At 42.6% G+C, this 53,361-nt stretch overlaps 1 protein-coding gene across 1 annotated transcript; it reads right to left on the reverse strand.

Moving 5' to 3' along the window:
• Positions 1 to 3,360: 3,360 nt before the first annotated feature.
• LOC139412062 (NMDA receptor synaptonuclear signaling and neuronal migration factor-like) lies at positions 3,361 to 43,009 on the reverse strand. The gene is made up of 16 exons (XM_071158856.1): positions 42,745 to 43,009; positions 33,024 to 33,085; positions 31,712 to 32,524; positions 30,128 to 30,200; positions 29,057 to 29,062; positions 26,454 to 26,531; positions 14,695 to 14,759; positions 13,559 to 13,648; positions 11,322 to 11,449; positions 10,946 to 11,029; positions 10,658 to 10,691; positions 10,450 to 10,520; positions 10,210 to 10,289; positions 9,973 to 10,075; positions 5,825 to 5,900; positions 3,361 to 5,237 (listed from the first exon to the last, which is right to left on the reverse strand). The coding sequence occupies exons 1-16, from the start codon at positions 42,813 to 42,815 to the stop codon at positions 5,140 to 5,142; spliced, it is 1,932 nt and encodes a 643-aa protein (XP_071014957.1). The 5' UTR covers positions 42,816 to 43,009; the 3' UTR covers positions 3,361 to 5,139.
• Between the last annotated feature and the right edge of the window lie 10,352 nt (positions 43,010 to 53,361).

The following is a 53,361-nucleotide window of genomic DNA, read 5'->3' on the forward strand; positions in this document are numbered from 1 at the left end:
AATGTACTATTGTGAAAGCAGTGTTTGCCATTTGATGCAAATGCTTCATTCCGACATGTGTTTATGGCATTTTGAATGCAGTGTTACATTTTGAAGGAGATGTGAGGCATTTTGCATTTTGTGTGTGCAGTTTTGGGAATTGTGTGTAGAGTTTTGAAGAAAAGGAGACAGTTTTGAAAACGTATGTAAGCAGTTGGAAAAAACTGTAATATAAGGAATTTGATATAGGGCATTTACGTTTACATGACCATTTTTTGTACTTTTCCACCCCTGTACTTAAGTACATTTAAAACCAGATACTTTTACTTAAGTAGTATTTTACTGGGTGACTTGTATTTAATTAATGTTTTATTAAGGTATCTTTACTTTTACTCAAGTAGGACAATTGAGTACTTTTTCCACCACTACCCTTCAGTTATTCTCTGCCTGCTGTTTACAAGCATTGCTCTGTGAAGAGTCACACTTAAGCACATCTCCTATGAGCTGACAACCTTTAAGCACCAGCTGATGACCAGCCAGACTGTGGAAAGTGTGCCAGAGGTGTGTGTGTGTGTGTGTGTGTGTGTGTGTGTGTGTGTGTGTGTGTGTGTGTGTGTGTGTGTGTGTGTGTGTGTGTGTGTGTGTGTGCGTGCGCGTCAGAGACAAATAGTTTATCAACCATTGTGTATTATAGGCAGAGAGGCAACAGATCATTGAGGATACATTGAGATGCTGGACTGGATGGATAAATCACCTATCTATCATTGTGGCGCTTATTTCCCAACAGTTCATTGTAAAATCGAGCAAGTTATTTACAGATTCAGGTGAGTCAGCCAACAAAGAAACAACAAAGACACAAATGGGTTGAACTGGATACATTTTTTACTGAAAAGAAAAATAACACTTTAGAAACATTTTCCACTGGTTAGTACCAATATTGTACAGTGCGAAACATACTGTACTGCTCGTGATATTAGTTCAGTTACAGCAAGTTTAAAATGTCAATTAAATGTCAATCCTCAAGATATATGGCTATTCTAAGTAAAGGTACACTACTCCAGTCTATTTTCTTTAGTATCTCCTAGTATTAAAATCACCAGAGACATCAAACCTTATCACTATCATAATTAGCATTTTAAACAATACTTTTATCAAGACATTTGGATATTCAACCTGACTAAAGAATTACATTAGTGACAGCCGTCACTTCTAAAATCTCCCTTTCTATTGTAGTATGCTATGTAAATCTACCTAAAGAAATCTACTGAAAATGCAACGCCCTGGTCCAGACATGACTTTGTGAAAAGTTAAGACCGAGGTTACACAATATGAGATCTGTGTGCGCTCCCCCTCGTCCCAAAATACAATCACTTCCCAACATGAGGCGTCAGAGCAATCAGAGCTGCATCAATCAATCATCATAACTCAATCAGCATCCCCAACACAGAGCATACAGAGCAGAGAACTAGGCAATGGCCGTGTCCAAAATTACACCCTTTCCCCATAGGGTTCTGGTCAAACATAGTGCTATATACAGGGAACATGGTGTCATTTGGGAGGCATACAATATATCTTGATAAAAAGTGGACGCAGTCAACGGGGGAGAAACTCATACATTAAAAATAGGATGAAAGTTCATGGAAATGTCTTATTTACTCATTGGTGATGACAGAAGGTCTGAATTAATAGAGCGTGTGAGATGGATGTCTTGGTTTGTGCAATTATATTTCTACTCACAGAAATGGAAATGGCTGCTTCGTTGGCCAGGATGATAAGTCAAACCACGACGAGCAGTCAGCGCTCGTGTCGCTGATTCTGCCTTCAGTATAATACATTACAGTCACTGCATTCACTATAGAAAGTGCACTACTTTTGAGCAGAGTCCTGGTCAATAGTAGTGCACTAAATAGGAAATAGGGAGCTATTTGGGACAAAGCCCCTAGCGCTCATCTAAATATGGGCCAGACCAACTTCTCATTTACACGTCTCTCTTTTGCAATCTCAAAGTTTTAATGTCTATCCATGCTTGTCAACTATCCAAGAAAGATTGCCATAGCCCTCGTATATTACTCTTCTTACGTATGCATCCCAAATTGCATCCTATTCCCTATATAGTGCACAACATTTGCTCCGCCACTTCCTCCTCTGCTGGCACAATGGTTTGAAATCATCCTCAAATACCAGATAATAAATATTCCTATCTCCATGGTATTTAAAGGATGGTTCTCTGTCCACTGGCCTATCCCCTGGGTCATAAACATATTTTAAAGCAGAACCATACATCATTGATTCATACAACATTTTTGAATTCACTGTATTTCACTGGGCTCAATTAATCCACTTCACTTAATTCACTGTTTTCCCATTTCCGTTTTTCGAGCTAATTTGCATTAAAACAGACCACGCAAAGACAGATAGATGTGGCTAATTTGATGTATTTTAATACAGTTACAATTCATGTCTTTGTGCTCCAACACCTAGGGCTAGATTCAATCCATATCGAGGAAGAGCCGCGTTGGGAAATTCCCGATCGAGCCGGACATATGCAGTGTGTACCGTGAATGTAGTCTCCGCGAACACAGGAACATTGTCTTTTAAATGTAAAATTGTGCTATTGCGCAGATCTTCCGCATTAAATCTAGGCCCTAATCCCTCCCCGGAGTTAGCTTTTGAGACAGGCAGCAGTGAGGCTCTGAGAAGAGGAAGTGGAAGGCCAGTAACTGTGGGATGTCCAAGACCACACATACAGCAGGCTACTTTCTGAGTAGCAAGATACACACATCCTCATCTGCTATAAACACTGAACCTCACATATCAACGTGTGCAGTCGTGCTCTTTCTCTCTCCCTCTCTCTCTTTTCTCTCGTGCTCTCTCTCCCTCTGTCTCTGCTTCCGTATCAATGTCAGTAATGTTGGAGATTGCTGTGCATTGGGACCAAAACAAGGCAAACGCATATTTTCTAATAACAGTGTAGGAAATGTTACAAAGTCTATTGCTACAGGATAGAGGGCTTGTATCCTTGGTTAACAGTTTTGTAAAGGTACACATTAAACAGAGGAGTGGGGGGAGAGCTACAATACCCATGTGGCACAAACTGAATGTTGATTGCACATCAATATAACGCATGTACAGTAATACTCGTATGTTAGTGAGAACGAGTTAAATGTAGAAAAACTACAAGTGAGTAAAACACATGGAGTGCCTGCCTCCTCCTAGGAAGGTCAACAAAGAATTGTTAGGCGTGTGCCCTCTGTACCAACGTTGCTGAATAATAGCAAATCTTACGGAATATAAAGAAAATGGCCTCTCTCTTTTGTCTCTCTGTGGTGAGTATGTCCACATGGATGCATAAAGATGTGTATTATCATCCCACTCCCCCCCCCCCAGCTAAGAGAGAACACTGATAATGAAGACTCCTCACAGTTCAGTACCCCTGCAGTGCCCCATCAGGCTAGGATTCTGAGAAACACACAAACCACCCACACACACGCGCCGAGGAGCTACACACACGTTAACTTATTAGCTCTGGTGGAACAGTTTAAGGAGGGAATGCGAAGAGCATCCGTAAATGATGTTATTTTGCCACTTTTGAGCACAAGAAAAATTTGGAAACCAATCTCAATATCATGACCCGCTCCTTCACAGAACAGCTCCGCGTGTGTTTGAGGTGTACTGTACCACTACTGAGTGTTGCACAATATCACATGGGCAAGACAGAAAGCCCATTTGTTAAAAGTCAATAGCACAATACACAGAAAGCAAATGCCATAAGAATGACATGACAAGAATACTGTGATTTTGGTTCGAACAAGAACGAAGAAAAACACAGGCAGTGCAGAGAGTAACTAGACTAACTAGCAGCAATACTAGTTAAATACAAGTAAATATACTGTAGATATAAAGAGAGGGAGATGACCATAAGCAGTGTGACACAAGTCATCTAGGCCTAGTCTACGTTCCATAAACCTCATGGCAGTATTAAGTGATGCACAGTTAGCAATGCAATGCAGACACACACAGTAAGACAGAGCGCTCACAGCATCAGGGTATCATTCCCTGGGAGTGAACTGGACACTACAAGAAAGAAACGTCTGTGTCCGTAGTTCAGCAGGGTAAAACATAAACGTGGAAGGGCTCTGGTACGGTGTCACTGTTGCATGCGTAATGAGCAATAAGCTACAATTGACCTAGTGTATGAAGAATCCAAAAAAAAGAAAACTGCCTCGTTCACACACAAACACGCACAGGTGCTCAGAGACACAGAAATGGTTTCCCTGACAACCACTGAGCGGAGAGGATCGGAACTAGTCGACAGACATCTCCGTCCTATTCCGTTACGTTATGACGGTACATGAGGTGACGGCAATTATCATACGAGGGATAGAAGTAACCCTGAGTTATTCAAGACAAACAGTTCATAAGAAATACTAATACAATAAGTTCAAAATAAATGCTGTTTTATACGATAGATAGATACTTTGAATTATTGGTAAGACTAATTTAGTACTATCTTTTCTATTTGTGGTACATGTATAGATAACGGAAATCTATTCTCTAAAGCTCCGAAAACCACCAAAGCACTTTATAAATACATTTAGCTCCTTAGGGAGATCTACGTACTTCCGGGAAAAAAATAGCTTTAATCTGAGTTCACACAGCTGACAGGTAGACAAAGGAGGAAATCTGTCGCCATCTCTTCTCCCCTTTCACAAAGAGTCTTTATTTTCCCTGCAGGTGCTGCATCTCACTCTCTCTCTCTCTCTCTTTCCAAGAAGACTTTCTGGGCTCCTGAGCATAAAATCTAACTCTATGTGTCTCTTGAGACTAAAGGATGATCTATCCACTCCTCTCTTCTACCTTCACTCTCTGGTTCTCTCTCAGTAGAGGCATTAGTTGAGGCGGTGAAAATGGATGGGGGGGAAATATACAGTTCACCTCTTGACAGTAGCTGCTACTGGAATTCACTTAGTGCCTTCAATTCATCCGAGAGCTGAGGAGTGAAGCCTCCTCGGTGAGTAAAACCACCTGAACCCCGTCATCCTGTTGCACCTCTTCTACAGAGCGCTCCCGTCCAGGACCTCTTAAGGAAAGCCGTCACTATAGGCTATCGGTGATGAGATACACAGCCAGTAGGCTGACAAAGGTGAAAGGTGAGCAATGTCACAAAAGGTTGTCATAGTCAAGCAGCTTGGAGTGCTGGCGGGTTTTCCACAGGCGGAAGAGACGGAAGTCAAAGTACATCTCGATCATCTCCTTGCCTAGAGAGAGAGAAATAGAGAGAGGGTGGGCGGGGTCGAGGGGCTCCGGTTAAGTACAGTTGATTTCTCTTCACCTCTCCACTAGCTAATCCGTTCTCAGAAAATAAAATAATTAATGTTTTTTTCCCCCCTTCCCAACAACTACTCTCAAAGGTTGATTGAAATATACAGTTGATTGAAGTGTTCATGTACTGTAAAGCTTGATCAAGCTATAAACCGGTGGAAATGGAGGAGACAAGATAAAAGAGAAAGAGGTGGAGAAATAGTGGGGTCTTGTGGGTCAATAGAGGAGAGGGAAACACTCAGTGGAGATAATGAGATATTAATTGAAAAATAATTAGCATGACATCAATAAGTGTCAGGGGGAAATGATTGATGAGGGGTGCGTTCAGAGCTCAGGAAGTTCAGACATGTCTGCCAGTGTGTTCCCTAATGTCCTGATTAACTTGGTTTGCCTTACTAGGTTTGATTAATGTTCACTATTTACATTCAGGGAACGTGTACAGCGCAGCATGTAGCAGATATTGGAAAATCGAAAATGTACATATGTGAAATTGTGTGTGTGTGGTCATGCGTGTTACACTCACCCTGCGCAGACAGCTCTAGTGGGGACTTGAATTCGATGGAATGAGGTCTCATTAGCTGCTTCAGATTCTGGATTAGCTGTGAAGCAGAGCATTTTACATTTCAAAACATCCATCTGGCAAAACAGACAAACCTCTTGAGAGGAGAGAAAATAGTCTTCTGTTCACAGCAAAAACAATTGCAGACATATTGTCACTCATTCTTTTTCCAAAGGAAACTAACGCTCAGTTGTACCTCCAAAAGCAATACAACTAACTCCAAAGTTAAATATGTCATAACATCAACCGAAAAGAGCCCTTCATAGTGGGAACGACAGGGGCAGAGTGTGTCTTGTGTATGCAGCTGAAGTGTTAACCTGTGTTTGTCTCACTGAGTATATCTGTTGTTGAGTGGCTGTTGTGTACGAGGAGAGTGCTCATTGCTGGAGAGAGCCTGTCAGAGCACATTACTGTACCTTACATAACCCTCCTCCTGCCCACTTCTCCGCTCACTCCCTAAATCCCCCCTCTCCCCGCTCCTCTCCCTCTCTCTGCACCTCCCCTTTCCCTGCACCTCCTCTCTTCTCTGCTCCTGCTCCACTCCCTGCAGTCTGGACCAGCCAGTGCCACTGCCCCATGGAGCCTCGCAACCAATTAACATGTTTTTCCAGAAGCCCGTTTCCTATCTTTTGACGCCATTCACAGAGCAGTAGAAGTAGCAGCATGCATGATCTAAATCAATGTACGGAACCTCTGGGGAGTTTGTGTGCGTGTGTGGGAGAGGTCAGGGTTCGCGGCCCCTAGCGGGACTCTGCGAATATAACGTGCTCCAGTGTTACAGTGCTTAACCTCAACTCCCCTGACCGTGTCGACAGAGATGAACAACAATCGTTTGAACCCTTAAAGCCGGGTCACTATTTTAAAAGAGGGGAATACTGTACAACAGAAGGATTTCGGTGGTAGATTCTATCGGCAGAAACCAGCAGACGGATTAACAGAATTCAGAGGAGGAACTAATGATGTTTTTGTCTTGTCCTTTGTAGGCTAGAGGTGATTGCTCACCAGAAGAAGACTGTACAGGGAGTGAATACAACTAAAGGAGTGGAAACGAGCTGTATAACAAAGTTAAGGTTGGCATCCAAAATGGCACCCCATTCCCTATAGGCCCTGGTCAAAGTAGTGCACTGTATATGGAAAAGGGTGCCATTTGGGAGACACCCAAAATCAATCAAGGAGATGTTAGAGTTGAGTTGCAGCTACAGGTAGGCTGGGTGTAGGTCTCTCTGAAACTAGCTGACTATTATTAGACGGATGACTAAAGCTTTCTATCTGCATTCCAGCTGAGGTAGCAGGGGATTACAGATAGCAGAAGAGAACACTGATAAATGCACTGAAAAATGCTTCCCTGTTTCATTTCTGCGACTTGTACAGCCTCCAGACTGCCACGCACGCACACACACACAGACACACACACACACACACTCCAGAGAAGGAACAGCGTGGAGAAAATGTCAGCTAGACTGGAACAACACTGATGTCTGTGTCAGAGGGTGGGCACACTGTCCAGCGTGCTAATGAACAAAATGCATGCATGTGTTGCTGTACATTTCACTGCCTAATACAGCGTGTGAAAACGGTACAGTGCCTTGCGAAAGTATTCGGCCCCCTTGAACTTTGCGACCTTTTGCCACATTTCAGGCTTCAAACATAAAGATATAAAACTGTAATTTTTTGTGAAGAATCAACAACAAGTGGGACACAATCATGAAGTGGAACGACATTTATTGGATATTTCAAACTTTTTTAACAAAGCAAAAACTGAAAGATTGGGCGTGCAAAATTATTCAGCCCCTTTACTTTCAGTGCAGCAAACTCTCTCCAGAAGTTCAGTGAGGATCTCTGAATGATCCAATGTTGACCTAAATGACTAATGATGATAAATACAATCCACCTGTGTGTAATCAAGTCTCCGTATAAATGCACCTGCACTGTGATAGTCTCAGAGGTCCGTTAAAAGCGCAGCGAGCATCATGAAGAACAAGGAACACTCCAGACAGGTCCGAGATACTGTTGTGAAGAAGTTTAAAGCCGGATGTGGATACAAAAAGATTTCCCAAGCTTTAAACATCCCAAGGAGCACTGTGCAAGCGATAATATTGAAATGGAAGGAGTATCAGACCACTGCAAATCTACCAAGACCTGGCCGTCCCTCTAAACTTTCAGCTCATACAAGGAGAAGACTGATCAGAGATGCAGCCAAGAGGCCCATGATCACTCTGGATGAACTGCAGAGATCTACAGCTGAGGTGGGAGACTCTGTCCATAGGACAACAATCAGTCGTATATTGCACAAATCTGGCCTTTATGGAAGAGTGGCAAGAAGAAAGCCATTTCTTAAAGATATCCATAAAAAGTGTCGTTTAAAGTTTGCCACAAGCCACCTGGGAGACACACCAAACATGTGGAAGAAGGTGCTCTGGTCAGATGAAACCAAAATGGAACTTTTTGGCAACAATGCAAAACGTTATGTTTGGCGTAAAAGCAACACAGCTGAACACACCATCCCCACTGCCAAACATGGTGGTGGCAGCATCATGGTTTGGGCCTGCTTTTCTTCAGCAGGGACAGGGAATATGGTTAAAATTGATGGGAAGATGGATGGAGCCAAATACAGGACCATTCTGGAAGAAAACCTGATGGAGTCTGCAAAAGACCTGAGACTGGGACGGAGATTTGCCTTCCAACAAGACAATGATCCAAAACATAAAGCAAAATCTACAATGGAATGGTTCAAAAATAAACATATCCAGGTGTTAGAATGGCCAAGTCAAAGTCCAGACCTGAATCCAATCGAGAATCTGTGGAAAGAACTGAAAACTGCTGTTCACAAATGCTCTCCATCCAACCTCACTGAGCTCGAGCTGTTTTGCAAGGAGGAATGGGAAAAAATGTCAGTCTCTCGATGTGCAAAACTGATAGAGACATACCCCAAGCGACTTACATCTGTAATCGCAGCAAAAGGTTGCGCTACAAAGTATTAACTTAAGGGGGCTGAATAATTTTGCATGCCCAATTTTTCAGTTTTTGATTTGTTAAAAAAGTTTGAAATATCCAATAAATGTTGTTCCACTTCATGATTGTGTCCCACTTGTTGTTGATTCTTCACAAAAAAATACAGTTTTATATCTTTATGTTTGAAGCCTGAAATGTGGCAAAAGGTCGCAAAGTTCAAGGGGGCCGAATACTTTCGCAAGGCACTGTATGTTCAATTATTTAAATGAGTAAACACAAATGCTGTAGCATGTGTACGGAGTTTCTGTGTGAGAGTGCATGCATTTTCAAGACCATCTGAACTAAGCGCCTGTGTGTGTTTGTGTGTGCGTGCCTGAGTGTGTGCGTGTGTGTCTGTGTGTGTACGTGAATCTGTTTGTGTGCATAGCTGCTTGTTCCCTGCAGTGTCTGCCAGTACGGCTTAGTCTCTGTGGGTGAGGAGGGCCAGGGCAGGGAGATGTGTGTGTGTGTGTGTGTGTGTGTGTGTGTGTGTGTGTGTGTGTGTGTGGCTCTATACTGGCTACATAAATAAAAATAGGCCTGTATACTGTGCACTCATCTATAATGAAGCAGTAAGGTTGTGGTAATAAATGTTTACAGTGACAGAATAGGACACAACTCTTTACATAAGTTAATATAGTACTGGGTAGGGTTAGCCTGGGTACCAGTCTGTTTAGCTGTCCTATGACAAAGATTAGCATGACGAGGATTGTCAAGGAGTGGAATGACAGCTAAACAGACTGCTACCCAGACTATGGGGCCAACATTTCAGTAACTTTCACAAAATCCCCAAGGTTTTGGCAGAAATTCCTGGAATCAGGAGGGGAGAACACAGGAAATCCAGGAATCAGGAGGGGAGAACACAGGAAATCCAGGAATCAGGAGGGGAAAACGCAGGAAATCCAGGAATCAGGAAGGGAGAACGCAGGAAATCCAGGAATCAGGAGGGGAGAACACAGGAAATCCAGGAATCAGGAGGGGAGAACGCAGGAAATCCAGGAATCAGGAGGGGAGAACGCAGGAAATCCAGGAATCTTCCAACTGGGATTTCTAGAAAACCTGGTAACTTTGGGAAAATTACTAGAATTTTGCAACTACAATAAGAAACTTTAAATCCATACTTTTTCTCCATTGGCGCTCCCCAGAACATAGCAGCCCATTATGTGAATGAGGTTGGCCTCGGGGTTTAGTTTGCTCATGAACCGACTCAACTTCTTCCAGAACCTGTCCATACAAATACAAGTGGAAGAGATTAAATTAATCTGCATTTTTATGGTAGTGTATGACTTTGGTCTATGCTCCTGCAATCCAGTGACAGTTGTCATGGTGATATTGTTGTCAGAAGTGAGTGATCTTACTGGATCATGTCCTCCTCCTTCTCCACCTTGGCAAACGTGGCCACTTTGTTCTTGAGCAGGTACAGATGCCCCGGACCTCCCTGGAGAACAGGTTAATTTCCGGTTATGTGCATGCAACAATAACCGCAGCAGCAATAAGCTGACATAAACACTGAGTTTGAGACAATAAGAACCCATTCTCCAGCTCACACACGCAAACACACAATAGTGTCTAAGCCATCTCCCCTTCCCCTCTCTCACCTGACAGAAGATGAGCATGTTCCAGATCTTACAGCCTTTCCTGTAGGCCGTCAGCTTCTTCTCTATCTCCTCTGTGATTGGAGGGAAAGATGAGGGAGGAAAGTATAAATGTTACTTTTCTGCAGGCTGAGGAGAGAGGCCACATACTGTACTATGATCATTATTCAGGGCATACTATGACTGAAAAACAAACACTTCCTCTACTCACCAATGATGTCATCGAATGTGGCATGTTCATGATCCTACAGAAAAATGAAAAAATAGGACACAATAAGATGAGACGGTAAGACAATTCCAACTACTGTGTGAACGGGGTGGTTTATGGTATGCACGTTATGTCGTAGCATTTAAAAAGTTGATATTTTCCATATAAACTGTAATAATTAGGAAGTGTAGAAGAGACTCTTGCAAATCAATATGACAGTCATCAGAATATCCAGGAATTATCATAACAGGTAGGAGTAGTGCAACGGACCAGTGGATGAGAGGGACTCACATAAAGGATGGGGATGACCGAGGGGTCGTCCCGACGGATGATGTTAGGGACATATTCAGCCTTCGGGACCTTAGAGGATATCAGCTGGAAGAAGACAGACAGTCTCAACATCTATACAAAAATCCATGAAAAACTGTCTACAGTGGGTACATTATATTCTGTAAGTAACATCATAATAAGAATGGAAACAGATAAATACATTTGTCAGAAACAACCCTACTTAGTAGTATGATATCTGTTTAAGGTCATATAGAACCGCACTACAGAGATATTCTACTACAGTTTACACTTAGCTATTAACAACACAATGTACCCTATTCACTTTGCACAGCTATGAGATGGCTAACTGGTCTCGTAGGCGAGCTGAGAATCTCACTATGATTTTTGGGGGGGTGAAGTCCTCTCCCTCGCAGGCTGCTCTCTCCAGCTCTCTCTCCTCCTCCCAGTCCGCATCCTCCTGTGACCCTTCATCTAGAGCCCCTGACGAGGACTGCAGGTCCCCATCTGACACACACACACACACACACACACACACACACACACACACACACACACACACACACACACACACACACACACACACACACACACACACACACACACACACACACACACACACACACACACACACACACACACACACAGAAACACAGAGTCGGGGAGAGATGAAAGGATCACAAACAGAGCTGATTAGAGGAGAGTCTGCAATCAAAAGCTACGCACCTGGTTGCTGGCTGTTTGCAGAGAGAAGAAGGCAGGAATCATAGAGAGACACACATCGAGGAAATATCACATTTACATAAGTACTCAGACCCTATACTCAGTACTTTGTTGAAGCACCTTTGGCAGCAATTACAGCATCGACTCTTCTTGGGTATGATGCTACAAGCTTGGCACACCTGTATTTGGGGAGTTTCTCCCATTCTTCTCTGCAGATCCTCTCAAGGTCTGTCAGGTTGGATGGGGAGCATCGAGGCACAGCTATTTTTTGTCACACCCTGATCTGTTCCACTTGACCTCGTTATTGTCTCCACCCTCTCCAGGTGTCGCTTATTTTCCCCAGTGTATTTATCCCTGTGTTTCCTGTCTCTCTGTGCCAGTTCATCTTGTATGTCCAAGCCTACCAGCGTTTTTCCCCGGTTTCCTGCTTTGCCTTTTCTCCTTTTTCTAGTCCTCCCGTTTTTGACCCTTGCCTGTTCTGGACTCTGTACTCGCCTGCCTGACCATTCTGCCTGCCCTGACCTCGAGCCTGCCTGCCATTCTGTACCTCCTTGACCTTTTGCCTGTCCACAACCATTCTCTTGACTATTCCCTTTGGATTTATTAATCATCTTAAACTCCAACCATCTGCTTCCTGTGTCTGCATTTGGGTTTCAGGTCTCTGCGTTGTCTTGGGTGTGTGCTTAGCCTCGTTGTCCTGTTGGAAGGTGAACCTTCAACCCCAGTCTGAGGTCCTGAGCTCTCTGGAGCAGGTTTTTATCAAGGATCTCTCTGTACTTTGCTCCGTTCATCTTTCCCTCGATCCTGACTAGTCTCCCAGTCCCTGCCGCTGAGAAACATTCCCACCACCATGCCTCAGTTTGGCCGAGAGGCCAGCTCTAGGAAGAATCTTGGTGGTTCCAAACTTCTTCCATTTAAGAATGATGGAGGCCACTGTGTTCGTACCCTTCCCCAGATCTGTGCCTCAACACAATCCTGTCTCGGAGACAATTCCATCGAGCTCACTGTCAACTGTGGGACCTTATATAGTCAAATGTGTGCCTTTCTAAATCCTGTCTAATACATTTAATTTACCACAGGTGGACTCCAATCAAGTTGTAGAAACATCTCAAGGATGATCAATGGAAACAGGATGCACCTGAGTACAATTTCGAGTCTCATAGCAAAGGGTCTGAATACTATGTAAATAAGGTATTTCTGTTTTTTTTGTTTTTTTTACACATTTGCAAAAATTCCCGAACAACCTGTTTTTGCTTTGTCATTATGTGGTATTGTGTGCAGATTGAGGATTTTGTTTTTTGTTCATCCATTTTAGAATAAGGCTGTAACGTAACAAAATGTGGGAAAAGTCAAGAGGTCTGAATACTTTGCGAATGCACTGTAGCACAAGAAATCATAGGCACATAAAGCAGGCACACAAAGCCATCAGATACATAGACAATAGGTGTGCAGAGAGACACGGACACAAAATATTTAGAATGAAAGACAGAGCTTGGAACATACAAGCACAGACTCGGACAGACCTTGGACAGATATGGAGGACGGCAGAGACGCACAGTACAGGCGTAAAGGACAGACGTACAGACGCAAGGTACAGTAGACCGCCGCCGCCAAAAGACAGACGTGAATAGGTAGAGGAAAAATACAAATCAGGGTCAAACAGTCTGTACAGGGGAGCTTCTTTCAAATGAGTGTGTGAGTGTGTGTGTGTTTGTGTGAGTGTGTGCGTGTCCATAGTGTACGTATAGCGCCTGTTTTGTGCCTCAGTAAAGTTATTCTTAACTGTACGTGCTTGTGTCGAGTATGCTTGAGTGAGAAAGTGTGTTTGCGTACGTCTCCTGGGCACGTCGGCTTGCATGAGCGAGTGTGTGTATAGTATGTGTCTGGACTCACTGTCTCTGGAGCCATGGAGAGAGTCTGGCTTCATAGGGGTGGGGTCACTCCAGGAGCGGTTGAAACTCTTGGCTCGGCGGTCGGCATATGCTGATGAGGGAGTGGAGGAGAATGAGTGGAGGATGAGGAGGAGGCCGGGGGGAGGGAGTGCCACATGCACTTTCCCTAATCAAGCCCAAAACACACTGGGCGTGTTCCAATAATATCTATTTTCTTCTGAAGTGTACACTTGTTCACTACTTCCCACAAGTCTAAAAGCATTGGATTGGTGGAGGCTAGAGGGAGTCTCCACCTTGTATTTTAATACCTGTAATTTCCTTCCAAATCAGTGAAGGGAAGTGAACAAAGGAACACTTTGGGAGAAAAGGACAGATAATTGGGATGTAGCCACTCAACACAGATGCTAGTAACTCAGAAACGTCTTTCACCACGGAGTGGGATTCAGTCCGCTATACAGACGCCAACACACACAAACACTTCCCATATGTTCAACACATCCCGGTTCATTCAAAACAGCCTGGCTGAAAACATGTTCCTTGCATTGCTCTGACTGAGTCATCATCACGAAACAGTGATGCTGAGTGGGTGAGCATCTGGTACTCCAGCTCACAGCTGGGCCTGTCGTATCCAAACCACCCAGTCACTTAACAGCTGCTAATAAAGTCAACACCTCTACCAGCTTCTTCTAACCAGACATCCAACTATAAAACGCCAACTTGAAAGCTTTTATGCCGTAACGTTGATCATCTTGACTCTTTGACCACTTTCTCCTGGGAGTTGGATGTTATTTTTCAGACAGGTTGAAATGTAAGAGAGGGACACAGAATTTAGAGGGGAGAACATGTGGAAGGGGGCGGGTGAAGTGAGATTCAGTGTGCTTGGGAGACTATACTACTACAGTTTCACCACACTCCCACAATGGACCACTTGGTTCCATTTACTGTAGCTTTAACTAGTTCATATTGAGCCATGCCACAATTATTTATGAATGCATGAATGTACCATGGAGTATATTTTATCCAGCACACACTGACACATGTACTGTACAGGCTGCATGCATATAGCACAACCACACTGACGAAAGTAGATCCCATAATAACAAGCTACGACGGCACAGGCACCAGGGCCACACTCACTGGGGAACTCACTCTGAGCCTTCATTCTGCGGCTGCCCACCATTCTCAGGTGCTTCCGGAAGTTCCTGTCACAGAAAAGAACAGAGCAGTAGAAGGGAGAAGAAAGAGGGAGGAGAGAGAAGGAGAACAGAGGGAGAGAGAGAGAGAGAGAGCAGAGGGAAGAAGAAGAGTAACAGTTTAGTAGCTTACCTGGACAGGAAAGTGAAACGGCGTGTCAATCAATGCCTGTTCATGTTTTTGGGTGGGGGGAGGGGGGGGGGGGTGCTTTGCTGTTTGAAGTTATTCAGTCTGATCAATCTGATTCCTTTCGAACTCTACCACAACATGATTCAACTGGATCAAAAGAGATTAACTCTTTTCCAAGTTTGGTCAGTCTGACTCATCCAAAACCTCTGAAAAAAAAGATCTAAAACATAAATCCAATCTTGTGAAACAAGTTCCTGTGATTCAGCTGTCATCTACTGACAGTGTACAAAACTCTTGAAAAAAACAAAAAAAACATGTGATGTCAGTTACACAGAAAGTAAATACTGACTAGATACAGTAATGCATAGAGATAACTGTGTTACTGGAGCCTGGTACTGTATATTGCATCCTCATAAACTGTTACTAAATAACTTTTTTAAGGAAACACATGCAATGGTATGGCTCAGTTGCGAACCGTCATTCAGGGCAGATGGGGCAGAGCCCCAACTGTTTTGAGCCCCACCTGTTTAGCTAAAAATATATACAGTGCATGCGGAAAGTATTCAGACCCCTTGACTTTTGCCACACTTTGTAACGTTACAACCTTATTCTAAAATTGATTTAAGAACATCTCAGCAATCTACACACAATACCTCCATAATGACAAAGCAAAAAAAACACGTTTTTAGACATTTTAGCTAATTTATTAAAAATAACCAAGGCCCTTCCTTCCTCGATTGCTCAGTTTGGTCGGGCGGCCAGCTCTAGGAAGAGTCTTGGTGGTTCCAAACTTCTTCAATTTAAGAATGATGGAGGCCACTGTGTTCTTGGGGACCTTCAATGCTGCAGACATTTTTTTGTACCCTTCCCCATATCTGTGCCTCGACACAATCCTATCTCAGAGCTCTACGGTGATTTCTTCGACCTCATGGCTTGGTTTTTGCTCTGACATGCACTGTCAACTGTGGAACCTTATATAGACAAGTTTGTGCCTTTCCAAATCATGTCCAGTCAATTGAATGGATGCATCTGGGCTCAATTTCGAGTCTCATAGCAAAGGGTCTGAATACTTATGTAAATAATGTATTTTTGTTTTTTATTTATTATTATTTATTTTTTTGCTTTGTCATTATGGGGTATTGTGAGTAGATTGCTAAGGATTTGTATTTTGATTTTAGAATAAGGTTGTAACGTAACAAAATGTGGAAAAAGTCATGGGGTCTGAATACTTTTCAAAGGCACTTTATGTATATTTACAGTATATATACAGTAGTATGTATATATACAGTATTACTTTATTTATTTATATATATTGTTTTGTTATTAATATAAAAAATGTGTTGTTTTGCATGTTATCTTGGCATTAATACGTGTCATATATCAGTTTGCAAACAATGTAAAAAAATAATAATAATTAATTAAGCTGCATACAAAAACATGGTCTCATCTTTCTTGAGTAAGGCAGCTCCAAAATGCAGGTGTTTTAGCCTAGCCTCAGTGCTTTCTGTGGTGGTGGGGCAGCCAGCGGAAAATACCGAGCGTAGGGGTTGGTAATGTGCTTGGCTCAGTGTTCTGTCACTCACTGGGACACTACGTCACTGCAAAATCTATGGGGATAGCTTGAAAAATCAAGCCCCTTGGGTGCTGCCATAGAGTTACATTAGAACTGTCCATCCATCAAGGCTCAAGGTCATTGGCCACAGATAAAATGACGTCAAATCAAGTTATAGCTTTGATTGTCAACATCATACTTTCAAAATCTTAGCTAGCAAACTAGACAAGCTGTCATTATCATGAATCAAGTCAACAATCTACTGACAAATCCTTTTCAATCCTTGTCATATGAAGAGAAATTATAGAGAAAATGTATCCATGCTCATCGTAAATTGGACATAAACATTGCACAACAAATTGCAAATTCAACAATGAATGGTTTGGAAGGAATCAGTGGCTAACTGCAAGCGTTGCAAAGCAATCACTAGCCTGTTATTCAGTGGAGTGGGTGTGTGGCCAAGTCTACGTTTAAGCATCTCTTTTCCAAGCTTAAAAGGATTTTGATTTTATTTGATTAGGATCTCTTTTAGTCTTCATTTGGACTCATCTTCACAGAGTCCTTAAACATTAAAATACAATTTATAATACGATCACATTTTCACATATAAAACACTGTTACAAACAGACATAATACACTAACATATTGATCAGAGAAATACTCTAACATTATTTTCTGTCTGGATAACACATGGTGGACAATCTATTCCTAGTATTTACTGAATGCCTGTCTCTTACCAATTGAATACTGTTGTGAATAGAGTTTGGCCGTTTTAAATGGTGTATATTATGAAATAAAATAAGAATGTTTTTTCAATTATCTTGTTGATTGATGACCAACCAAGAGCATTGCGCATTGACTACAACAGAATAACCATATGTCCACCTTAAAACAATCCTTGCTGCTTTCTTCTGTGCATTCTGCAGCCTCCTAATTTCACTTGCTGATGCATTTCCCCAGGCCACAGAACAGTAGTTCACCTGACTCTCAATTAATGCTTGGGTTAAGAATCTTTCCCGTTAGTAGCTATCCTTCTGATTATGCATGCAGCTTTAATATTTATTTTAACATAGATGAGTTATTTGAGACAACCATGATAAGCAGTTGTCTAGCTGCACTCCTAGTAGTTTGGTTTCTGCCACTTCCTCAATTTGTACTCCCCCCATACTTAATGGTATCTCATGCTGTGTTGGCCTTTTCCTGGTGGAACAGACCAACATACATTTGGTTTTCTTGGTGTTTAAAACAAGTTTGTTCCGGCAAACCCACTTCCTGATATTTTCCAACTCTACATGTAGAGCTTGCTGTACCCGTTGAACCGATTGTCTTGCTGCATAAATTATAGTATAATCTGTAAATATAGTAGCTTGAGTTTCAGATAAGGCATAAGGAAGGTCGTTGGTATATATCAAGTAAAGTAGTGGCCCAAGGAAGCTGCCCTGCGGTATTCCATAGTTTAAAGCATGAGGGGAAGAAAATGAACCATTGATATAGGTGGACTGTTTCCTGTCAGTTAGATATGACTGTACCCAATTCAATGCTACCTCCTTAAAACCATAATGCAACAATTTTGTAAAAATTATTTTATGATCCACTAAATCAAATGCTGCACTAAAATCTAAAAATAGTACACCCACAAACCTGCCATTATCCATAGCATTGAGCCTCTGGTCAGTCATGTCAACCAATGCAGTGGTAATGGAATGGTTTTTGCGAACAGCATGCTGATTGGCTGTGATCAGATCATTCTTTTCCATGTACTCCCATATGTGTCTACTCACAATACCCTCCAATATCTTACTTAGTGAAGGGAGTATACTAATTGGTCGACTATTGGCAGGAGTAATGGGTTCTTTGCTGTTGTTTGGAATAGGACACAGTTTAGCATGCTTCCATACATTTGCAATGACCAATTACATTTGCAGTGACCAATTAAATATGCATTTCAAAAGGATAAACATTCATAAGCAACACCAAGGGCCAGAAAAGTTTGAATACAGCACAAGTGAATGAGTTGTTTATATCTCACCACCGGTGAGCACAGCAGTTACTACGTCAGCTCAAGGACAGGGAATTAGACAGCTGGCCGCTTCAACCCCGGGCAAAACGGATTGAGGAGGTCAGCACTGCGTCAGGGGTAGATTTGGATCAAATTAGTTCAGTAAAAGAGGTAAGTTTGGGTTTTGCATTGTAGGGAGTTTTATATTGTGTCAAATGCTCAACAATATAGCCTAAGATAATGGTGGCGCAAGCATGTAAAGTTAATAATGGTGCTATAATGGTTTGTTTAGGCTATTATTAGCCTAAAAGGTTGAATACATTGGCCATGCTGTCAATCTAGTATGACTTCTGGCGCGTAAAAAAAACCCAGGAAACTCAGAACTGGGAAATCTCACACTTCAGTGAGTTCAAGACAACTGGGAACTCGAAAAAAAAACAAGCTCCGACTGGGAAAATAATATGTTTTGTACGGTCATCCAACTCGGAATTCCAAGTCGGGAACTCGGGCCACTTTCTAGAGCTACGACCTGAAGATCAGACATCATGATTCAACCTTGTTTTTTTTCCAAGTTCCCAATTGTCTTGAGAGCACCATCAATCCAGAAAATGCCAGACTTTGATGAAAAAGTTTAATGATGAAATTTGCCCACAAGAAGGACTGCCGCGCCATCTTCCTGTTCAAGTCAGCACAGCATAACAAGGTGAATCAAATGCTGCACTAAAATCACTAGACAGCTGGCCGCTTCAACCCCAGGCAAAACGGGGGTTTTGTTGTCTAGCTCCCTCATTAATGTCTTAATCGGAATTACGGATTGCCTCTTATCTGCTCGTCGTCCCATTATGCCATAGTTTGTACATCTTAATTGTCAGTAGAAACCACATTTGTTTAAGCAAGTCAGCCATGTCAGCTTTTTTTTTTAAAAGGTAGTAAATGAGGCTGAATGAACAGTTTCACTGCCAGACAAGGCTCCGCTGATAACCAGGTGTGGCGGTGGTAAGGATTCACTCCATGGTGCTGAAAAGAAAGCTCTGCTGTTGGGACAACTTTATGTAGGCCCTAACAGTTTGTGGGCACCTTTAATCACCGTTATAGTGCAATTAATTAGGGTTCAATTCCCGGTCCGACTCTCTTCTCTGTATACATCAATGATGTCGCTCTTGCTGCTGGTGATTCTCTGATCCACCTCTACGCAGACGACACCATTCTGTATACTTTTGGCCCTTCATTGGACACTGTGTTAACTAACCTCCAAACGAGCTTCAATGCCATACAGCTCTCCTTCCGTGGCCTCCAACTGCTCTTAAATGCGAGTAAAACTAAATGCATGCTCTTCAACCGATCGCTGCCTGCACCTGCCCGCCCGTCCAGCATCACTACTCTGGACGGTTCTGACTTAAAATATGTGGACAACCACAAATACCTAGGTGTCTGGTTAGACTGTAAACTCTCCTTCCAGACTCACATTAAGCATCTCCAATCCAAAGTTAAATCTAGAATCGGCTTCCTATTCCACAACAAAGCATCCGTCACTCATGCTGCCAAACATACCCTCATAAAACTGACTATCCTACTGATCCTTGACTTTGGCGATGTCATTTACAAAATAGCCTCCAACACTCTACTCAGCAAATTGGATGCAGTCTATCACAGTGGCATCCGTTTTGTCACCAAAGCCCCATATACTACCCACCTCTGCGACCTGTATGCTCTCGTTGGCTGGCCCTCGCTACATATTCATCGCCAAACCCACTGGCTCCAGGTCATCTATAAATCTTTGCTAGGTAAAGCCCCGCCTTATCTCAGCTCACTAGTCCCCATAGCAGCATAGTAGTACGCGCTCCAGCAAGTATATTTCACTGGTCACCCCCAAAGCCAATTATTTATTTGGCCGCCTTTCCTTCCAGTTCTTTGCTGCCAATGACTGGAATGAACTGCAAAAATCACTGAAGCTGGAGACTCATTATCTCCCTCACTAACTTTAAGCACCAGCTGTCAGAGCAGCTCACAGATCACTGCACCTGTACATAGCCCATCTGTAAATATAGCCCATCCAACTACCTTATCCCCATACTGTTATTTATCTTTTTTGCTCCTTTGCACCCCAGTATCTCTACTTGCACATTCATCTTCTGCACATCTATCACATCTATCACAGTGTTAAATTGCTATATTGCAATTTTTCACCACTATGGCCTATTTATTGCCTTTACCTCCCTTATCCTACCTATTTGCACACACTGTATATATACTTTTTCTATTGCATTATTGACTGTATGTTTGTTTATTCCATGTGTAGCTCTCTGTGTTGTTGTTTGTGATGCACTGCTCTGCTTTATCTTGGCCAGGTCACAGTTGTAAATGAAAACTTGTTCTCAACTAGCCTACCTGGTTAAATAAAGGTGAAATAAAAAATTGAAAAATTAAAACATTACTGTATTGTTTAGTGTTGTGTTGTTTAGTGGCTTTGCTGGCATGCATCTAAAAAAAAAATAAAAACTGTCCCCAAAAAGATTTACATGCTAAAATTGCCACTGGTATGGCTTAAGGTGCAAGTTATGTGTGCTTAACCTCCTCTTCCTCTCTAACTTAGAAGTTGAAATTAGACTTTGAATTTGAAGTTGAATACTGCCCTCCCTCTCATCCCTCACTACTTCTCCTCATCTCTTCAACCTACTTCATCCCTTGTTCCCTTGTCTCTCACTCTACACAGCTGTCTGGTATACACATATCCATGGTTCTGATTCATGTTGTGGATCAAACACAGGCATTATGCATATGGGTGTGTGTGTGTGTGTGTGTGTGTGTGTGTGTGTGTGTGTGTGTGTGTGTGTGTGTGTGTGTGTGTGTGTGTGTGTGTGTGTGTGTGTGTGTGTGTGTGTGAGAGTTGCTGTCGTCAGTTTACCCACAAACACTGCCTGCTTTAAAGGAGGAAGTAGAGAGGGAAAAGGATGAGGGGAAACAGAGAAAAGAAACAGCCCTAAATGTAAGTGGAACAGAGTGGAAGAAGAGAAACAAGCCTAAAAAAAGAAATCTCCATAATTCATGAATGTTTATTTGACACGTAATGCTATTGTGCATGTTAAGATGCTTTTAGCGCTGTCGTCGCTTGTCTTTGTTTAAGAGGACTCTCTCAAAGTTAGGTATTTATTCCCACGTGTTGTCCAGCACGCAATACTGAATCTCTCTCTATACTGTTGTAGTATGAATGCCATAGTTAAGACAAACGTGTTGGAAGAAACACTCAGAAATTATAACTAATGTTGTGCATTCTGCTGTGCCCAATTTATAACGGAAATACCTTTATTGAGACTGTTGCCTAAGCCTGGGGTTACACAAAGCAACTATCATGCAATTTTAGTTGCAGTTGCAAGTGGCATCATCTCAAGTAACTTTGCTGTTACATGAAGCAACTCAAATACAATTAAAATTGCATAGTACAGCCAATCAAATTGAAGATGCTTCTGTCATATTGTTTGAGAATTTCATTTCAATTCCATTTCAACAGTGGAGATTTGTAAAAACCCTACTGTCTTTCTCTCCGACATTTGCAACATTGTTTCAATATACAAATTCGATGTCCAGCTGTCCCATAGTGTCGGGATTCGGGACGAGACAGATACAGGCAGGCAACGTTTCTCAACCAGTCGAAATCATGAATCTGCTGGCATCATTTTTATGGATATACACAAAGAAATGTAATTGAAAAAATGCCAAAAGAAACTAAGTGCAGCTAGTTTGCAGTCTTTCCAGCTTGAAGCGATTGTGTTAGCTGTGTTGTTGGCTAGCTCCTCTGAACATCAGTGTCCTGATGAGTGAGCACATTTTCCAGGCGAAATCATGCCTCATTAGCTCATTGTTATGGATGTATCCAAATAAATGCCTCTGGAAAACAGCTTAACCCTCTATGGCATGACTTTTTATTTTTTGTGGGAAAAATATTTCACCCGGTTTTTGGGGAGCTTCGGGGCCCCTGATAATATATCCATCATAAAATTTGTCGTCGTCGTCCCCCAAACAGATATTGGTTTCTTGCTGAAACACCAAGGTTTTCTATAGTACGTATGATAAGTGGAATAAGGAAAACAAGCAATATATGCATTAGAACAAGTTTAATTTAGACAAACATCAACCACAAATAGTTCCAGTCAATCACAATAAGAAGCTTCAAAGTCAAAACATCAAACAATCAAATAAACTAACATCCAAATGAGTGTGTGTGTGTGTGTGTGTGTGTGTGTGTGTGTGTGTGTGTGTGTGTGTGTGTGTGTGTGTGTGTGTGTGTGTGTGTGTGTGTGTGTGTGTGTGTGTGTGTGTGTGTGTGTGTGTGTGGAGTGGTTAGCCTATGTGTGCGGGTATATGTGCAAGTGTGTATGTGTTTCAGTGTGTCTGAATGTGTGTTTGTGTGGGTTATTATTTGAATCAGTGTTTCTCTTTTTGACAAAGCACACTCTGATTTCCAATTCTGTGTGGAACCTCAGGAAGCAGTTGCTGGTGGATGTGAAACAGAGGTGGACATCACATTTCTGGCACTTGGCTTTTGGTGTACCTGTGCACCCTGGTACCTTGCATCTCCCCTTCTTTTCAGTGGGCTGTGGCATCCAGGTGCACATCAGGGACTGGAATTGGAGCAGCGGGTTCTTTTCTCCTCTTCTCCTCATACCTCACCAGCAATTGTGGAACTGGGACAACATTTCTCGCGCTCCAGACTCTTTCCACTTTTGCAATGTATGACTTGAAGGTATACAGCTTCATTTGTTCCTTCTTTCTCATGCCAGTGCCTTCACAATCTCTTCGGTAGAGCAGCCAGGTGGTCACGATGATCATATCCAGGAAGTGGAACACCAGCCGGCGGTAACACTTCTTTGACCTGATTTTGTCCTGGTACAGTGAGTCGAGCAGATCCACCCCACCCATATTCTTGTTGTATTCTTACACCACAGCAGGGCAGGGGACTTTGGCGATAATCTTTCGCTTCAGATCCCAACTGTCAACCTCAGGGATTTTTTGATGGCCTCCCATCTATTCAGTATCATGGTGTCAGCTACTTGGGACACTCGGCAGGCTTTGTTCCAAAACATGAAGGTGCCTGGTAAACCAAACAATGTACACCACAATACCCAGGAACTGCTCCAATTCTTTTGGTGTGAGGTTAAGGGGCTTGTTTACGTTACATTGTATCGCATATAGATTTGACTGCCCTACAATAACTTCCAGAATGTCTTCAGAGAAAAACTGCTTGGAGTACTGGAGGAGGGACATGATATCATCAGATCTTGAAAGCAGGCCCTGCCATTCTGGGTAAGCATTGAAGTATGCATTGTGGGGTGTTGTCCACCGGGGTAGGCGTGGATCATCAACCTCTGCTACATCTTCATCCTCAGGCATTCTCCTTTATAAAAGAAAGCAGGAAGCACACATTTGAATGTGTCATATACCCTTCTTCATCCACTGACACGCATGCAAACACACACACACCACACACACATTACTTTGCTGACTGACCCCTAACTGACCCCTGACCTCCTAACTGTCTTTCGAACCTGATTCGGGGATCCACTCTTCCTGACTCTCCTCAAGCTCACTGTCCTCACTGTCAGCGACAATGACCCTAACTGCTCGATGATGTTCCTTCTGCCCATAAAACGTTATTGTGTCCATTTCCTGTAAGCATCAGTAGATAGTAAAGTAAAAACATTATTAAACATAATTATGCATCCGAGCACATCTCCACACTTTAGCCTGATATTGCCCGAACAAAAGTGGTCTAACGGCACAATGTTGCCCTGAGGCAACAAACCAAAAAAACACAGTTTTAGTATATAAATAAAAACAAAATAAGTATTTAAACAATCAAACATACTTCTTTACATTCTCATGCACATGCATATATTTTTTTTATATGAAGTTATTTGAATTTAAACATGTTAAAAAGTGATTTTATCTTACCAATTGGTGGCCCTGTGTCCCATACGGCGTTGCTTCGTGAAAGGACTGCTCCACCCCCAGACAAAAGGCCATACTCACTTCAGCCCCTCATTTCATTGGACACAGACATGTTAGAATTTTTTTTTTTTTTTTTTTTAAAATGAAAGGGGTGGTTTGAGGTACAAAAAGGTAGTTTGTTGCCTGAGGGAAACACCATGCCACAGAGGGTTAAACAAATGCAAATGCAGCTACTTTGCTGTTATTCTGCCTGCACTTTTTGACGTGACTCTAAGTTAGCCGTAGTTGGCTAGCTAGCAAGCAAGGGATAAGAATGTTGCCAGCCAGTATGGCAATGGAACATTTAGAACGAATGACTGGGTCGCGTCTCTAGCAACCGAACCGATAGAACGAACGACCTGCCGGCTTGGGTAGCAACCCTAGATTTGTGTCGGGACTATATCTTGTATATTCATTATTTGAATATGTTGGTAACCTGTTGTATAAAACTGATGTTTGGAGGATATATTGGCACAGGTGTTGTTAAGCTCAACTTTGTCTCGGGCCTAACACCCGTGCCAATATATCCTCCAAACACCGTCTTCAAGGGCATTATCACTTAAACATCTCCTGCTGTGCTTGTCTTTGTTCTGTCAACCTTGGTAGAGGGTTGTTCTGCGCAGCACTGACAGCTGTGTGTTGACATGACAACTGGGTCAGGATTCCGAACCGTCGAATGGATCATGTGACAAAAGTGTTTGTTTTGATTGGCTGTTGAAAAGTTTTAATTGGATGCAACCAAGTTACAGATTAGTTGCAGGGGGGTGCTTCGCGAAGCAATCAAGAAAAATCTCAGTTGCAAGCAACTAAAATTGTGTGCAAGTTGCATCGTGTAACGGCAGCCTAACGGTTTGCGTGTTAGATACCAAGCTAAAGCTAACGTGTGTTTTCTAGACAGCTGGTTTACAAATAAAATACTGTCAAGGTCTCTTACAAAAATCAACTGGGTGCCTGTGACAGTACGATGCACTCCCTGAAATGACTCAGTGATGAATGAGAGAGAGAGAGAGAGAGAGCGAGCGAGCAAGAGAGAGCACCTCCCCCAGACCTAAATTAACGAGGGAGGTTTTGGTGTGTGTGCACGTGTGTATTAGCGTGCGTGCTTTACTCTTCATATACAAACTTCTCAGTCCAATCTCCACCCATCCATATGTGTTCCTTTAATCTGAATATAATAAATCTAACCAAATTGATACAATGAAACACTGTCCATACTCCTCTGCAACACATGAGAACCCTGGTGCACTGAATACACCGACAATTTATTGTACCCTTTATCCTGTAAGAGCTACACTGTGACACATGATTCATACAGTCACAGCCACACAACGCTGTCCGGCAGAGAAGTGAGTTACAGTCCAGTCTCCATGAACACAGTCACACAGTGTGCACTGCAGCGGCTCAGTGTTTAACACTGATTAAAACTGTCATGCCAATGTCATGCTGTAAATGTTCGTACATTGATTCATTGCCACGGTTACACACCACTGCCCATTGTCGCACAGCCGCCAGGCCTAAGGAACTAAAAATGTTGACAAGCTGTTGTAGCAGTGTCAGTCTCAACAACGCAAACCCAGCTCCTGGTCCCATCTACAGTAGTACAGCTAGGCTTGTCTCCCAAATGGCACCCTATTATATATATACTGTAGTGCGCAACTTCTGAGCTGGGTTTGAGTTGGTGAGACAGACACTAGCTTTCCTCCTTTACCGCCAGCCCATCCATGCACAGACAGCAACCCAGACACTCACGCACGCCAATCATTATTGACTTCTGGAGTCAACTGTCTGGCTCTTAGGCAAAGTGTTGTATGATCACGCTACCTGGAACAGTGAGAGGCTACTAAGACATGGTCGATCATTAGAGTTGGTCTGACGGACAGGGTGTGAGTGTGAGGTGGGGGGCACAACAACAATGTTAGAGGGTGCCTGTGCGTCTGTGTGTGTGCACGTGTGTGTCTGCACAGGGGTTGTTGGGGCGGGGGCCACACCACACTACAGCACTGTGTACAGGGCAGCCAGGTCAGACATGGAAGGTACCTCTCAGTCTCTGTTATAGTAGAGGTTGCCTCCTGTTCTCGTTTCCTCCTCTTTCTCTCAGCAATGCACCGGAATGCCCTGCTGGGACGTCACAGTGTTAACGGGGTCAGGGCTCAGAGGTCAGAAGTGAGGGGCTGGGTTTGTGAGTGCAGGGTTAGAAGGCGTTAGTGAGCGGGGACCCACGCCACAGAGAATTAGCCATCACAGGGTTAGCACTGGTTAGTGGCTAGTGGGTTAGAGCCAGCAGCACAGGTGCTTGTTGTACACGACACACACTGCCAACACACACATAAGGATACCACGAAGACAGCAATTGTGTTTGTGTGTACCTCCTAAATGGATATATGTTGTGACAGGGTGCCAAAAAGAGTAACCATCATGTGTGACAGATGCTATCCATATTTTACGCAATGGGGTCAATCACTGCCTGTCACACAGAGGATGAGAACTGTCTGTGTGTGTGTGTGTGTGTGTGTGTGTGTGTGTTGCCTACTGTGCATAAACTAGACTGCTGTATGCTGTGGTATAAACTAATAACTACTAATGAGGATTACAAAACAAATGACTTCACAACCTGTTCTATGTATACTGGACAGTGCACAATTAAGAAATAAGGTCCAAAAGACTTGTGCTATGTGCTGAATATAGTTACAAGTAAATTGCGTTGTTTGGCCCGAAGTCAACCCATTTACCGGTGACAGAATTCAGCACATAGCACGGTCTCGAGTGCTTTATTGCTTTAATAAAACGGTTACCAACATTAAAATAACAATACATTTAACTTGTTTAGTATGGTGTGTTTGAAACTCCACTTACTACTCGTAGCTGTATAGTCTGTTTGTGTTGGTCTTGGCTAGGTTAATGTTACTGTTGGTTAGCTAGCTAGCAGTCACTCACTCACAGCACCGTCATTAAAAGGGGCATGAGGGAAGCCCCGCATGCCTGCAATATTATGTTTTTCTATGTAGTGAGAACGCTCGGGAGCAGGCAACGTTGAGAAGTAATCTTTAAACGTGTTGCCCTTTTCTTACATTTAGCTTTGTAATTAACTAAAACAAGGAGACAACAAAAAAAATTGCATTGGAAAAAGGTGAAGTTTTTGCTGTGCACCAATGGGGTAACCTAGGTAACCACAGGTTGTTTTCCCCACAGGCGGGAGGGGGCGCAACGTTATATATAATACCAACTGGGACTATGCTAGCTAAACTGGATAACTAGCTAGCCTACAGCTAGCCTAGTTATGTCTGCTAACGCTCTGTACATTGCCATTTATCGTCCATCCACTAAAAGAAGTGTTCTGTGTCGCCTGGTGCACCTCTCCGGCAGAAAAGAGGAAGATAATGGATACTGTTCCTGGAGACAATGTACCATGCGACATGGGACACTTTTATAGTGGATGTACAATAAATGGCAATGTACAGATTAATGAGAACAAAACATCTTAAAAGTTAGCAGACATAACTAAATAAGCTATAGGCTAGCTAGCTAGTTTAGCAACAATTGTTTGTTAGAAGTATAGAAAGAACAACCAGTGTTTTTCCCTAACAACATTGCCCGACTCTTTCGTCTAAAGGAATACTTAAATAGTATGAATTGAATTATCAAGATAAAGTTAATGAAAATGTGTCATTTATTTACATTTTATATGTTGGTAACCGTTTTATAGAAGCAATAAGGCACTCGAGACCGTGCTATGTGCAGAATACAGTCTAAGTTAAATGGGTTGGCTGGCCAACAGCATTTACCCGTGACTGTATTCAGCATGGTCTCTTGTGCCTTATTGCTTAATTATGAAATATAATCTATTCACTCTCAATGCGTCCCAAATGGGAACCTATTTCCTTCATAGTACTCTACTTTTGACCAAGGTAGTGCCCTATATAGGGAATAGGGTGTCAGTTGCGATCTACTTCTATCTAGACGGGCACCACTAAAACAATGAGTCGCATAATGGCCTTTTCTTGAGACCACCTACAATGTGTACTTTTCATTACACTTGTGCACTTGTGTATTATACAATATTGCGTAACTACAGTAAGCCTATATTGCTCTAGGCAATTCTTTGTTCCTTCCCGAATGCGTCCTTTTGAAGAGTCAGTCGTCCTTTTGTTGCACCGAATGAACTGACGAAGCCAAACTTAAAACAACGTCAGTGTGGAGAGGGGTGTGTGTGTCATGACCCTGGCTACAGAGGAACAGAACACTACACTACCATCTCTAGTGTGACTCATTGTGCTACAGTACTGTGTCTTTTATGTTCTGCATTGTTGATCCGTAGATTAATACAATTTAATACCAGCTATACTGTTATAGTGAGAATTCAATCTGCACTTATTTACAATTTAGACCGATTGTGCAGAATATGTATTGTTTATTCATTGGAGCTTTGGATACTGTTGATGTTTTCCCGTAACATCGAACACTCAGTACAGCAGGGGGGGGGGGGGGGGGGGGGGGGGGGGGGGGGGGGGGGGGTTTAAGAGGGGTTAATAAGGATGAAGGATGCAGTGGGTAATAGCACACAGGGAGACATAGCCAAGAGTTTAACAGTGAGTTGTCTGAGGGGCACAGAGGAGGAGTGAGAGAAAGAGAGAGTTACTCACGATATACTGTAGGCGCAGGAGTTGGTGCAGGCCGTGTGGAGGAAGGGAAGGAAAGAGAGGAGAATCAAGTTAAGACGCTTTAGTAATAAATAAAGAACTTGACAGAGAGATATACGTTTGGGAGAGCTAGCTGTCAATCATATGATATTCCAGTCAAGGACACTGTGTGCATCACAAATTGCACCCTATTCCCTATATAGTGCACTACTTTTCACCAGAGCCCTATGGGTCCTGGTCAAAAGTACAGCACTATATAGGGGATAAAGTGCAGGGTCTCCATGGGGAGTATGAGGGGGGGACAGATGACGCAGAGGACAGGAGGGACAGTGACAGATGTGCACAGAGAGGGAGCGATGGAGAGAGAGTGTGGGATCCAGGGGGACGGCCAGATAGGAGATGAGTGGAGAGATGAGTGGTGTGAGAGAGGGAGCAGGGAGAATGACAGTGGCGTGCTGGGAGTGCAGGGTGTGTGTGGGCCGTAATTACTAGTTCAACCAGACAGGTGATAATTAAGCAGTCAGCAGTGTGTGTGTGTGTGTGTGTGTGTGTGTGTGTGTGTGTGTGTGTGTGTGTGTGTGTGTGTGTGTGTGTGTGTGTGTGTGTGTGTGTGTGTGTGTGTGTGTGTGTGTGTGTGTATATGTGTGTGTGTGTGCGCGTGTTTGTGTGTGTGTGTGTGTGTGTGCGCGTGCGCGTGCGTGCGTGCGAGAGCGTGCCTCGTGTGTGTGTATGTGTGTAGACTAATGAACCTGCTCATGCAACACACAGTGCCCAAGGTCCAAAGGCCTTGCACAGTCATTAGCCCTTCTGTACTGCATGACAGAGCCTCTCTGAAACTACTGGCCTCCAACTGTGTCCAGGGTAGAGCCATGTGAAGAAGTCAAAACGTCTCAAATGGCACCCTTTTCCCTTTATAGAGCACTATATACTGTTGGGAATCCGGTGCATATTTGGGAGGCACTCTGAACTGTCATCTATCTTTAGATCCGTGTTGAGAACACAGAACTCTTGAGGAAGCCATGTCATGTTCGTTAGGAGTGTGTTATATCTGGACTGGGCGTATCCTATACTCACGCCTGCATTGTTGTGGTTGCCGTCTGGAAGCTGAACATATTCTCTTTGGGGAACCAGCTATTAGGGTTGTCCTCTACATACCAAGGAAACAAAGCAGCAGTTTAGCCCACAACATAAGACTCCAACTGTTGTTCTCTCTCAGCAGTTACCATGCTTCATACAATGTTAGAGCTGAGATCCGTTCTCAAACTTTTTGGGGGCCGGGGACCCCTTTTTTGATAGTAAATTAGTCAGGTACCCCTTCAAACCAAGTCTCGGGCCCTGGGAAAGAACATTTTAAAGGCTTGCCTTTTTGGGTTGTTGATTTGGGGTTGTTGCAGCTTTAACGTTAATATCCTGCAATTCTACAAATTTTTCCATGAGGCAGATAGAAAACTTTGGTGTTTTAAAGCTTAAAATACAGTGAATTTATGAAAAATAAAGATTGTTGGGGAATACAAGAAGTATTGAGTTGTAAAATCTATAATTTTTATTTTACCTTTATTTAACTAGGCAAGTCAGTTAAGAACAAAATCTTATTTTCAATGACGGCCTAGGAACAGTGGGTTAACTGCCTGTTCAGGGGCAGAACAACAGATTTGTACCTTGTCAGCTCGGGGGTTTGAACTTGCAACCTTCCAGTTACTAGTCCAACGCTCTAACCACTAGGCTACCCTGCCACTCCAATTGGTATACTGTGGATACCAAAATCCCTGTGAGTCTCCCAGGCTCATGTTAACCCAGGGTTAAGAACATAAATTCTAGTTGAATAATATTACATTGTATTGTATCACTTATTCCACAGATCTCTTGGCCAAAATGCGTTTAATCTGTTGTTAGTAATATTCATAAAAAATACAAAATAATGATAAGTTTATATATATTTTTACAGTATATAGTACCAGTAAAAAGTTTGGTCACACCTACTCATTCAAGGGTTTTTCTTTATTTTGACTATTTTCTACATTGTAGAATAATAGTGAAGACATCAAAACTATGAAATAAGATATATGGAATCATGTAGTAACAAAAGAAAATGTTTTCATTTCAAAATAGATGTTATATTTGAGATTGGCTCAAACACATTAAGGAAAGGAATTCCACAAATTAACTTTTAACAAGGCACGGTGACTACCTCATGAAGCTGGTTGAGAGAATGCTAAGAGTGTGCAAAACTGTCATCAAGGCAAAGGGAGGCTACTTTGAAGAATCTCAAATATAAAATATATTTGGATTTGTTTAACATTTTCTGGGTTACTACATGATTCCCTGTGTGTTATTTCATAGTTTTGATGTCTTCACTATTATTAGTAAAAATAAAGAAAAACCCTTGAATGAGTAGGTGTGATTGAGATTAAGATTTAGCTGTGGGCCCCCTGCAGTACCTCCGCGGGCCCCACTGTTTGAAGTAACATCATTGTTGTTGTAATATTACAAACGGACATGGCAGTTTCACTGATACAGATTCCAAACGCTTTGCGTTTGAGAAAAACATTCTGTTCCAAATTAATCTTATCATAGTGGACAAGGGATGGCGATAAAGAGATATATAGACACCTAAGGCCCCACTCCCCTCCATTCTTCCCTCCCCCTCCTCCTCCTCACCTCTCTCCTCAGCAGAGCCTTGTCTGTCTCTGTCTCGGTCTTCGCTGTACATCCTCTCCAGCTTCTTCCTTTGTTTGCCTCCGTCTTGCGGGGACGTCTCCAGATCCAGGGAACGCTGGCTCTGACATGGGGCCCTGATGCAGGTCACAGACTCTGGGGTGCAGTCCTCCCGCGAGCCCCCCCTCCGCACCCCCCAGTCCCGGATGTTATGGGCGCTCCCCGAGCTCTGCAGGGGCTGGGACCTGTGGTTCTGTGGGCCATGGTTATGGTTGCCACGGTGATGGTTGCCACCACCACCGCCGCCGTGTTGGTATTTGCTGCCTGGTGGTTGTGGATTGGAGTACGAGGGCTGGTTGGAGGAGGGAGGAGGGGACAGGGGCTGCTTCAGCACCTCCAGCTCCAGGCTCTCCTCGCTGCCTCTGCCCCCTAGCATGCCTCCCTCCCTGGTGATGGTGTAGACCCGCTGGGCAGCTGGCTTCAGGCCCGTCAGACTTCCCTCAGTGGACCTGGGAGGAGGCTGTTGCTCAAAGGAGAAGCTGCGCTCCGCTGAGAGCCCTGCTGAGAGCCCTGCTGAGAGCTCCGCTGAGAGCCCTGCTGAGAGCCTGCGCTTGGACGGTCCTGTGGACTGCAAACTATCTGGCTGCAGGGTGCTGGGCTGGGGATGGAGACAGCTGGACTGGGGATGCAGGGTGCTGGGCTGTGACTGGAGACTGTGGGCCAGGGGCTGATTCTGAGGGTGCAGGTTGTTGTGGAGACGACTGAGGTCAGGGGAGTCTGTGTCTTGGCCGATAAAGGTATCAGACAGCAGGTGATCTGGAGAGAGAGAGAGAGTGAGAGAGAGAGGAGGGGGGTGGAGAGAGAGAGAGAGAGAGAGAGAGAGTCGAAGAGATGAGCTGTTTGTCTTTTGATCTCAAGGCCTTGGCAACATTTGAGCAAACATCAGGGAGCCAAGAAAGCTTTTGGGAGATGAGAGGGGGAATGAGATGTGAAGAGATGGATGACGGAGAAGGGGAATTGGGAGGGACTTTAAGAGGATAAGTTGAAGGATAGAAGGGGTTTGGCAGACTTGCCTGGTCCTGGGCCTTGGGAAGATATACCCTCTCACAGTAAAATATGCCAATAATGTGGTCAAATTTTCAGAGCATTCTCTGCTTCTAACTGCTATACAGTGAGATGAGAGGAAGGCCGAGTGATGTGGAAGGTTACACGAAATATGAAGCCATGTGATGAGGAAAGTCCTTGGAAATGTACTAGATGATGTTGAGATGTAGGCTACCAGATGAGGCTGGGCACAGGTGAAGACGTTGCCTACCTGAGCCGGCACGGTTCTCAGGGTGTGTGTGAGACAGATAATCTCCAAAAGCTCTGGCTGCTCTGCAAAAAGAAGCACAACACAACACTGATTAGCACTGGACCACTGGCAGCCTGCCTGCCTGCCTGCCTGCCTGCCTCTCACCGTGAGCCTTCCTGCTGACTCCAACTGAGAGTGATTCACTATTCCAAGGCGTCTCCTACTCAGTAGCTAGCTACGTCTCAAATAGCTTCAGATTCCCTATAGTGTACTACTTTTGACCAGAGCCCATAGGGTTCTGGTTAAAAGTAGTGCACTTTATAGGAAATAGGGTTCCATTTGTGACGCAAACAATGTTTTATGATTGTCTTGCGCAATCATTGATTACACCTGAACATTTGTCTCATTGACTTGGCTTTACTCTGATTTCCCTATGGAACTGTCTTCTCAAGCCGAAACTACTCGAGAAGGTCACTTCACGCTGCTAGTCTATCTATACATCGCAAAAATGTTCATGGTACGTGTTCTACACAGTGGCCATTATTCTCTCCTACAGAAGGTGAAATCCAATATGCAGTGTGTTCCAGACAGGTTTGATATGATTCCTCACGCTTGCACACACATATACACAAATACACACACACAGACAAGCACAGACACACACACATGCATGCACACACACAAACACACGTAGTCGCGTGGGGAACACTGGGCATGGAGCGTTAGAAGAGGGACGTGGGAGGCTGAGTGTGTACATGAATTCAATCGTTACCTTCGTAAAACTTAAAAGCACTCCTTTCACATGTCACAAATTCAATCTCCCCTACGGTTTCTTAGCATGGGCCTGGGGATAGATTTGCAATACGAAACAAAGGCTGCGTGCAATTCTCTTCTCCAGGTTTAATACTTCCTAATACAATCTCCCATGTACTGTACCACACACAGTAGCAGGGTCATTTCATTCGGTTTTAGACTGTGGTGACAAATGTGTCTTCCATATGGCACCCTACAGTATTTCCTAACAGCGCACTACTTTTCATCACGGGCCACGGGGCTTTGGTCAGAGGTAGTGGACCTATATAGGGAATAGGGTGCCATTTGGGACACAAACAGAGGCGTAGGTTTCCCTTCCAACTGGCCAACTTGGAATGTGAACAGTGCTTCAGATATGGTCATGTGAAGGCTGTAAACTGTGCAGGCATTTTATTCCAGCTCAGTGCCAAAATACCAGATTGAACTAACAATCAAGACCATTGTTGAATCAGGTTTTAAGTGCTGGGCAGGAACAAAAGCCTGCACAATCTGCGGCTCCATGACCAACCCTCTGACAAAGGATTTCACACTTCCTTAATCTTTATGAATACTTAAAACCTAATAGGGTGGGTTATGAAATATTACCATACATTTCATTTTAATTCTTCAACATCATAAAAAAAAAATAATCTATTTCCCAATTCCCTTTCCCTTAAAATGTGGAGTGAATGTGGAAATGTTTTATTTAGTGGCTATAGCTATTGTTCTTGCTCTCTTAATAGGCAACAGAAGAAAAAAACATGGACAGCAGTACTAAGTGGTTTAATACTGGTAATTAGATAAACTTTCGAACGCAAACACATTTCTACAAACACATTTCTACAAACACATTTCTAAGCACGCCCACATAGCTATGCAGACTGCACATAATATTTGCTAGAGACACAGAGGATATAGGCTAACACAAGTAGAGCATGTGCGTACATATTTACACACATATGACATGCATACATGCGCGCGCACACACACACACCTACATAGATACACAGGGCTTTAATCCTCCCCCAGTCAGTGGTGCTGGCTGGCGTTGTGCAGTCTGTACACATCTCCGGGGGATGCTGCTATGAAATGGGATTGCTTTGTTGTTGTAGCCATGGCCCTCTCCCTGCTACAACACACACACTCAAACTAATTAAATATGAGGCAGCACATGTAGCAGCTCTCCCCCTGAAAATGCAGGTTGGCATTTATTGGGATGACTCATGTACTGGAGGCAGCTCTGTAGTCACTAGCTGGCACAGGTACAAAGTCATAAAATCCAATTTTAAACCAAACCCTAACCTTAACCACACTGCTAATGTTATACCTAACCCTAACCACACTGCTAACCTTATGCCTAACCCTTACCACACTGCTAACTTTATGCCTAACCCTAACCTTAACCACACTGCTAACCTTATGCTTAACACGAACCTTAACCACACTGTTAACCTTATGCCTAACCTTAACCACACTGCTAACCTTATGATTAACCCTAACCTTAACCACACTGCTAACCGTATGCCTAACCCTAACCTTAACCGCACTGCTAACCTTATGCTTAACCCTAACCACACTGCTAACTTTATTCCTAACCCTTACCACACTGCTAACTTTATGCCTAACCCTAACCTTAACCGCACTGCTGACCTTATGCTTAACACTAACCTTAACCACACTGTTAACCTTATGCCTAACCTTAACCACACTGCTAACCTTATGATTAACCCTAACCTTAACCACAACCTTAACCACACTGCTAACCTTATGCCTAACCCTAACCTTAACCACACTGCTAACCTTATGCCTAAACCTAACCTTAAAAGCTCATTTGTGTTTTCATAAATGTTTCTGATATATAGGCTAGCTAATTTTGACTCTGCAGCTGGCACATCTAGTGGAAATCGCTTCATCCCAAAAAACAACAACCTGCCCTGAAAAGTCCCAGCAACTGGTAGAGAGAGGGAGAGGAGAGAATGCTATCATCCCTTATCTCTCTGGCTCCACTCCTTCCTATACACATTCTAAAGGGATGTGTGTAAAAAGGTAATGGGGATGACAAAACACATTCACAACAACCACTTCCAGAGGACAAACTGGCATGGAGCCAATCTCTTTGTGGCACTACAAAGGTCCAATACAACACCAACTGATATCTCCCTGTTCCTAGCTCACCTCGGATTGCAATCATGCATATTGAAGTAAGAAAGTGGAGAAGATTATTTAAGAAAAGTGATGTAAACCCAAATGGCATGTTCTGTGAAAGCAAAGCAAATGCCTTTGCTTTTGTCTGTGGTGCTGTGATGTATAGGGAAGTAAACACACTCATGTATAGGCCCTAGTTATAAGCCCAGAGTTGTTCCTCATCAGGTAATCAGGAAGGAATCCTGGCCCTTAGACATGAAGAAAGAACATTTCAGCTCAATGAGGTAGTGCCTGAAGTGACAGTCTGAAGCCACTTTTCCTATCTGTGTCAAAAAGCCAGCCTTCGGTGTTCTGGCCCTGGGTGTCTTAGTGAAATCATGAGTGTAGCCCAGTTACTGGGTGTCTCATTGACACCAAAACTTGCTCTTTTATAATGTGTTAGAGTCATTTGGGAAAGAGGGGCACAGAGTGTTCCTGCTCAGCCACTGAATCTCATCACAGATCTCCTAACTGAGAGGATGACCTCTTTATGAGACACCCTATATATCTCCCTCTCCCCATCTTTCTCACCTTCCCTCTCTCCCTCCATCCCCCCTCTCTCTCGCCTTTCCCTCTGTCTTCCTCTCTCCCTCTCTTTCCCTCTGCTGCTATTGGACCAGGTCTCTCTTGGAAAAGAGATGTTATCTCAATGAGAAAAAAAACGGTGTAAATAAAGGTAAAATAAAAAAAATAAAAAAATCTCCCTCAGTCCCTCTCTCTCTCTCTCTCGCCTTCTCTTCTCGACTATGTTCTCTCTCCAATACAAATACATCCAATTGAGTGAAATGACAAGATGACACAACAAATATCGAGTTGCCCACTTAGCGTCTTAGTTTCTTGTCCTCAATTGCTCTCTCTCTCTCTCCCTCTCCCTCTCTCTCTCCCTCTCCCTCTCTCTCTCTTTCACTCTGGGAGTCAAATGGAAATCTCTAATTTGGCATGCCTTCAAAGTACCTGCTGGCCGCTTTCTCCGTTTCACTCTCTACACTGAGGTTCTTAGGTGATTAAATTGATGTTTATCAGAGTCCGTAAGAATGATTGCTTTGTAATTGGATTAAACAACAACAACAACAACACCAGATGTAGGAAATCACTGGGTAGTTAACGCCAAGTAAGCTTAATCAGTATTTTGACCACACGCAGACAGCCTCAGCCTACGGCACCGTGTTCCCTACATAGTGCACTAGGTTTGACCAGGGCCTCTATTGGGGACAGGGTGCCATTTGGAACGCAACCTCAGCCCTACTTTGCATAACATGATGAGTTATGCTGAGCGCGAGCGCCGTAGCCGGCCCGGTGTGCAGCGTTAGTTTCTGACCCGCTGTGTCCTGCGTTCCATTCGGCTGTTCCGTCTGCCGTTGGCACAACAGTAACATGGGCGTAATTACTCAGATCAATGAGGGCCAGGCAGCCTCCACTGTACAGGATCACTGTCTCCCTGTGTCATTCCAGTCCAGGCTCCCTCTACAGGCTGTAATCAGAGTAATTACAGCAGCTAGATACCACAGATACATCCCCACTGCACTGTAATCCCTGCCATACATAGAGGAGGGGGGGGGGGTGATAGGGAGGGAGAGAGAGAGATCACCCACTCTATTTTCATCTGGGAGCCCTAGTCTAAAGTATTTGTCCTCTCTGGATATCGCTCTGTGTCCCTCTGACTGCCTGAGAGCACAGAGAGAAAATTGAACACAGGTTGGGTGAAAAGGCCGGTGGCTTAATTAAGATACATTAGTACTGAGATGGCCTGAGATTCAGACAATAAACACTAGGTGTCAGGCAGACAATTACCTCTCTGTCAGAAGTGGCTGTAGGTTCAGCACTAGGGCAGCGTGTGACTGTGTAATACAACGATTGCGTCCGAACTGGCACCCTAGTCCCTACATAGTGTGCTACTTTTGACTAAAGGGCTCTGGTCAAAAGTAGTTGACTATGTAGGGAATAAGGTGCCAGTTTGGACGCACCCACCCCAACGCCAATGTACAATATCCTAATGGAATACACCAAGAGGCTGCTGAACCAGCTATTCCTCACATCAATGCCATGGCACCAGATGTGTTTCAGGCCTGTAATGTGGATGTAGAATAATTAGGAGAGAAGCCAAGATGCGCAGTAGTAACCAGAAAGGGCTAATCGTGAGTGTAATGGAGCTAACCTCCACTGTGCGCTCTCTGCTGTGTTCAGCCATACAGTCACTGGTCAGCACTGCTCTGCAAGTGGCCACACAATACACTCTGCCTGGTATGATGAGTAGAGCCATGAAATGATACTGAACAACAGAGGAAACAGTTTCGTCAGAACGTCTGGAGTTCTATTGACTTGCATGGCCAGAGAAAGCTAACTTCAAGCCGCCTGCAATAATTGTCCTCCTAACTCTACTAAAATACCCAGTGTAGCCAAGTATACACTTATTCTAATGTTACCAGGCCAAATATATCAATATTTTGCTCCAGTGCATTTTCAGGTACACATATTAGTCCATTTACCTTGAGGGCATAAATATACCTCTTGGCTGAAACCACTCTCAGTCCTGTGTCCAGAAACCGTCCAGTCCAGCATTACAAGATGAATAATAGAACATACCAGAATAAAGAAGTCGACGGTATCCTGTCTGTGTCCTCACCTTGTTACCCATTTTAAACTTTATTCTAGCAGTAAACAAGATATGTCGTAAGGTATGTCCTGGGTAACATGGGGTAATTGTCATTAGCTACCATGTTAGCTACATGGAAAAAGTGACCTTCAATGTTTAGTCGCTGCTGCTGGAGACTAATCAGCCAGTGATTGTGATTCTGAAGCAGAAGTGATGTAAAACCACACCACCATTACATTGATTGATTTTATAGTCTATCTACAGGTTGGTAAAAAAAAAAGAAGTCCATAACTCATGGAAATTATACCATCCTAGTGTTTAAAGTGAACACTAAAGTTAAGGGTGATTGCTTTCTGAAGAGTCTGGAACACGTCTCGAAATCTGTCGTAGACAAAGTGGAAAACACAGCTCTTGAGCTTCAGTCCAATAATATGTGTCTTTGATAATGTTGATCAGTTTGATTGACAGTGTGTGTTAGAGAGACAGAAATACTAAGATGAGAAACAGAGAAGGAGATGAGAATGAGAGAGTGTGTGAGACAGAAAGAGATTGTGTGTGCGAGTATGTGAGAGAGAGAGAGAGAGAGAGATCGAGAGAGATAGAGAGGTAGAAAGAGAGAGTGGTAGAGAGAGGTCGAGAGAGAGAGGTAGAAAGAAAGAGGTAGAGAGAGAGGTAGAAAGAAAGAGGTAGAGAGAGAGGTAGAGTGAGAGAGAGGTAGAAAGAGAGAGGGGGGATAGATAGAGTGAGTGAGTGAGTGAGTGAGTGAGTGAGTGAGTGAGTGAGTGAGTGAGTGTGTGTGTATGACAGAGCATAACAGAAAGAGATCAAAAATGTGTGTGTGTATGTGGTTGAGTCTGTGTAAGTGGATGTAAAGGTCAGTATGTTTCATTCTGTGATGTGTGTGAGAGAGAGAGAGAGAGAGAGAGAGAGAGAGAGAGAGAGAGAGAGAGAGAGAGAGAGAGAGAGAGAGAAAGAGAGAAAGAGAGAAAGAGATAAAGAAGGAGAACGTGTAAAATACATTTTCTGGTACACCATAGATGCCAGAGCCTGCTGGTTGGAAAGCTTAAAAATGATGGAAACTTTTTAGAAATGTGTTGTTGCCTACATGCTTCATGCCATTTGGAAATCAAGGATTTAGGATTCAATTTTGTGTGCAGTTGATTGGTAGCATTTCACATGCCTTTTCATATCAGATCACACACTCACACATTTGGGGCTCTTCAGTTTGTTACCATAGGTGAACCCTTTTGGTGCTAGCTAGAAGCATTTGCTTCTACCTAGCACCCTAGAACCCTTTATGTAGGGTTCTTCATAGAACCCCCTGTATATGGTTGTACCTAGAACCCTTTATGAAGGGTTCGGCCTAGAACCCTATATGATATGAAGGGTTCTACCAATAACAATTTTATCATCTAAAGGTTCTTCCTAGAACCCTCTATGAAGGGTTCTACAGAGAACCCTTTTATCTTTGGAGGGTTCTTCCTAGAACCTTCTATGAATGGTTCCACCAGCCTTATTAGCCTTTAATTTAAAATTATTTCTGACAATACATTACATATATCATAATGCCTTTCTTCGAGGGCCAAGTTATACCCATAATACAGTGGTGTTAGGAAACTCCTGGTTTAGTGGCCACATCAGGCCTGCAAATCACATTATGCTGGCTTGCAAAGGGATGTGAAACTACTATTGGAATCCAGACAGAGATAGGATATCCAACAAGTGGAATTTTTATTCACCCGCAACCTGCATTCAGAATGGCTGCCAGGGTAGAGAAGACTGAATATTGAGACTCACTCTATCATCTATAATACTAACAAATTGGATTCGTTAAAAAAAAAGACATGCTATTTATCTTTGTGTAGCATAAAATGAATCAATCAATGTACATGCAAAAACACAGATATTAAAAACAATTCTGAAGATCACCCTGCAGTAGAGCATGCTGGGAAATATGATAAATGCTTCTATGTAGAAACCTTCTTGCCTTCCAAACAATCCTTCTTGACTGCCAAAAGAATCATCAAATAACCATTTCTTTCAAAAATGGTTCTTAGGATGTAAAATGTTGTAGGCAGAACCCTTTGCCTTATAAAGAACCATTGTCTTCCAAAATGGGTTCTTCAGATCAAAATGGTTATTGGTAGAAGCCTATCCCTGCGCAAATAACCCTTTTGTAACCCTTTTTTCTAGGAGTGTAAATAACTTATCAAAGCTAGATAGTACAAAGGGTACTGCTTGAGTTACAACACAATAGCCTACAGTAGATAAATGGGTGATTTTGCAATTATGGGCATATGTAACATGTTTTTTTTTTTAAATGCCTTAACAGAAATAATTTTCTCTTTTTGTCAGGAACCATAAACTGGTAATGCCTGTGGCCATTTTATTTGACAATACATGGACTTCACTCCATTTTTCTCTGTTTCCCTCTACACATGTCATTACCGTTGCATTACAAAACATTCAGTTTTAGTTTAAAACTGATTGAAAAACATAATGGCTTTTTGGATTATTTGGTTCATCTGACTATAGGATTTTGGTACCACCACATTTATAAATAACTATTTTAATACCTCAATCCATAAATATGGGCCTTTGCTGGCTGTGCTTGTATACCTGCACGGAGGCTAGCATCAACAACGTAATTTCTTGTTCAAATGATGATATAATTTTTATATTAGTTATATTGGGAACATATTTCTACTTGATGTAGACAGATGTGTGATAGCTAATGTTTACATGTATTTTTTCTTAGGAAATATGTGTACATTAAGTTGGTAATGACTGTGTGGCAGTAATACATTGCATTAGTTGTGTACAGTAAGCGAGTGGAAATCGATATCTAAAATATCATTGATTGCTACAAAGACAGTCAAATATAATTTACTAAGCACTATTGAGCATTTTATACTAAAGGTATACAAACAGTCGCTACTTTGTAATGGTAATACTGTTAATTGTCATTACCGACACATTTTGTGGCGGTAGTGACAGAGTTGGTAATGACAATTTGCAACATTTATGGATTTACCTGCCAGACCATGAGGTTTAGTTGGTTAATATGATCAGCTATAAATTCCAACCACAACAAAATTAAATGTTTTATTTCAAATAGAGGATAATCTAGATGAGTTAGAGCCTTTGCTGTAAAGACTATTCTCAGATCTTGACATATTCGAAGTTGCTTTTCTTGAAGATGGAGACATAATATAATACACTCTCCATGGCATATCCTTGTTCTCCACGGTCAGTTCCCAGTTCATGTGTTCAGTTCATTATGATAAAAGCACTATAATGTATCGTTTTGTTCAGAGTAATGGTAATGACATACAATTGTGGGACGACTGTATTTTGTAGAAATATATATATATATATATATATATATACACATATATATAGGACTTATGACACATAACAAATCTATATAGCTTTCATTTATTTGACTCCTTTTCTAACCAGGTGCATTAAATCATTTTCATGTTGAAATACATAGCAGAAGATCTAAAGTAGGGTGTGGGACAATTGCCTTCTCAATGCGAAACAGTGGAATACAGGAATAAAATACTTTTGAAAATGACTCAAAAAAACATATTTGAAAAATTAACAAAACGTTTAAGCTTATTTTAGTGTCGACTTTTATGTGTAAAAGAAAACACTTTTTTCTTAACATAGTTGCAAAATCGCCCGAATAAGGAGTATTGCCGACAAATAAATGTCTCGGTGGTTTTACTAACTCTTATTGCTCAAAGCATTTTTGTTACAAATTCCCATGGCTGTTCAATGACTTGAAGAAAAAAAAATACATTATCATTGTAGCTAGCCCAATAAAAATAAAATACATTCGAGGAATATAAATTATGGGCTGATATGATAGCAGATTTATCCATGAAATTAAATAAATAATTGCAAATACTTTTGCAAAGCAGATATTTGATCACACAACCCCACAACAGTAAACAGTGAAACACATTTGATAGGCTATTATTGATATATCATTGTTTATAAAGGTTTTAGATCGTTTGGAATTACTGCTTGAACAATAAAGCAGAGTCGCTATTCACCAACACCGCTATTCCAACAGTTATCAGCGCCGCAACATGCACCTGGTTACACCCTGCATCTGATCACTATACCTGCCAGCTACGGAGGAGCCCCCGGCCAGGCACTCACCTAACTTTTGCGGTCACAGAAGATATTGCATCGTTCCTTAAAGTCTTCCTTTTGGACACTGCAGTTCCCATGCTGAAGTGGAAACGACACGAGCAAAAAGCCAGATCATTACACTGATGGGCGATCAAATATGAAGGAAATAAAAGCTCGTTGAAAACACGGAGGTAAAGCGGAACCACGGTAAATGGGAAAACTCCCCCTTTACCCTGAGTTGTAAAAAAAAATGAACCAGTTTCATAGCCTACTCAATTACGTTCAATCTAGAAAATCTCTTGGTAACTATGGAAAGCTTGTAGTGTGTGACTGTGAGCGCAGGAACAGCGCTGGTGATTCAGAGAGCAGAAAACGTGCCCGGCTCGTAGCGCGCGGTTGGTTGCGTGCCCCTCGTGTTGTACTCTTTTATTATACACCCACTAGTGGTGAAAAGGTTTCCACTAGTTAATACAACGACAAAGTCTAAATTGGCTATATCATAAAAATTCCCCCCAAAATGTTTAGCTTTTTCCTCTTAATTTAAGATTTGTGTTAAGGGTAATGTTAGCAGTGTGGTTAGGGTTAACGTTAGGTTTAAAATCAGATTTTAAGAAGATAAATTGTAGAAATGGGCGGGGTTTATGACGTTGTGGTTGTGGTAACTAGTGACGACCACGCTTCAGTTGAATCAGTTAGTTCCTTAACATAGAGTATTTTGAGGACTGCCTTGTAAGAAGCAATATTTGTTGCACCCGTGATGGAGAATGCCATACCAATTGAACTCCTATGTTGTTATAGTGTCCCATCAATTTAACATGTATAGGGGACAGATTGGAGTGGCAGCAAGTCTTGAACCTTAAATGGTTGAGCATTTTTCCATGTCCTTTTGGTCTGTTATGCCCTGTAGTCGCTGCTAGTTTGGTTGCCTTTGTTTGGCCATTAGAAGTGGAAGTGATATAAAACAACACATTTTCATTAATATGCTGTAATGTGTAAACATTTACCTAGAAGCCAACCTGCTTGCACCAATCCATTGTAATTACAGCATACTACTCTGAAATACAAACTCTGCAATGAATTTCATTAATCTATTCATTCCGGTTACAGTAGTATTTACTTTTTTATAGTATAATACAGTCAATTTTCTGGTATTGTACTGTGTGTCATTACACAGTACTTGCTTTGATACCATATTTGCATTACAGTAGGTGTACTGTAATATGAAATACAGATTTTTACTTGCCACTGAGCTGCCTGTAAGCTACTGTCAAATTCACGATAACCACTTTACAGTGCACCATTAAACTGTGGGTAGGCTACTAGCAAAATTATTATTTGTAAAGATGAAGTAAGTCAGCCCTTGTCTCAAAGCAAAGCCTGAATCACCCATCTTGGTTACCTTGTCATCGTCATCAACACAGTATATGCAGAGGTGACATCATTGACCAAGCACACCATCCATCTGACCAAATTCTTCTTCTTTCGCTACACTCGCATTAACATCTGCTAACCATGTGTATGTGACAAATAAAAATGGATTTGATTTTGACAGATGTGGTTTAGTGCTGTGGACAACCCCCCAAGCGCCAACAGCTATTTCAGCACCATTGACAACTCCTACTCCTCTCGCCACAACAACTGCTTTTTCAGCACCACGGACAGTGTCTATGACAGAAATGCAGACTGTGACAACTGCAGTGCAATCCATTTACAATATTTCACCCCAAACAATACAAAATAGAGATTCTCAAGCATAATAATCCAGAACTTTTGTCATTGTCTGCATCCGAAATGGCATCTTAGGGGTCTTGGTCTAAAGTAGTCCACTATAAAGGGGCCCTGGTCAGTGTAGGGAATATAGGGTATAGGGTGCATTTGGCACTCACCCCAGAACCTTTGTTAGGAAGGATGTTCAGATTATTCGACAGCATTAGCAGCAGGAGTATAGCTGACGGACTCAGACAGGACCTGAATGACTGCTATAGGGAATCTTTCACACCAGATAACATTCTTGCCTCTTTTGACACTTTCTATCCCAAATGGCACCATATTCCCTATATAGTGCACTACTTTTGAACTAGGGCACTATATAGGGAATAGGGTGCCATTTGGGGCACAGCCCTTATTCTAACACAGCTGATGCACAAGGACGTCATCGTAGGTAGGCCATAGAGGTGTTGGGTGAAAAGAGTTGGAGAGAAAGAGATAGGAGGACCTGGATGAAGGGTTATAATTGGTTTGCTATGGACAAATATGAAGACATTTTTGGAGAAAAAGATAAGAGTGTTCTTCAATGTGCCTTCGGTGTATTCTATGAGACAATGGGATTGGTACATTGCTTTGGTACATTGCTTTTCATACACATACAGTATACAGCATTGTAAGCATGGAGCAGACTATTCTCCACCACCATCTGAGCAACATAAAAATTATATATGTGTGTGATTCCCAAATGGCACCCTGTTCCCTATATGGTGTACTGCTTCTGACCAGGGCCCACAGTAGTGCACTAGGGGATAGGGTGACATTTGGGAGGCAGTCTTTATCTTTGGATCTACAGGACTGAATGGCTGCTACTGATTACATCAGAGACTTCCCACCTGCTTCATTATCTCAGACAGAGACCAATGGATGTGGGGATGGGTAGAGAAGCAGGGAACGTGTGGTTCAGGTACACACTCTGAAGGAAGTTGACGCTGAAACGTCTGTGTGATTTTTTTTTCACATGCCTGCTGAAGTTTTTCCAATGTTTTTTGACAGTTCCATGTGGAGATGCTAGAGCACTAGTGGGTTCTCATCAGACTTGCAGCCAAAATATGAATAATTAAGACAATGGTCTGTGGGTGTGTCTGTGAGTGCAATGGGCAGATAATGGGAACGTTTCCGACCCCAAAATTAGCCAGGGATGGAATTGGCTTTGGGGGAGAGGTTTAGGTCTTTTTTTGTTTTGTTTTTAGGGCTTTATAAATTATCAGAATGGTTGCTAGACCATCAGAGAGAAGAGTACCCCTTTATTGCTTTAGTGAAAGGTGCCTTGGTTTGTTTGCCCAGACCTACAGGCAGTGACATCACCAGACCCGGGCTTTCAGGGCTTTAGCCTCAAATGATTTTAGCTCAGCCTCGAGTCTTTTGCGCTGATGGGATGGTGTAAAACAAACTAGGCTACACCGCATTACACACTACAATGAAGACTCCAATCATGAGCCCCGGCCTGCCCTATGTACAGTGGCACTTTAGGAGCCTGTTTGCATGTGAATATTCCTCTTTTGTTTGTTGATATTTGTTAATAAAAATAATAATAATAATAATTTTAAAAAAAGTTGTTTTCCAAAATCATGTTTTATTCCTCCAATGAAATTATATTTCAGCGCACGCAGGCGACTGTTCCTTTTCTGAGGGGGAGAGAGCACAAAGTTGAGAAGGAGAACCGGAGGTAAACTTTGTTAGATTGCTACTACTATAGTTAATTTAGATTAAAAAACAATGTGTTTTGTTAGCCCATTTGTTAGCCGATTAACATGTTGACTCAAAAGCTGCACTGACATATAACGTTAAGCTAGCTAGCTAACTAGGGACTACCCAGAAAATTTTATGAACACTGAATCCATCTGCTGGAGCTCTGTTCACCACCTGAAAAGCATCACTAACTAATCAATTACTGTCTAATCAATTACTGTCCAAATATGAGAGTTGAATCAGGCTTAAGAATTGAGTGAACTGCTATTATTTTAAGGAACAGAAATGGTCCCAGATGTTTACTTTAGCTCAAATCAGGTAAACTTATTACTTGTTGTTCATATTGCTCTGTGTGTGTGTGTGTGTGTGTGTGTGTGTGTGTGTGTGTGTGTGTGTGTGTGTGTGTGTGTGTGTGTGTGTGTGTGTGTGTGTGTGTGTGTGTGTGTGTGTGTGTGTGTGTGTGTGTGTGTGTGTGTGTGTGTTTACTCCATATTGCTACGGCACTGATATTATTCTGTCTCTGTAATAATATAGGGGATAGTGTAAAGCAGAACTTCATATCGCAAGGAAGAGAGGGGAGTGAGAGAGTGGAGCAGACAGGACAGAGAGAGGAGAACACATAAGAACCATAGGGAGAGAGAGGGGAGGCCCACACAAGACAGACAGAGGAGCGTTCAGGAGAACAGAAGAAGAGAACACAGACGAGAGAGAACTCAGATGGCAAGGACCAAAGCAGCAAGGGCCAGATGATTTGGGTGTTAAGCAAACAGGTCCAAGTCAAGTTCAACTTGCCCACTATCCGCAGCAGCAATTTGGATTGCAGAAAAGAGCTTTCCAATAAAGCTGGTTCCAAATGTTTAATTGGCTGGAATATTCTGTTAGCACAAATGCTGCGTTTTGCTTTGCATGTCGCCAATTTGGGAAAGGAAAGAGATTGTTTGATAACCACCAGATGCCAAAATTGGAAGAGCACTCTGGACACTTTCCATGAACATGAGGGCAAATCCTCACACACAAAAAAGTGCTTTCCATGGCAATACTACACTGCCTGTGCTACACATGGAAACATAGCAGAACAGTTACAAGTCGCAAATTTCAACGAAAAAAACAGAAAGAAGAGAATATCTTAGAAGACTAGTAGCAATAGCAATTCTCCTCTGTAGACAAACCATCCTATTCCGTGGTAATAACGAAGCTGAAACAAGTAGCAATCGAGGTCATTTCCTTGAGGTTATGAAATTCTTCAAAGTATTCAACCCTTTTCTTCAGTCGTAAAATCCATCATCCCACAGGCCCTACCTCTCTCCAACTTCACAAAATGAAATGGTTGGGTGCGGCTCACAACAACATAACAGTAACAATTGTCAAGAAAATGAAGGAATCTAAAAATGCTTGCAGTAATGGCAGATGAAGCCAGGGTCAAACACATTGAACAGTTGACAGTCTGTGTTAGGTCTGTGACTCCAGAGGGTGTTGAAGCGTTTTTTTGTTGTTGGCATTAACACGCTAAGTGGTTTTGATGCAAAGGCAATAACTGATTCAATTGAGCTACTCTTAACATCAAATGATATTCAATACCTAAAATGTGTGGCAAAACCTTATGATGTTGCTTCGGTGATGAGTGGGGCAGTTGCTTCCGGATGTTTCTGTGAGAAACATCCGGAAGCAATTTATGTCCACTGTTACGCTCATTAATTACATTTGATATTGTGCCACACCTGCAAAGCCATTTCCAGAAGCTAATGAATTCTTTGACATGTTTGAGGGAATGTACTCTTTCTTTAGTGGAAGTCTTGTTAACCTTCAGAAATTCAAAAAAGTAGAGAAGCAACTGGGTTTCTAACGGTTTTCTAACACCCGCTGGGCATGCCAGTTGTAGTCTGTCAATACAGTGTTGGAGAACCTTCCTGCTCTACTTCAGTGCCTGGCCACTGTTAATAGTGCCCTAGCTGTGGGCCAATTGGCAAAACTGTCAAAGTTCTTGACTGTCTATCTCCTTCTGATGTTCAAAAGCCTTCTGGCCACCACTGAGGGTCTCCACAAGTTCCTCTAAAGGGAAACAGTTGACTTAGCCTATGCAGTCGACTACAAGGAAGCTGTGTGCGATGCTTTGAAAAGCAAGCATAGAGATGAGACGGCCACAGAGTTGTACGAGAGAACAAAGTCCTTCTGTGAAATCAATGAAATCCCAGATCCAGCTCATGCAGGAGGGAAAAGCAAACAGAAACGTTTGGACGGTTTTGTTATTGTGTCTGCATGTGGGGGCACGTTCTGAGGTCAACCACAGTACTAGTGAACACAAACTACAATTCCCTTGCCTAACCAGAATATTTGCTGTGCTAGATCAGATTTTCAACTGTTGGAGCTGACCTGCTAAGAGGCATCCAAACCTGGACGGTTTTGTTATTGAGTCTGCAGTCCTAAACTTCTTGTCAGAAGAAGACCTGCAGGAAGTTGCAAACATGTATCATATTCCTCGTATTTGTTTTTGTGTCATTAAATAGGTATAAATATTGTGCTGTAGCCAATAGACCTTGGAATCTGTGATTTATTACCACAAATACTATTTTTTTGTATTATTCTCAAGCATGTTTGGTGCACGAGCTCCAGGTCATCTATAAGTCTATGCTAGGTAAAGCTCCGCCTTATCTCAGTTCACTGGTCACGATGACAACACCCACCCGTAGCACACGTTCCAGCAGGTATATCTTACTGATAATCCCCAAAGCCAACACCTCATTTGGCCGCCTTTCCTTCCAGTTCTCTGCTGCCAGTGACTGGAATGAATTGCAAAAATCGCTGAAGTTGGAGACTTTTATTTCCCTCACCAACTTTAAACATCAACTATCTGAGCAGCTAACCGATCGCTGCAGCTGTACATAGTCCATCTGTAAATAGCCCACCCAATCTATCTACCTCATCCCCATACTGTTTTTATTTCATCTACTTTCTGCTCTTTTGCACACCAGTATCTCTACTTGCACATCATCATCTGCTCATTTATCACTCCAGTGTTAATCTGCTAAATTGTAACTATTTGCTCCTATAGCCTATTATTGCCTACCTCCTCATGCCTTTTGCACACACTGTATATAGACTTTATTTTTTCTACTGTGTCATTGATTTGTTTATTGTGTTATTGGCTTGTTTATTGTTTACTCCAGTGTAACTCTGTGTTTTTGTCTGTGTCACACTGCTTTGCTTTATCTTGGCCAGGTCGCAACTAGCCTACCTGGTTAAATAAAGGTGAAAGAAAAAATTTAAAAAGAAAACGAGTTTGTACATATTATCTGCAAAAGCTATGTCTGTGTCCTACTACTCTACAGTTAAAATACAAGCCTACTGCTGATGTGAGTTTATGCAGTTCCACAATAATCCAAAGGATAGCAGCCTCAAATCCCAATCCTGCTATGTTGCACATAACCAGAACATTATTTAATGTAAAACATTAATTTGTGGTCTAGGCTTCCACCCTTTGAATTATTTTGGAACTGCACAGTGCGCACAGCATTACAAACTCACATTAGTAATGTGACCAACATCAACATGAGGCTTTTTCATTGCCAATCAAATGTTAAACATGGTTTCTGAAAACATTGCAACTAAATAATTATAAAAAATGCTTTTTCCATCTAGTTATGCACTTGTAGTTTGTATATATGTATATAAATATTATCGTAACAGTAGCTACGCAATTACCTAACACCATATTCCATGGGCTTACTGAGCACAATTCACTGAATTAATATGAAGAAGTGTTGATTATTTGTTGTCAGGAGAGCACAGCACATGGAAGAAAGCAGTGTGATATGCAACATTACATTTGGTTTCTGCTACATTTTCACTGCTAGCATGCGAGGCCAAGAGTGCAGGCCTCCTCATTGTGAACGTGCAGGTATCAGTAATACCTTCCCACAGAATACAATACCTTACTATATTTTTGGAGCGCCAAAAACCCTTTTTTGACCACATGTGAGTGCATGATATTTTTGTTTCTTGTTCATGAATATATTGTGAGACGCACGCGCCTTGTGAGAGGTTATATTTGTTGCACCCGTTAGTGGGAATATTGTACCAATCTAACTGGTATATGGTAGTTAGTAAGAATACTTTCCCAACTTAACTGGTATGTGGTAGTAGTGCCCCATCAATAAAACATGTATAGGGGACAGATTGGAGTGGCAGCAAGTCTGAGCATTTTGACATGTTCTTTTGCTCTATTTTGGCCTGTAGTCGCTGCCAGTTTGGAAGCAGTTGTTAACCCCCCTAGAGATATATCTGTTTTTTGCTTGGGCTGCATCTCAATCCACTGCACCCACCAATGGGGGCCTTCCGCATCAGCGGTGGAAGGTGGACGAGCTACAGCGGTGTTTGTCAGACCATGAGACATCCCAAAAATCTGTCTTCTCGCGAAAACGTCTATAGCGTGCAAGCGTTTGTGGTGTGATTTGTGGCGTCTCCGGTTTGCGCTACGACCACCACCCCTACAAGGACTGGTCTGAAGTCGGTAACGTCGATCTGTCAACTTCTGTCTGTAGAGTCCAAAGCACTTTTGGCAGTTCTGGACAACTGAGTTTTGGAGAAATACGCATAGTCCGTAATTTGCTTTCTAATGATCATGATCTTTTCGTCGAAGAAGTACATTAATTCATCACTGCTGATGTGAAGGCCATCCTCACTTTGGGAATTTTACTTTTTAGTTAGCTTGGCTACAGTATCATAAATATATTTGAGATAGTTTTATTTTCCTCAATCAGGTTGGAAAAGTAAGCTGATCGAGCAGCAATGAGAGCTTTTCGATATTGCACGGTACTCCTCTTTCCAAGCTAGTCAGAAGACTTCCAATTTGGTGGGGCGCCATTTCTGTTCCAAATCAAACTTTAGTCACATGCGCCGAAAACAATCGGTGTATACCTTACAGTGAAATGCTTACTTACAAGCCCTTAACCAACAATGCAGTTTTAAGAAAAAAAGTAGTAAATATTGTGGGGCTATATACAGGAGGTACCGGTACAGAGTCAATGTGTCAATGTGTGGGGGCACTGGTCTCGAGGTAATTGAGTTAATTATGTACATGCAGGTAGGGTTATTAAAGTGACTATGCATAGATAATAACAGAGTGTAGCAGCAGCGTATGGGAGGGGGTGCAAATAGTCTGATTAGCCATTTGATTAGCTGTTAATATGGCTTGGGGGTAGAAGCTGTTTAGAAGCATCTTGGACCTAGACTTGGCACTCCGGTACCGCTTGCTGTGCGGTAGCAGAGAGAACCGTCTATGACTAGGGTGGCTGGAGTCTTTTACAATTTTTAGGGCCTTTCTCTGACCCCGCCTGGTGTAGAGGTGGATGGCTGGATGGCAGGAAGCTTGGCCCCGGTGATGTACTGGGCCGTACGCACTAACCTCTGTAGTGCCTTGTGGTCGGAGGCAGAGCAGGTGCCATACCAGGCAGTGATGTAACTTGTCACGATGCTCTTGATGTTGCAGCTGTAAAACCTTTTGAGGATCTGAGGACCATTGCCAAATCTTTTCAGTCTCCTGAAGGGGAATAGTTTGTGTCGTGCCCTCTTCACGACTGTCTTAGTGTACTTGGACCATGTTAGTTTGTTGGTGATGTGGCCGCTAAGGAACTTGAAGCTCTCAATGTGCTCCACTACAGCACCGTTGATGAGAATGGGGGCATGCTCGGTCCTCCTTTTCCTGTAGTCCACAATCATCTCCTTAGTCTTGATCACATTGAGGGAGAGGATGTTGTCCTTGCACCACTCGGTCAGATCTCTGACCTCCTCCCTATCGGTTGTGTCATAGTTGTCTGTGATCAGGCCTACCACTGTTGTGTCATCAGTGAACTTAATGATGGCATTGGATTGGTGCCTGGCCGTGCAGTCATGAGCGAACAGGGAGTACAGGACGGGACTGAGCACGCACCCCTGAGGGGCCCCTGTGTTTAGGAACACCTGGGGGTGGCCTGTCAGGAAGCCTAGGATCCAGTTGCAGAGGGAGGTGTTTAGTGCCAGGGTCCTTAGCTTAGTGATGAGCTTTGAGGGCACTATGCTGTTGAACGCTGAGCTGTAGTCAATGAATAGCATTCTCACATAGGTGTTCCTTTTGTCCAGGTGGGAAAGGGCAGTGTGGAGTGCAGTAGATATTGCATCATCTGTGGATCTGTTGGGGTGGTATGCAAATTGGAGTGGGTCTAGGGTTTCTGGGATAATGGTGTTGATGTGAGCCATGACCAGCCTTTCTAAGCATTTCATGGCTACAGACGTGAGTGCTATGGGTCGGTAGTCATTTAGGCAGGCTACCTTAGTGTTCTTGGGCACAGGGACTATGGTGGTCTGCTTGAAACATGTTGGTATCATCTATGTTACAAATTTGCAGAACATACAATATGTTACGAATGTGAAAAACATATGATATGTTACGAATTCCAATTTGTTGTGGCTAAGATTAGATGCTCAATCCAATCCACATCGCAGTATTTATGCAGTAGCTCCTTCTCCAATGGTCAAATTAACTCACAGATTGGTCTTGGGTACTGTATAAAAACCTACAACTACTACCAGGGCGACCCATCTCACAGGTATGAATTCACTTTTCAGAATTAGAAGTGTGTGGGCATGGGATGAACATAGCTGCAGGATATGTGGATGAAGATTGTAAATAAAGGATTTGAAAGCGATATCTGTCCCATGTGGGATAAGAACTCATAACCATTGATGTATTAAACAACTGTTTTAGCAACTAGTTGATTTGACCACCATTTTCATCTATTTCTTTTTACAATGGATGTACAGTACCAGTCAAAAGTTTGGGCACACCTACTCATTTAAGGGTTTTAATTTTTTTACATTGTAGAATAATAGTGAAGACATCAAAACTATGGAAAAGCACATATGGAATCATGTAGTAACCAAAAAAGTGTTAAACAAATCAAAATATAGCTTATATTTGAGATTCTTCAAAGTAGCCACCCTTTGCCTTGATGACAGCTGTCATGAATGGCCTGTGAGGATCAGGTTACAGTGGATCACAGTTCTACAGAGATATCTCTCCATCCCGCAGAGGGGGGACGGTATAGAGGGATTGATGGGGGCGGGGGGGTGTTATGACACTTCACGTCCATCGTAAATTCTAAGGCAACAGAATGGAAATGACAGCTGGAATATGAAAATGAATGTCGATTTTGT

This window comes from Oncorhynchus clarkii, chromosome 6 (genome assembly GCF_045791955.1).
Source record: "Oncorhynchus clarkii lewisi isolate Uvic-CL-2024 chromosome 6, UVic_Ocla_1.0, whole genome shotgun sequence".
NCBI lineage: Eukaryota > Metazoa > Chordata > Actinopteri > Salmoniformes > Salmonidae > Oncorhynchus > Oncorhynchus clarkii.

Bases quoted from the DNA above. Each gene is read 5' to 3' on its own strand.
- LOC139412062 (XM_071158856.1), bottom strand. From the start codon at position 42,815: ATGGGAACTGCAGTGTCCAAAAGGAAGACTTTAAGGAACGATGCAATA. The intron at 32,525-33,023 runs GTAGGCAACGTC...CTCTCTCTCCAG, and splicing joins TGAGAACCGTGCCGGCTCAG to ATCACCTGCTGTCTGATACC. The intron at 11,450-13,558 runs GTGAGTCCAGAC...TGTGTGTGTCAG, and splicing joins TCTCCATGGCTCCAGAGACA to ATGGGGACCTGCAGTCCTCG.